Source organism: Gymnogyps californianus, chromosome 4 (genome assembly GCF_018139145.2).
Source record: "Gymnogyps californianus isolate 813 chromosome 4, ASM1813914v2, whole genome shotgun sequence".
Classification (NCBI taxonomy): Eukaryota; Metazoa; Chordata; class Aves; order Accipitriformes; family Cathartidae; genus Gymnogyps; species Gymnogyps californianus.
The window spans coordinates 55,970,410-56,042,498 of record NC_059474.1 but is presented as its reverse complement, the minus strand read 5'-3'; the positions used below and the strand labels follow the sequence as shown (position 1 = coordinate 56,042,498).

Sequence of the window (72,089 nt, the reverse complement as noted above, 5' to 3'; positions counted from 1 at the left end):
AACACATTGGTAGAGCTTAGTGCACAAGAAGCTTGAAAAAGTTATTCCAGCCACCTTGAACGGTTCTTGATCTTGTTTGTTAAAATTATTCCATAAATAGTCAAGGGCTTCCAAAGACACAGGTCGAAACACAATTCAATTCCAGGCACACAGCTGGACTATCAAGCAACCCTTCAGCTGGGACATGAGGATCCTGGTGTGTTTCATGGTCATGAAATACGTTGTGAACATAACCTTGCCTGATTTTTTTTTAAGCAGGCATTGGGGTACAGTTGGAGAAATCAGCTTATTGCAGGACCTTTCCAGGACAGTTTGGAATGCTGTTTCATTTATACCCTTGCAGACATCACAAGCTCATTTAAGCCATGTACACGTTTGAGTTCCCCTGGACTGATTTATTTAAATAAATTTTTTAAACAAAGGAAAAATCAGGACTTGAGAGCTGCTTGGAAGATGAACTTTTACATAGCAACACCCTAAAAGGTATCTCTGATCTAACTGGAACAGGGAAACCTGTTTGGAAGCCAGAGCTTGGTGGGAGAGTTTTACTGAGTTTATCTGAACTAGTGCAGCTAAGAGACGCCTAGGAGAAATCCTGTATAGCAGCTCAGAGAAGAGAACACCTTCAGATGTATTTAAAACTTACATTTTCTTATTTTACAACTTGCTTTTGTCTTATGTAATCTGAGCTGGTAAGGCATCACCTTGTTTCTCAGGCACACAGAATAGAGAGGTCTGTCAGGCCATGAAAGCAAGACAGGCTGGCGACCACACAGTTGTGGCATGCTTGTCTGCTGCAGGGTTCATTGGAGGGGAATGCAGAGTACCACTTACAATGAGAGGTATTCCTCAGAGAGCCCTACGCTTCGCCAGGAGGCACTGGGGGTGTTTGTGGAGGACAGTGCTGGTGTTACCACTGCTCTCCCATGGGAGGCAGGCAATGGGCTGGTGGGTCTATCTTGCGCTGGGCATTACTTGACTGCAGCGCTATGCACGCTACCGTGCAGACTCGTCCAGTAAAGCTCTAGCTGGGGATGGAAGGAAGGAAATCAATGAATCACCAAGAATCAGCACACAGCCCTTCCTGCTTTCGAGAGGTTTTGTTAAGCCCCTGACTAACGAAAGAACTGAAAACACACATAAGGCCCTGGTAATTACTGTGGGACTCTGCTTTAAGCAAATCAAAGGTGGGGTGTTTTCACAATTGTAATAATGTTTGCTCTCATAGCTTCCTTTGCTGCAATATTAAACTGCTCTTTAATCTCCACCAAATGAGCCGCATTAGCGAAGAACAAGCTCATCTTGCGTTTCAGCTACAGCAGTTATCTTCCACTAAGTAGTTCTTATCAGTTTACTAACTTTATTTTACCAGCAAGGATGGTGAAACTAAAGCCAGGATGTGGCCATCCCTGAATTCACAATCTGAGTCTTGCATACATGGCAACGCTCCACGGGGAAGCTCCAAGGGGAAGCCCTTGAAAATTGATCTTGCAAAGTTTCTTAACTTTGTACTTGGGCGCAAGTGTGCACTAAAATTTCTGGAGCAACTGTGTATGGGTGAGCTCTTGAAAATACAGCTTCAACAGTGCACTGCATTTGTTCACTTAATCTATGTTGTCTCACACTGTCATCCTCATCTTTTCTTCATCACCCTGCTAGGTCTGCTGCAGTGGATTTCAGAGGGTCAGCAGTTCTAGGAGATAAACTCAAAGCCATCCTACAAAGTAGGAGCTCCACTGTCCTGTGAAAATGTTTCCTCCTTTTATCTAAGGGATATTTAAGGGTTTAAGCTCACATCAGTTGCCTTTTAATCTTTGTTTTGTAATCTTTCTCAGACCTGTCAGCAAAAATGTTTGCCACCTTGCTCTACTCACTGAGTAGGGTGGCTACAGTGTCAAGAAAGCTTCTTCCTCATGCTATTTTTAGTGCCCCTTTGGATTAACTCCCTACCTCTCTATGACCAGTCAACACTATTATCCCACAGTCCATGTTGCAACCCTGCAGAGGGTGACTTACATGAATTCCTTTAGACATACAAGTCTTACACTAAATTCAATTAAGGAATACAGAAAGATTCTTACTCTTCGTAAAATTATTCACATGTAGTCACTAAAAAAATCCAAACAGAAAAATATATAGTATGTTCACTCTGAGGACTCCAGAGACAAAAGCTGCCCTGGTCTGTAAGGAATGAATTAAGACAAATCAGTGCAAGGTGTTCTGAGAATAACCTAAAAGGACATAAAAAAGCTGTCCTAATTAAAATAAAAATCAGCTTCTAAAAGGGGTTAGTAAAATGGTTACAGCTTTTGTGTATAGGCGAGGCTTGAGAAAATAAGAGCATAATTACACTTTTATTTGAAAAGAGGACTTTCTAGGAATAGAGTTACACATTTGGTTTTGATTTGTGCTTCTGGTTTGGCTTTCGCTTTGGCTTCTGCTTAAGATTTAGCCTAGGTTTTGGTTTCAAGCATAGCCATACCCTGGAGTTATACTTTCTGTGTTCCGGAGGGTCTTGACAAGGAAAACAGAGCCTCTTTAAAAGTAGCCAATTAAAATAGCTTATTTTTATTTTTATCTTCCAATTCCCTGTAGGGCATCCTGTTACCAGTTACATAGCAGAGACAAATCCACTTCTTCAGCAGAAAAAGGCAGGTAGTTTCAGCTGCTGGAGTGTATGAGATCCCTGGGGCCTCAGGGGTCCCTTGTCTTGCAGGAGGTGGGAATGGTGCCATTGCATGGGCTGAAGGCTGTGTGGAACCTGTGGAGCCCTACTGAAGGCTAGGCAGACAGATAGGCCATGAGTGGCTTTTGCATAGATAACAAGAGGGAAGGAAGGAAGCAACTGGGAGAAATGCAGCAAGACCTGAGACAACTTCACAAGAAGCTGGAAGGAGGAAAGGAAGCAAGCCTGCAGCCCCGGAGTTGTTCTGGTGCTCGGGGCTGTGCCACTGGCCCTGCCATCCTTCCTCTCTTCCACCTACAGAATACTACAGCAATGGTGAAATTTGGGGTTGCATCTAAAATGGAACTCGAAAATTAGAGCTGTTCTGATTTTGTGTTTGACCTGGAAGTAAAACTCTAATAGTACCTGAAAATCCTGGCGCTCTTATTTGTCCTTGGTTGAGAATGCATGGCCAAGATTTCAGACTTGAGAGACTAAATTAGGCTCCTAAACCCCACATTTAGGTGCCTAAATAAGCTACTTTCCTGGAACCTGCTGGGTGATTACCAGTAGCAAAGATCAAGCTACTAATCTTGGTGGCTAAAAAGGATTTAGGAGCCTAACATTAGACACCCACTTTTGAAGCATGCTGACATTGAGTTTTAGCCCATTCCTGATTTATATATTTTTATTTTTTTGTGAAGTTTTTTCCAGATGCAGCCCGAGATTCCTCTTGATGTCTTGTGTTAATAGACAGTGTTTGCAGAACGATTGCCCTCACCCATCCATCCCACAGCCCATTGTCGAACATTACAGGAGTTCAGACATATTGGCTGAAGGCTGCCAGCAGTTCTCCCTGCTTTTACTGACCAAGGAAATGCATTTGGCAAAAGGTGATAACTGCATTAATCTGAAGGAGGACTTTAGCAGTAAAATAGCCCCAGCTTTTCCACATCTGAAGTAATTTTCCATAGTAACTTGAGAAGGAATATCAGCCAGCTACAGAAGTGTGAGCACTATCTTAATTTTTCTCTCCTGGCCAATTATTTCTCTTGTTCTTATGATCTCCAAGAGAATAATTTGGCTAGTGAGACCTTAGTTGTGTAGGTTTGCCAGGTAGTCATATGGTCAGAACCCACTCCAGCTGAGTATATACTGCATTGCCTGTTATATAAACGAGGAAAAATGTTACTTGTTATCAGTGCAAGTACAAAGGGGAGAAGTGAAATTTGAGTGTGTGAAGATGCAACAGAGGAGGGAAAAAACAAACAGAAGCAATGCTCATTGCAGGGAAAGGAAAGGCATGTCAAAACTGTTGAGAACTGTGAAACAAAATGTTAAAAGTCTCGCAATACTGAAAGCAAGACAAAAAGAAATGTTTGGCTGAGTCTTTAGCTCCGTGGTGTTATGGGAGGTGCACAAACCAGGAAGAACTGGCCACAGTAGTGTAAGTGCCTTCTCTGTTAATTACCATGACAAGTCTATATGCAATGGGGTGCTCTTTTGTTATTCTAACAGTTGGGCACTCGAGTATCTTCAGGTCACATTAGCAAGGTCACGTGTGGTTATAAGTGACAGCTGATTCCTGTATAAGGAGCAGCTGAGTTGCAGAAGAGCAATATCAGGTGCTTTGGTTGACACGTAGATCACATCTGTCTTACCTTTGAAAGCAAACGTGATGTGTGCTTCTTGTTCCATGGCTTGCTACTTAGTATTGCCTATACTCGCTCATTTTCATGCACAGTGAATGTCACAGGCCAGTGGTTCAGCGAGTTCACAACTAACTCAATCCTAGATCTGATGTGACGGAAAATTCCGGTTGTTGGTAGTATTGTTTCTAACTTGCAGGTTCCATTCTGTCCCATAAATTGGCCTAATGCCCAATGGAAATAAAGGTAATCCCTATTCCATGTAGTTCCCACTCTGAGTGAGGCCAACACACTAATACGTACGGGAATGCAATATGAGGCTGGAGTAGGATGCAGGAGATTTGCAGAAAATAGAAATACAGGACTTCGGTTCACATGCCACAGTTCCTTCTCCAGGGCCTGATTCTATCAACACTTGCATGTATAACCTTGTATGTTAAGATGTCCAGCTGAATTTAATAGAAATAATCATTATGCACTCAAAGTACAGATTTGTCAACCTGTCACTAAAATAAGTGTAGAATAGGTGTGAGCAGAATTTTTCGAAGTGATCAGCCCTAACGCTGCTCACTGAAATTGGTGAAAGGTTAGTTTTGGATTTTTTAATTGACTTCACTGGGAGCACAGTTAGGCCGGTCTGGAAGGGTTTGAAGAATATGCCCTGTAACTTTGGCTAGAGAGCAGATCTGGCCTGGCTTGAGCACAGATCTGGTCTGGCTGAACAGCAGAAAACATTATTTTCAGTTAAATTCCTCAGCAAATATTGCTATTTACTCTCCAAAACATGTACTGAAAGGATATGTATCGCCAGCTTTGAAAATGATCAAATGTTAAAAAAATTCTTTATGAAATAGATCTTTCAACAAAAAGTAGAAAAACTTACTAAATAGTCAGCTTGATAAATAGTATTCCATCAGCTCTACTGTTTGAAAGATTTTGTGAAAAAAAATCCGATTTAAAAGAGGAAATAAAATAAAAATATGGCCTGAAAGAAGCATATTTCCAATGCAACTGCAAATGTTGTCAGTAACCAGCCATCTAGCCTGGATGAAGACACCTCCCAGTCATTGCTATTCTTGAAGGATTTTGTGACTCTTCCTGTTGTTTTGCGGTGGGTGGCTCAGTAACTCACCCCAGGGCCTCCCAGCCAAACAACAGGATCCTAGGGAAATGGAAGTCTTTCTGACAGCAATTGCTACCGAGGGACTGAAGTGCAGGAGCACCCTCCTCCCGCCCCGAAAAGCAAGGAGTGATTGCTATAAACTACTCGATCAAAGCAAGGAGACCACAGAGGAGGGGCTGGCTGTGGGTTGTCAGTGACGTATTGCTCCTCTTGCCCCTTGCTCATTGGTATTCTGCTGGAGCAGTACTAATGTCTAGATATTACTTCCTGAAACATGTGTACTTTCTGACGCTTTTTTTCTTTCAAGCACTGAGCTGATCCAGTCTTAGATGTACAGCAGATCCAAGCATCAGGTTATATAGTGATTTCCAGCAGCTATAAGCTATGTTGAAACAGTATCTTCTTGTAAAGCTCTGTTGTGCAATGAAGATGACAGAAAAGGGTTATTCCAATTAAATTAAATAAAAATCTTGGGTTTCCTCAATGAGTAGTTGAACAATTGCCAACACTTTACCTTTCTCCTAATGCAGATGAAGCTATTCGGCAAAATTGAACTTTCTGTCAGTACAGTAATACCCCTGCAAAGCAGGAGTTTTGTGCTATCATTACATCTACTTCAGTAAATGTGATGATACAACATGTCACTTCCCAGGTTTTGGCTATTTCTACCCATCTTTTGTTAACACATAGATTTGATAGTCTCTGTATGAGGAATTGGCACCTCAGCTAGCCCTTGACAGACTTTTCATTTCACCTTGTTACTCTAATGGACTAACCCCCAGGCTCCCCAGCTGTGGTCTGCACATGCAGGCTGAAAATGGGCCTTCATATCTGTGGGTGATGACAGAAGTTAGATAAACAGTGGATTAATAAATTGGATACATTTTCCAGACTGAAATTCTACCTCATAGACTTTCAGGATAGCAAGGGCCCTACAGAAATGGGAGGCAGATCTCTGCCACAAACCATGGTGCATTATCTCTGACAGATATTTAACCTGTTTTTGCATGTTCCTGGTGATGGCCATACTCCCTGTCTTCAGCCAAACTATTCAAACAGTAGAAAGTTAGATGAAAACAGTATGCCGTAGTTTTATTGAGTGCTTACTTCCTTCATGAATGTGATTAGGGTACTCGGCCTGAAACTATAGTTGTGTGGACTGCATTGTCCCAGCCTTGCCATTGTTCCTCCCTTTTTTTCCCATCCCTCAAGAAACAAAAATAACTAGTCTGTAGAAGCAATTGATGTCCACCTGCTATTCCCAGCACTGAACAAAAATGAAAGCGAAGTATTAACTTCAGTGTCTGAAGTGCTGAACTTCAGAGTGTAGCTCCAGTTGATTTACTGGAGCTCCCTGGGGTTTTGCTTTTCAGCTGAGCCATGGGGATTAACAGTCTCCTAACCTGATCCAACTGTAAAGGAAAATACGTTGTCTTAACTTGTCGAAGCATAATATGTAGGTTGTATGTGGTCCTGTTCTTCATGGAGAGATGTAGGAGAGAAGCAATTTTTTAAAACTGTTCTTTGCCTAGCCATCTTCTCATGGTACCCCAAACTTATTTGCATAGGCCTTGACTCCAAATCAGCATTTTTTAATGTTAAATTGAGATATGGTGGTGTTGCTGCAAACACCCATGGCGCTAATGTCCCTGAGCATAGTTTTAACTATAACTCCAAATATATGACAGCGTATATCATAAAGTTAATTTTAAAAGGTGATTGGCATAATATGTAGTAGTTTATTAACAGCTTTTTGTTACTGCAAGCATTTTCCATGGCTACTGAACAGTCCTAAGTACAGTACGTGTCAGCACAGAATGCTGGTAGTCCATTTTTGTCTGTTTGGGTTTTTTTTTTCCCCCCTTTAAAAACTTTTAGTCTTATCCCAGCTGTCTGGAACAAAAACTTAGATGAGTGTAAGCAGAGATGAATGTGAATCACTGCATTCCTGATGACAAACTGTCCAGCAATATAACAAATTACCAAAAGCATGTATGTGTGAAAATTTTTGTGCATTTTCCACCTATCTGTGGATGATCTGAAATACCTGCTTTTAGCAGGTGCCCAAGATGCTTTTATTTTCAATTGGCTACTTACTGCCTAACTATTACATGCTGTGGAAGCATTTAGTCCCTTCTGTATTGCTGAATAAATTGGAAAGTAGAAATGCAGAGAACAGGAAAATGTTTATGATATCTGTGAAGGGGCAGATACACAGTCTGCTCGGAAGCTGAAATGCTGGGGGTATATTTTGGCACAGGGATTTTACCCAGTTTTCTTGGCGATGTTGTTTCCTTATCAGACCGGACATGCATTGTATTTTGCATGTGTCAAAAAGTGCTTGCCAGCGGGACTCATTCTGATAGCGACAACAGGAAGTCTGAAATACACCAAAGGAATGAAGGCTTGGGAAGCCAGACACTGAGGAGCGGCAGTAATAGCTATTCTGGATAAGGAGGTTAAGCCACAAAGAGTTCAAGCCTATCAATGCTGGAAGTTGGATTGGAGGAGATGGTAGATAGCTTCAAAAAAAAAAAGCATGAGGAAAAATGCCAAGCAGAGAGGAGCTGTCTTAAGTTTGAGAGTGGCTCTGTGCAACAAAATGTCTCCTAGACATTGTCCTGGAGCATAACTTAGTCTCAAATTCATAATATGTGAATTTTGGCTCTTGTTATGAGTTCCAGAAAAAGCTGTTCATTATGAATCGTCTCTTTACCTCACTTCTTGACGGAGTAAGAGATGCAGGAAATGAGTGTGCTGGCCCAGCAGTTCCTGCATACTCTCTATCTGCCCAACATTAAATTCTGCACAGCTGCCAAATCTCCTGTAACTCTCCCTTTTTCCAGCCCCATGTCCTGCAGCTCAGAAGCTCCCAGAGTCCTCTAAGAAGTATCCCAAGTCCCCCAAATCTCACAACGTTGACAAACAGAAACAAAACTGGGCAATGAGGAATCTGGACACATTTTTTTCAGTGACTCCTTTTATCAGTAGAAGAAAACATAGGTTTATAATAGATACTGGGATACTAGCATAGCCATAGTGTTGGCTGCTGAGAAAGCCATAATACTTGTATTTAAGTACAATAGGCTCTTTATAGTCAGATATTTTATATGTTCTAAGATGTTCTTTTCTGGCACTAGTGGTCTGAAAACAAAGCTGACACTGTTAAAAACTATAGCTTAGACAGACCAACACACAGAGTATATCCCCTCATGGGACGGACGAGAAACCTGATACATTTTTCCGCTGCTTGTGCAGAGGAAACCAAATGGAAAAGAGAAGCCACAGAAACTCAGCTCGGCAGAAGCTTAATGTCCAACAACATCTTGCCCAGGAAAACTGACAAGTACGGTTGGAACAGAAAGTACATCTTGCTTTTCAGTACTGAGGTTCACTGCAGTCTCATATTGCTGCTTATTTTTTAACCAGGCCCAAGAAGAATGAGCTCATTGCAGTTTACCACAACAAAGATGAGATATATGTCTGGATAGATAGCGGCTGGATTTATTCAGCCTTTTGGAAAATTAAGGCATGGTTCAAACACATACTTCTGTTTTGTTTCCTCTGAGACAGCCAACTGTATAATCATTCCATGCGTTTCAAATAACATGAGAAACTGAGACTGACTCACTGTTTCCCATTTCATTAGCTCAGGACAGGATGCAAAGCCTATAAACACATTCTGTGTGAGTCTTTACATGACATGAAGTTCCTTGCTCTAAGTTTTCAAACCCACGGTTTTTTATATCCCTAGAATGACTGTTTATGGTCTCTCTCTCTTCCAGCTCTCCTGACTCCCTGTACGTAAGCATGAAATATGACTTGGGGCAGCAGTACCTTTCCCTCCATACCTTTCTTCTCTCTGCCACTGTAGTTATGCTTAAGCTTCTCTCTGACAAACAAGATCAAAATATCTATACATAAGTAACTCACCAATAGAGAAAGGATGGACCTAGAATGGTGTCCTTAGAAGGACCTTGGCTGTTAAGTAGCACATTGCAACTCCAAGCAAGGAGCTCACAAAGTCAAGGGACAACCACAGGGTGACTAGTCAACAAAAACAGCCAAGCACAGCTTTTCAAGTACATAATCCAGATCTGAGTAACTCCTGAAGCCAATGAACCAGGTCATCAGGTATAGGGTAAATTGGTGTCCTTCCATTAAAATATGTTGTCTAGTGGATTAGGAAATAAGGACTGAGCACAAAAATGAGACTGTCTTTATTGATACCCAAGACTCATGAGAGTGAAATAAACTGTGGCTGAGGATGGAAATACAGTTTTGGGAACAGGAACATAAAACACATAAGTGCAGAGCCCCCTTTCTGTCTTGTGTTTTGCTAGCAGCAGCAACGGGAGCATACAGTAAAAGAGAGATGGACAGAGGTAGCTTGGGAGCGTAAATTTGCTGCACCCTTTTGACAGTGACATGTATCTACTGAATACCTCAAACATAAAACATCCTTTGAAATCCAGCACTCTAGCAGAGTGGCAACTACATTTCTACAAATATGGTCCTGACTTGTATCAATTGCAAGTGGATAAACATTGAGCCAGTTCCTTCGAACATATTTTCACTCCCTGTAGTACATCAGGAGAGTTCCAGGTATGAAAGAGTAGGAAAAACATGCTCTGCAGTAAAGGATATCCTTACAGAGTCTGTTGGTATTGCAAATAAACAATACTCAAGCCTGACAGCTAGAGTTGCAGTAACTCTATTAGATCTGGCCTTGAAAATATCTTTCATAAAAAGAGTACTGAATAGAGACTAAATGCATTTTGGTCTTTAATGCCTACATAAAGGCATCTAGGCACTTAAAGATTTAGTGGAAATTTTCACGTTAGCGGCTGGCTCTGAATCAAATCAATGAGATTTAAGCATTTCCATGCCACAAAGAAAAGGTGGCTATCTTGGGTTTTTAAGCACTTAAATACATTTGTGAGCCTAATCTTTCATATTTTTAATATTATTGTATGCAGAGGAATTTGAGCACTAACATTTCTATTCCCTGAGATGTTCCAATGCTTCCATAAGAAATTCAGAACAAAATATCTACATTTTAAAATGTCCCTCAGCATGAATTTTCAGAGTAACTTCTATACATGACCATCAAAATATCTTGGTTTTGTACTGCTATATTCAAGTTCTTTGGAGTTCTACTTTATATTCAATTTTTAACATATGTAATAGACTAAAACAAGTATTTTTTAAAACAATTTTAAAAAGAACAAAGCGTAACTAAACAATGTATTTTTACACTGTTACAAATGCATTTTTCAATGTAAATTTACCCTGCTTACGGGAGTATAACCAAATGTACAGGTAAGTCATAGGTAATTTCTGATAAAATATCACTTCAGATATATTTGCTGAAATGCAGATGTAGCAAAACAACAGGAGTTTGAGATTAGGTTGCTCTTTTTCTATCATTCTGCTATAAGAGTTAAAATAACCATCAGTGGAAGGGACAGCAAGCATAAATGGGAAAGGCCAGCAAATTTAGTCAGTGTGTTTGTTTCTTCACTTTAGTAAATCATAAGACTGTGTATCTTTTGTATCTTTTGTATCTTTTTTAGTTTTGCATTTGTAAAGACTTTGACAAATTTACTCTTCGCACCCACATCGGAAATTGCCAGTAGCCCACAGCAAGGCAGCATGGCTGTCCATATTATTTCCTGTTTTATGCAGTGGTGCTTCAAGAATATTGAACGATATGTAAAATTTTTACATTCTCTCAATCTGAAGGGGATTATTTGAACCTCATAGGAGAACTGTGCATAAAAAGGCAATGTTTTGCTCCAAGCAATGTGAACTAAGAAAGAATATATAAATACAGCCTGAGACCAATAAATCTGTAACTGCAAATCCACTGTGGCAGTAAATGGTTTCCCTTTAATAATGAAATACCACACTGGCAAAAATAAATATATAACTCAGGCTACCCCAACCATTATTGGACTACAAAATAACGGTATTTTAAAACAGAGAGTCCTTTCATTCTTTAGAGTGCTCTGTGGTCATGTTTCAAGTTTTCTTCTGCAACTAGGAGGGCTAAAATCTTACTTGAAAAATTGTGGAAACTGAGACTGTCACACAGTCACTTGTTCTGGGGCTTGAAATGAAACTTCAGATATTCCAGCACTGGCAGTAATACCACAGTTGGCAGCAGTACTGATGACCAAATTTCTCTTTATAAAACAAAGCACACATTGGCACTGAAGCTAAGTTTCTTGGTTTGAGGAAAGAAAGAAAAACATTTATTCAATAAAGGAAAACTTATTTGCCGGTAGGGAGGAAAAGAGATTTCTGTTCAGTGAACACATAGAGGAACAATTTTTTCTACAAAGATCGCTGGAAGTTTTTAAAACCTTAAATGATTTCTTTTTAAAGGAAAAAAAATGTTTCCATTAACAAGAGTTGTGAGAATCTCTCTTCTGCATCTCAGATACTCCAAGCCAGAAGCTACAACTCAGCTTTGGCCAGAGTTTTTCTTTCAGTCAGTTATTTGAGCTGCTCCCCTTCTATTCCTATCATTCCTTACTGTGCGTGCTGCTGCTTTCCATACCAAGTTTGATCTAGCAAAAGTTAGCTGCCTTTGTTTTTGATGTTAGTGAGTATCTCAGAGGGGCACAGTTCTCTTGATGCTTCAGGGAGGCAGTAAGTTGCCTTAGGAGTCTCTGAGGTGCAACTCGAGTTGCATGACATGGTGTAAGGCAAAGACACTTGGCCCTTTCTCTTTCTTTCCCTCCCAACCCCTTGCATGAGGTTGGGGAGCCTTTTCCACACTTGTACCTGTGATATGGGTAGCTACTGCAGGGCTGCAACACTTTGTGCCCTTTCTGCCTTCAGCGAGTTGCAGGTAACCACCACAGTCAGCAGCAGCAGCAGCACTGCACTGAGGACTCCTTGGGATGCTGCTACTCAGATGAACAGCACTGAACCGAATCAATACTCTCTTAGGCACTCAGATGATAGTTTCTCTGGGTCTCAAAACCCAAGGAAGGGATCCTGTCCTCAGGCCTCTTAGATTTTGCAGTGGTTTCATTTCAGTCAATAAAACAATATTCCTTTCTGTATCCTTCTTCAGAATTAACATTTCAGGTCGTGGTTTGGCAATGCAGTAAATAAAAGGTTAGAGTCCCTCTTATTGCATCAGAAATAGCGCTAACCTGGGATGAATTCACTCTCCATGTTCAGATTTATCTTTTTGCTTGAAGGCTTTCTGCTGCAGTAGTTGCTGCTTTTCTAGCCCGTTCTAACTTTAGGTCTTACGTCGGCACAAAACTAGCATAAAAACAGAGCACTGGCGCTAACTCCCTGCCATATGCTCCGATCAATTTGACAAAAGTGTCATTGTGTGGCCCACCTCTACTCTGAGTCAAGTTTGCATTACTGTGTGATCCTTTCTAATGACGGTGAAAACACAGTCTTGCTAAGGAGAACTTACATGTTTGCATCTCTCATGGATGCAAATACCTAAGTTTGTCCAAATGACGTGCCAGAAATTCATTGTCTACCATCAGATTTGTATTGAGCACCAGCTTCTGTCACCTGCAATAGGCAGAGGATGTGTCATAGCCTTAAGATGTAGAAATGTAATTTCTTTAACTAAACAAAATTTATTCCACACACGATGCTGAGCTGCTACCGTTTTCCTCATCCCATGAATAAAACAGTACTTTTGTTGGAAGCACTGTGGCTTAGCTCCTGGGAGTTCCTGCACGCAAAGCTGTTCCAAAACTTCCCCTTAGAGCAAGAAACAGTCATGAGGAAAAAAAAAATATCTTAATTACTGCAATAAGTAGGGTTGACTATTTAATGAGTTAGGCTGTTTGTGAGGTCAATTTTTCCACCAAATTTTCCTGAGAGTTGACAGAGAGGGAGATGAGCAGACATACTGCACCACATTCTCATTGTGGTTGAAGTTTTGTGATTAATTGCCATCAGCTGCCTTGAATCGTTAAGGCACAGAGCACAAGAGTATTACAAGATCATGTTTTGATAGCCTTTAACTCCAGAGCTCTGCTCATGTATCTTTCACAGAAGTCAGAGAAATGGCTGTGAGAAGGAGGGATACCAAAGTTTCCCAGGTCAGTGGGTCCTGAGGAGAAGAGAGCAATTCTGCACTGGCTTATTAGACAGCCCAGGTAAGAGGCTCACTCTAGGGACCGTATTCCCATCCCATGGCACAGCAAGTACCTATACAGAAGAATAAAAAAACCTTTCCGTTACTAATGGAGCAGACACAGTCAAGGCTAGTTACAACTTTTCAAATTAAAAAAAAAAAAAGAAGCCCAGTTTTCATTTAAAGAAAAAAACCACACCCCCCAGCCCTAACTCCGCAGAGCCCAGAGCCTCTCCCTGCTGGGGCACCTTGCTGGAGTCACTTCCTCACCCTGTGCTAGTGGCCCCTCGCATCCTCTCGGTTGCGAGATGGCAGCTCTCTCAGGGAGGCACTCTCTCTGCCTTTAATGTGAAGCAGCTGAGATTTTCACCAAGGCCACTTTACACAACACAAAGGAGAGCCAGGTGAGGGCTTCTGTTGCTTGTTTTGCTCCTCCATTCCTGGCTGCGTTATCCCTCACTACCTGGGCTCCCTTGCTGCTCATAAATGTCCCTTTTAAAAGTATCCCCAGCTACAGTATGAAAGTTGGTGATGTATAGCATATTCTAAAGAAAGATTTGCCTCTGTTCAAAAACCTTCCTGACCTCGTGGCCGAAGAAGAACAAAATAACATATTAACAAAAACACGGTTCACTGCCAAAGAAAAGGAGTTCCTGTAAGGACTGAAACAATAAATCTCCTCCATACTGAACTCCCAGAGGGAGTATGTTGTGTTTCCTCCTGTTCTTTATCAAAGTCCCCAAAATAAGCAGGAATGGGCAGTGACTAGGCACAGTCTCTACACACCTTTTTCCATGGAGTAATTAAGGCCTGCCTCAGAGTGAGAGAGCACTCCCTGCCCAGCTGTGTAAGGGAGAGCTGACAGCACCACCACCACCACCAAGCATGAAGCTCCTGGGGACTGCCTTCTTTTTCCTAGCTGTACTCTGTGTTTGCACTGCGGGAGGTAAGTTCTTTGGCTTTTTTGGATAGACTTGTCACATCTGTGGGGTGCTGTGTGAGCAAAAGCCTAGCTGTCAGTAGCTGGATTTTTTTTTTTTTTTTTTTTGCAGTTCAGTGATTGAAAGACTGTGTGTTGGAGGAGAAGAAGGTACTAACTGGTAGTTGAGTTATATGTGTTCCGTGAAAAACTTTCCTGCCATTGTATTTTTGTGACAGCTCTCTTTCTAGGTGTCATGAAGCTCCTCAATCTGAGAGGAGTTAAAAGCAGAAGTATATTTACAAAGGTTTTCTGTTCTGTTTTTCATCTTTGAAATAAAGCATCTTTTGTAGAGATGGCTTTAAGGGGGGAATTGAAATGTCTGTCAGATTTTGCAAATACTGCTCTTGCAAATCAAATCTATTCTGATGGATTTCCTTGGCACTATGCCAGCAATAAGTTTGGCTAAGGGTATCTCTCAGAAATTATCTTAGTTTTGTCCCCAAAGATATAGGGGCTTACAGCATTTCTCAAGTGTCAAATAATGAGGGATGCAAGCCTAGGGGCGATATTCATTACTGAGTGCAATATCTTTTAAAAATGATTCTCACATGCACAGATTTAATCAAACTTTGTGGTGTTCTTATGGTCACTGAACTGCTGTTTTCATTATTCTTCAGCTTGAAAGATCATGCTTTTAAAGTGGAATTAACTAGCAAAACCTGAAAGGGTGAGAGAAACTGTAACAAGGGCCAGAGTCTATCATCACCTTTGTCAAAAGATACATTTGAAGTCAAATCTGCTTTTTATCTGTACTTTCAGTTGCTGGCCCTCTGATGTGAATACTTATAACCAAAGCTGCCACAAATGCCTATAGATAGCCTGTAAGGGATTTTATGAATCAGAAGTTAAAAAATTGATAATACTAGATTAACTGATCTAAAAATAGTTAATCAACTTTTGCTCAGATTATGTGTTAAAATCTAGAAATGTATTTTGTGGTGTAGCTTATGCTATTGTTTGGGCTCACTGCTGTTAGAAAAAAAAAAAACAACAAAGGAGATTAAAAATAAGATTGTGCCACAGAAAGAACTGCTTTTAAAACTATGTTAAGTAAGTACAAGCCCCGAAAGTCTGTGTTGAGGTACTATTTATTCTCTGTCTGCTACTCCTAGTAAAAATAGCCTTCCTGTCATTGTTAAACCTTTAATTTCACAACTTCTGAAAAGCAAAGTGAGTTGGATCAAAAGGAGCATATTTAACACAACAGTCCATAAAGCTTATCAGAAAGCAACATGCAAAGGTGGGAGGAATTCTGTCAATTTTATACAATCCTTTCTTTAAAAAGGATTTTCCCTCCTCTGCGTGATATGAACGCGGCAGAACTGATGACAGTGAATAAGCAAATTTTATATAGGATACATTTGCTCTGAACAATTTTAGTTCTGTAAAAGTTTTTTTTTTAAAATGCTTTATTGCAAGGTACACACGGTAGTGAAATTCTGTTGGTAAATTCACAGTAGAAAATGAAGAATATGTGTGGGGAAATTTGGAGTATATCTCTATCTACCTTGTGAAAGTAAAAGTACTGGTTCCTTTTGGAAAACTGGAAAAAGTTCCTACTGGAAAAGAAGCTTCCTTCAGGCTACCCCATGCATCGACCTGTTAAGACAGAAGCAATTTTATTGCCTGTTATATGAGGTTGGACCATAGTCTTTGGACTTCCACTGTTTGTGATCGCTAAAGTGTCCTGGACATCTGGGCTGTAACAGCAGGATTTTATAATCTGAAGAGAGGAATGGATGGTAAGGAGGTTGACACCAGTCTCCCTCATGCTCAGTCTCCCTTTTTTGAGCATTGGAGACAGCAGCAAGACATTTCTCCAGTTGCTTAGAAACACTTTCAGTATTTTAAAATTATGCTCAGTAAAATTTAGAGAAGGTCAAATCACACCCCGGCATTCTAATACTCCCTCCCCCAGGTTTTGGGGTAGTTTTTCTTCAAAGCTTACGAAGACAAGTAATGTGTGGGCTTGCAGCCTCTTCACATAATACACACAAGCTGCTTGTCTTTGTATCTTTTGTAAATCATGCAGAAGTGGACAAGGATGTTTCCATTGTGGTTAGTAAAGAACGTACCAAGTCTCCTGTGGGGCTTCCAAATTTCATGCCTTGTCTTCAGCCTGTATGCTGGCGGTGCTTTATTGGTAATTTTCTAATTCATCTTGGGATCTTGCATCGTCAGAAGTCCCTAATGTTTTGGTGGGATCTGCCCTCTGTCAGCAAATTACTAGAGGCTCAGTTATGTACAGATGTGGAGGCTGATAGCCTTCTGACAACTTGTCCCTCCTCTCGAGGCTTTTCTCAACCCTTTGAGAGCTAAATGACCTGCTTAAAGCAGGAGTTCCTTCATGCTCATCTCAAGGTGTTCAGTCCTCCTGGCATATTGCCCTTTATTCTTACCTGCTCCAAAACGTATCTCAAATAGAAATGCTTTCTGGGTTGGCTCATAGCATTTTGAGCTTTAAACAACAGACAGCACTGGAATGGGTCAAAGAATATATCGCCAAATGATAGTAATCAAATATAAATGCTCTTGAGTCTGCATTAAGATGTAATTACTTTTAAAATGTGTAAGGGTGAAGTTTGTTCTTCTAAAATATGAGGGGAGAGGAACTGGCATGTGCTTACAATTTAAGTGCTTAGAGGTTACATCTTCATGTGCCTTGGCCTTATAATACAGCATGGCTATGGCTACACGGCATAGCAGACATCCTCCACAAAGTGCTTGTAGCACACCACAGCTTCCTGCTCACTCAGGCACCCGGGTTTCCTTCTTGCAGAAATGATAGCAGAAAAGAGTGGGGTTGTGCTCCTCTTAGCATCAGTCTGGATGTGTTCAGGTTATGCACTCAAATGTAGATGCTGGAATGTACTGTCTCGCGTTGTAGATGTACAGTGGGTGGGTTTATTAACGTCTGAGTAGTGACCCCTGTTGACAGCTAGCAGTACATTTCTCCAAGAGCACTCTTGTCAAAATTGATGGCACTACAAAAAAACAAGGGTGCTTTTCATTTTGGAAAGGTAGGAGCAAATCTTGGCATTGAGAGCCTGGTCCAAAGGCCACTGAAGCAATTTCGAGCTGTTCCATTACACTGTGGATCAACCCTAAGTTACGTGCTTCCCAACTCCCTTCCCCGTTAAGGGGATGCCGTGGAGCCTGGGACATCATCCCAACCCTACAACACAGCAGATTAATCCCAGCTCCCAGGCTGATAGCTTGAGAAAAGGTCCGCTAAACCAGGGCTACTGTAGTGATTACATACATTTGCAGCTGCCTGAACTCTGCTCTTGTCGATGTTAACTAGAGGAGATGGATAGCCTTTTTCTTTTCATCTTCTGCGCTCTCAGCTCACAAGCCATTAAGTCTTCTAAAAAATTCATTTTTAAAATTAAATACTAGCTAAACCATTTTGAGCAGTTAAAGCTTTTGAGCATGGTCTTCCCTCATTCTGGATTATTATTCATGGCTGTGCTCTGGGAGAGACCAGCAAGGCACAGACTGTCACAGTCGAATCGTTGTCTCATCTCTAAAAATATGAGAAATGTGAATAGGCTTTAGATAACCAGCTGCTTTTTCACACCTTTAGCTTGCTTGAACCCAAACTTTGAATGTCTTGAGAGTTTGCCTGTTGTGAAAAAAAGTGTGTTTTGGGTGTTTCTGCCATTCCTAGCAGTTTGCAAGACTAGCTTTCTCAAAAATCAATTTGTAGTGCTGGAGCTTCCCATAGCCTTTAATTGAGTTTTTGTTCCTGTATAGATTTTTTTGGTTTGTTCGTTCTTTTTTTTTTTTTTCCCCTCTGCTGCCACATTCCTTTCATCCATTAGAACTTTCTCATATTGGGCCATTTTTGCCTAATGGATTTTAAAGGTGTATTTATTACTGGACAGAAGAAAACTGCTTGTTCTAGCCCCAAACCCGAATGCAAGTTTACTGCATTTACTGAGGATAGAAGCAGATGGCTTGATACCTGCTTGTTAAGGAGATTATGATTTGCAGCCAAAATAATGGAAACTGAATTTGAAGGGCAAGTTGCCTGCAGTATTCGGCTCCAAACCTGAGAATACATAATGCCATATAACATGCCCAACGAATGGTTGTCTCTGAAAATTTACCGGAATGTTTTCTCTTTCATTTAACTGTCTTTTATCTGGATTAAAACCTAGAGTTCTTATTAATCTTTACTCCTTTATAAATTAGGAAAAAAGCTGCTGAGGCTTATGTTTTGGTTTGGTTTTGTGTTTTTTTTCTAAATAGGAAAGGCCCTTGAATTTGGTCTCCAATTGTTTATACATCTGAGTCCTGTGGGAAAAACCTGCAAAAATACAAATTAAAAATAATCTTTAAGAAACTCTTAACCTAGGGAAGGGAGTATTTTTAACTGGTACCATTTGGTAGCCAGGCTAACTTCACAGTCTAAAGATGAGTAAGGCCCCACGGTAAAGTCACATGGGAAAGACATCCTTATTACTTGTGTTCCTCATTAAGGGGGTGTGGGGTGTTGTTTGTTTGTATTTTTTTGCTGAGACAACTCAAGGAAGACCCTTTAATGGTTTTATTTTGCAATTCTGCAAACAGAGAGACAATGTTGGATTTGTGTGTGTAGCAGCTGTTATTTCCAAATACAAGTCAAGAATTAAAGACCTGGCTCCCCTAGAAGACAAACATTTACTTTTGGTTTCAGCTAGCACTCTGAAAGTAGGTATCCCAGATTTAAACAGAAGAGTTGAAACCCTGAGTCGCACCATGTCCTGCCATGCAAGCCACCATCATTGTCCCAGCACTTGAGCTATCAGGTAGCAATACCTTGGCATTCATCTTGTGAAAGTGGATCCTTGGATGCCCTAACAGTGGCACACTGTATCAGCCAGACCTACCTGCAATAGGGAAAGTGGTTTGACATCATTTAATAGGATGCTGTGCCTTCTGAACCTACCTCCCCATGTGAGAAAGCTATGCTCTGATGATCACTTGCTGATATGATGGCTCTAAGGGAACAAAATTCAGCAGGTGTGATCTGCTGAGGTATTGTCCCCTTGCAGGAGAGGTAGAAAGGGGGTTGGAAGCCCTCTGATGCCACCCGCACGTTTACTAGAGGCTGGTCTGGAGGGGTCCAAATTAATTCCAAATCATTTTTTTTCTCGGCAGCCAGGTTAGACAGTGGCCCCTTTCAGGCCAGACTAACTAGCTAATGCTCCAAAGGTTACATTTCAGACTAGTAGCAGGGCAAGAATTTTCTGATTGCTTTTATGTGAAAAGTAGATGCTTTCCTGACTTTGGTACAGGTGAAAATCCTAGCCTATTTATCAATAGAGTATTTTTACAACAATTTTTAATCTCTTTTTTCCAATGGTGCTAACATGTTCCTGGGTGTTAGCTGCATGTTGTAGATAGCAACACAGCTCAGGTTGCTGAAACCACAGAGCAAGTGGCACATAGTTTTGCATCATATTTATCTGCTGTAACCTTTCTGCCTTGTCTTATCACTAGAATGAAATTATGTGTTTTGCTGGGATGGGAGCACTACACCAGCCTGGCTGTTTGAAGATTTCTACAAGATATGTAATCGTTCTAAAAAGCATATTCAGTTTGTCTTAATGCCATGATTTTTCAGTGTGGTACTTGGTTTGAAGAGTGTCAGTGTAATCAAAACTTTAGGGTTAAATCAATTAAATCCCTGATTATATTAATGAGATGTTTATGCTTCCTGCATATTTCTTTTCTCATAATCTTTAGCAGGAGATTAATATTGTATTTGGGCTTGACAGGTTTGGCTACTGAGGCAACAACTGATCAGAATGGCAAAAGCTTTGGATTTTAGTTAGTCTGAGGAAAACACTGCCAGGAGATTTACTAACCTTCCTGGCCAAAGATTCGCATTATTTTCCTCTGTAAAATACCTTACTTATTTATTGAGGCATGTTTTCATTGCATGATAATTATTTGAAGTGATCAGAGCCCCATATATTCCTTTGTTTTTTACTAGTTTTCCTACTTCTTTGCATGCTCAACGTTGAGTCTAGGCTTTTATTTAAAATACAGTGGTGATAACCTTCTAAATGTTAATGCATGTGGTGCTATCTATCCCAGCGTGAGGACAGTCTGCAGTCATCTTTCTTTGATGGATGAATTACCCCTCCTCGTCTCAGCATGGGTTATATATCACAGCAATATAGTTGATATAAATATCAGTGTTTGCGAACTCATTCAAAGGCTGTGGAAGCAAAAATATCACCAAACATTGTCAGGTGAAATGGCAAAGAAGTTGAGGATTGCTTTGGCAAGAAATGAGAAATTCCAATGTTTTCACCCCCAAATGTCCCGTGTCATGTCCGGTAGAGAGGGGTGACTTTGGACATGATACATGGCTAATGCTTCCACTGCCATTCAAAGTCCCCCAAAGCCAAAATTTGGGCTTTTTTTTGCCCAGGAATTACAGACTCTCTGAAACTCCTACCAAGTTGTCCAAAGCTCATTTTCCCTTGACTCCTACAGATGGTCGTAAAGGCAGAAGTCTGTGGCATGTTGAAAGAAAGTTTTGGGGCCAACATGCAATTCGATTGTAGTTACTCATTTCTGCACAGGACTGTTAAAATCTCTTTCTGAAAACTATGGAATTCTTTGAATTATGGAGCTTTCTGGACATCCTATGGAATTTAACTCTGCTTTGCCACAAAACACTTAGGTCTTGGAAATTGTAGCCAACACCATAAGCTGGCTGCCCAGAAAGGCTATCACAGTAGAGCAGCTTTAAGCTCTCTTTAGGAAGGTTTTTTCTTATAAGAGTAGCGTATTAATATATTTGCTGTGGTTCAGAAGGCAGCAAATGTATTTACCAAACCGTTGGGCTTCACTTGCAACAACTCACTAGAGTAGTTTCTGACGTGTAACAAGAGGAAGAACTTATCAGAGATCTATGCCAAAAAACCCAATCCCCGAGATGTGCCAATGACAGCAAGGGAAGGACATGGCACAGGTGTTAGAGGCAAAAACCTCCCAGTGCAGGACTGGTTTTTGGTTCTCTGCACATTTTATCCTGTCCAGTTCAAATGGCTTCAGAGGAATCCATTCTTTCCCTTTGCATGCCATTCCCTGTGCTAATGGAGTCATGTGGCTAGTGCATCTTAATGCTGTTGAATTTAGGTGAACTAGTGCACAACTTATCTTACTGGCTTAGTGACACTTTCTTGTAGTGCACTGTCTGCTTCCTCCCTAATTGCTTTCACCTTGCATTTCCAAGAACTGGCAGAAAATACTGTTTTCAGGTGCAAAATGGAAAATGGGAATTGGTCATTTACGGAAGAAATGGCCAGGGGAGAAGAAGAGCAGAAGGGTTTGAGTAGGAATGGAACAACTCATTCACAATAGTTGTAGTTGTCATAGGGAATAAAATTACGCTAATTGCCAATAAAAGTACAAGTGATGTCTATAGCTGTTGTCGTGGTTTAGGCCCAGCCGGCAACAAAGCACGACGCAGCCGCTCGCTCACTCCTCCTCCCGTGGCAGGATGGGGAGGAGAAAATACAAGGAAAGGCCCGTGAGTCAAGACAAGGACAGGGAGGGATCACTCACCAATTATGGTCACAGGCAAAAACCAGACTCAACTTGAGGAAAAAGAAATCCATTTAATTTGTTACCAATCAAATCAGAGTAGGATAATGAGAAATAGAACCATATCTTAAAAACACACCTTCCCCCCACCCTTCCCTTCTTCCCGGGCTCAGCTTTGCTCCCGATTCCTCTACCTCCTCTCCCCCAGCGGCGCAGGAATGGGGGTTGGGGTCAGTTCATCACACGTTGTTTCTGCCGCTCCTTCCTCCTCAGGGGGAGGACTCCTCACACTCTTCCCCTGCTCCAGCGTGGGGTCCCTCCCATGGGGGTCAGCCCCCCATGAGTTTCTCCAACTGAAGTCCTTTCCATGGGCTGCAGTCCTCTGCGAATTGCTCCAGCGTGGGCTCTCCCACAGAGTCAGGGCCTTCTCCGGGCCCAGCCACCTGCTCCGGCGTGGGGTCGTCCACGGGCTGCAGGGGAATCTCTGCTCCACCGTTAACCTCCATGGGCTGCAGGGGGACAGCCTGCCCTCTCACCATGGGCTGCAGGGGAATCTCTGCTCCGGCGCACCTCCTCCCTCTCCTTCACTGTCCTTGGTGTCTGCATGGCTGTTTCTCTCACTCCTCTCTTCACTGTAGCTCTTCTTCTTTTCAGCAGTTTTTCCCCTTCTTAAACACGCTATCACAGAGGCGCTACCACTGTCACTGATGGGCTCGGCCTTGGCCAGAGGCGGGTCTGACTTGGAGCTGGGGAAGCTTCTAGCAGCTTCCCACAGGAGCCACCCCTGTAGCCCCCCCCCGCCACACAAACACAACACAGCTGTTCACCAACGTGAGATGATCAGCTCCCAGCTCACCATGACTTCCCAGTGCACTGACTGGGACCCAGGGTTTTGACAAGCCTGAGCATCCTGAATATGATCCACTTTCTGCTGCACTACAAAGCACGCTGGTTATCAGCGTGGGTGCTGGCGTGGCTGTCACAGCAATTCCCACTGTTCTTTGATAGTGTAGGTCCTCAGTGCTGACCCTCTGCTTCAAGTGCTCTCCTAGTAACAACTTTGGTTTTTTAATAGGAATACTTTGGAACATAAAGCATGTGAGAAAAGCATTTCAGTTTTGCATCTGAGCTTAGCATTTGCATCAGATTGGTAGAAATTCAAAATAACATGAGTATTCAAACAGCTTGGCAAGATACAGATAAGGAGGTCTTCATCAGCTATATGTGCCAATTACAGAAATCAGATAGTTTCAAAGTATATCCTTCATCCTTGCATATAACGTAAGTCCAATGAGACTGTACTCCACTTTGGGCTTGCAAAGCCCATTTTGGGCTTTCCCTTCGGGATATTCTGTAGCATTTAACCTTTGTTCTAGGTAATGTGGAAAAGATGAAGAGGGACTCAATTAAGCATGGAATTACATTAATTATAGAAGCAATTTACAGTGTTTCTACAGAAGTTTTCTGACGGGAACAGGTTTTTGATGCTCCAGAGGCTTTCAGAGCTTTGTCAGGAACAGAGTGGCATGGGCGGGTGTGGCTGAAATGGGTGTCTAGGCTGATCCTGGATGTGCTAAAAATAAGTACACCGTAGCAGACACTGCAGTGACCCTTTCCTGAATTATACAATTAGTCATGTTGCTGGAGATGCATATGGATCACAAACATAGAGCAGAAGAACGATGATTTTACTAACTGCTGCAGCACGTTGCAAAGGAGAGCTACCGATTGACCCGGGCTCAGCTTCCCCTCTGGCCGTTTTATATCTGACCTAGCCAAGCACACTCCTTCCTGGGAAACAAAAATAGGCTTGCAAATAGCATGGTAAGGAAAAAGCATTGTATTACCCGGAGAAGGACGTAGTTTTCTCTCTGCCTTCTGGGTGGGGGTGACTTACACCAACACTCCTGTTCTTTCCTGTTGCAGGGGAAGGGGCTCTCCTTTCTTTTTCTTGTTCTACTCAGTAATGCACAATATGTAAAAAGCTCTTTCTATATAAAACTGCACCCATTAAAGACACTTTCAAATTGATTTAGCATGACTAACATAAGGGGGGTGGTGGTTTGTTTTTCATACTATAAAATAACCCTTAGTAACTCCTACCTTTTATCTTACACATGGACAGACAAATATATCACCATGAAAGTGTGACAATCTGGTGGTTTAAATAGCTTTAAAGGGTTTAATTAAAACCTATTAAATAGGTTTAACAGGTTTAAATAAAGAGAAGTGCAGAGCTTGGAGCCTTTGTCCAAGGCAGGCTGGAGTGCTGATGAGCATGCTGAGCACATTTATTATTTTATGGAGTGCAAACAATGTGCTCATCCCTCTGTAGTACACAGTAATAAAGATATCCACCAAGCTTCATGTAGGAGCAGAAAGTGCACTGAGAAAGCTTGTGATTAAAAGCCCTTGATAGGGAGTTTTCATTTCTTCTGAGTCAATAAAAGAAACCGTGAAACTGGCTGGTAAGTGCCCAGATTTCTATGTCCAGAGATGCAGAGGGCAAAGCATGCTGTGCTTGGATTGTTTCAGATACTCAATAAAACATGGGGGCACTCATCCAACCCTTCTCATTACTGTTTCTGTTGAGGGGGAGCCCTCAACAACCTATAGCCATGTTAGCTGAGGCCGGTCCTTGGCAGCTGCTTTTTCAGTATTTCTCTGTGTGGTGGCTCCCTATGCAGGAGCTGTTTGCTGGGTGCTTTGAGCAGGCTTTGTGGAAACAGCACTATTTGTTTGGGGAATTAGTAATTCCCAGCAGCTCTCTGCTAGTGCTTGGTGTTGGGTCATGCTAGCCACACGCCTGGGTGAGGAGGAGGAGCACTGGGGCAGTGCTGGCACCAAAGCTGCTTTTCCTGCCTTCTTCCCGTTCCCTGCTAGAGAAACTGCGGCAGCTCCCTCCCTTTCCTTCCTCTCCTCAGCTCTTGCTGCCGGCTACCTCCAGCCCACCCCGTCTGCGTTTCCTCTGCAGAGTCCAAGTCCCACATTGCCCCAGTTGCTGCTGTCCGTTCCCAGGCCATGCACGAGCAGCCCTGTCCCTGTCTCCCTTTCCAGCTATGGGGCTTTGCGTTTATGATCTCCCTTCCCTAACGTGATCTTCTCTCTCCTGTTTTCAGGTGCTTTTGCTTTCTACAGGGAGGGTGCTATGCCCTTCTGGCCAGGAGCTTCTCCTTCCTGTCTTGGTGTTTTCCCCCATGGTGCTGCCCATGTATCTTCCCACTCTTTTATAGCAGGTCGTCTCTGTCCTGTGACACCAGCCTGCAAAGCAGGGCCAGGAGCTACAGTGGAGAAGTAGAAAGTTGAACTTAAATGTAAGATCTCAACACGTAGGATTTGTGTAGTATGTTTTTGGTTTGCTGCTGGAGACAGGCATGACTGAAAGGAAGGTAACAGCTTGGCAAACGGGAGGTGGTTTCCCACCTTCCTAGGCAGCGGGAGTCACAGGCTTCCAGCTGGTTGGCATCAGGCAGCAAAGAACATGGCCTCTCTCCCTGCCTTATGGTTTTTAGCATTGCCTGTAGAATCTGACTACATCTCACAGGGGTTCACCTTAAACGTGACCAGTGTAACTTTGTTCAGGGTCCACATAGTCCTTCCAGTCGCTGTTGTAAGATATTCACAATGGAGAAAATCCTGAGGAGGAAAATGGCTTATGCTGCAGAAGGCTGTGTTAAGAGCGTTTGCAGAAGTGCAAAAGCAGTGTGAGACCAGGCTGGAAAAACACTTTGCAATTCTGACTCATGACGATATTGCAGTGTCGGTGATCCAGCATGGGACTGTTATTAGGCACACAGCTTTCCTTTCACCAAGCGCTGTCACAGCATGAATAGTTGTGTGCAGATACTATTACAAACACATCTGAATGTATGTGTGAGGCATGCCATGCCTTGTGTATTGCTTTAGCACACTGAAGAAATATGAAGACATGAAGGTTGTGTATTTTTTTTTCTTTGAGTTTGATTCAAATTCATGAAGTTTGCAAATGGCTTTGTTTAATTTAACATCCTTTACTACACACTGTTGTCAGCTCTAGGCATTCACTGGATTACATCAGAACCTTGATTCCCACTTAAAATCTAGCTGATATGACTATAGAGGAAAGATTTAAAGTATGAGTCCTTAAGGATTAAACGTACTAGAAAGACTATTACTTTTATCAAATTAATTCTTTTAGAACAAAATATCTGCAGGTTTTTAATATTTTATTATGGGTTTTGTTGAATTCTGGAATGTTTAATTTATAGATTTTGTATTTGTGATCTTAGAGGTTTTGAATAGGAAGAAAGGAATTGATGGTTTCAAACAATACTGTTAAAATTGCACTTAAGCCTCTTCTAACAGTACATCCCAAATGGAAGCTTTTGTGATCTGGAACCATCTACGCTTCCTCTACGATTTTTTGCAGTGCTTGCTGGTTTTCTAAATAATTTGCATAGTATGGGTTAGTCATTTTTAGCCAATGAGTGACTAACCTGTGACCACAATTCAACACTGTTGTTTGATTTTTGGGAAGTTTCATGTCACGATTTCAGTCTTAACAAAATACTCCAGATGGAATTGAAAGTACTACAGGGATGACTCTTCTTAAGATTTATCGAAACACTGTGGATAAACCCCTCTGCTCTTAGAAACATTGCCCGTCTTGAACCTGCAGATTTCCTATCAATGCATTTCTCTTGGTATCAGGTAGCTCTTATTTGTGCAGTTAGAATGTGGGGAAAAAACAGCTGTATGTAGTGGAAATAAAATAAACTGCAGAAATGCAGAGGGTGAACTGAAATAACAAGTTACCTAAAATTAATTCTATTCCTTGCTCTGCCCTACATTACAGCTTCCTGCAGTATTTTCAGAGGGTTGATTCTGCACTGAACACATGCTCCAAACAAAGCAAAATATTGAGAAAGCTGAGATCGATTGCAAATGCAAACATTGCAGTTTGTATCCATATTATTATTCTGGAAGATCCAAATGATAAAAACTGCAGATGCAGTTGAGATCTTGACCTGCGAATATCTCTGTTTCTTGCATAACTCCATTAACGCTAGAGTGTGGTGCCATTGTGTGTTGCAGTTTGTAGTCCTCTAGAAAATAAGAACATACTATTATTCCTCTTTTATTGATTGGAAAATGGGACACAGGGAGTGTCTACGTGGCAAAATGCATAGAAATACCCAGGCTGATCTAAATGAGGCAGATTAAGTTCCAGAAGCTCCATCTAAACTGATTAAACTGTGTTGTTCTACATAGACATTCCAGGGAGGATGGAGTAATCTCTACTCTGCAGTTGTAGCCATTCATCTTATTTGTGATGATATATCCAGGAGAGCTGTAAACCAGCAAGCTCACACACTACTTATGGTAGCACAGTACAGCAGCATGGATGCCACAGACATGCAGGAAGTCGGGTAGATCCTTGGAGAACTGGCCAGCACCATATTGTTACAAACCAGCCATAAGCATCAGTGGCAGCTACTTGAAAGCATCTTTGTATGTATCTTGGCAGAATATTACTCTGAAGCTGTGCAGGAAACTGAGCCTGGGTTTCCTGAACACTGCTTGTAGCATTCTGCCTTCTCCCGCTCAGCTGGAAGTGCAACCTGGGCCTCCGCAAAACATTACTGAGGAGGAAAGCCCAAGAGCACCTAAATGCTAAACCTCACCAGGTAGAAGGCCCGTGTAGAAGGCCTATTTCTACATCAGGAATTAAACCTTAGGTTTTATCCCTAAATTAATGTATTCAGGTGCACTTGAGTTCTGTTTGGAGGGCTTGAGTAGGGTTTGAGCAGTGCCTAAGACTTATTTTTCCTCTCCGTAAGTGGGAGCGGTGTTTGTGCAATGACTGGTTGATGGGAGATGAACCACTCATCTAGGCAAACAATTTTTTTTTCTTTGGAGGATGTGTGAACCTTTACACAAAAATGCATTACAAAAGAAAAAAGAAATTTATCTCAAGGTTTAGGGTAGAAGGTCATGAACTGGGAAAGAAAGATGGGTGAGGAGTGAAAACAGAAATAAGAGAAGTGTAAGAACTACACTGGGCCTGGGGAAAGATCAGATAAGAGAATGAAGAGGTGAAGCAGGAATAAATGAAAATGAAAGAGAAAACATAATAGACAACAGAGCTCCAAGGTAAGAGTAAACAGGTTGTGTACATTGTCAGGCAGCAGCTATTTATTGGGAACTCTGAGAATATCAGTACCAGTTTTTCTTACAAGGACAGCTATAACTTTCTCCAGAAAGGACAAAAGTCAGATGAAGTGTACAGTCTTCCCACGGGTGCTGCTGGAGCAGCTGTTACAGGAGGCTCTATCATGGTCATGGGGGCTGGCAGAATTATCATTTTCTTCCTGGAAAAAGATCATTATTTATTTCTGATGGTGTGGAAAGACAGAAAGCAAGAAAGCAACTTTGACTTCTCTGTGACTTGTGTATAATTGCAAAGGCCCAGGGTCACACAACCAACCATAATATAACATAATATACAATAAACAAGGATACTATAACAACACCACCTGTAGATTCTGCTTTATAGCCTTGAAGCAGGGAATTAACACGTACAGCTTTCCTCAGGACACCTTTTGGTAATTGGTCCCAGCTACAGCCTTTTGGATATTGGTCTGGTTTTGAGTGGGAATATCTTACATCCTCATCAGGAAAATGGTTAAAACACTAGCTTCAGGCTGTTACACCATCAGCTTGACACAGGCACCAAAAAACCTGCAAAGTGTCTAGTCCAAATTTCCCTTGTCCATTACCTCTAGTTTCATCCTCAGTGGATGTAATGAGACATTTATTCCTTTGTCTTTGTTGCAGCCCCTCACCTACTTCAGTGCTATTATCATGCCTTCCGTTGATCTTTCTGGGCTAAACAAATGCAATTTTTGCAATCCTTCCTGAGAGGTCATTTTTTTCTAGACTCCTGATGATTTTTATGGTTCTCCATTAACCGTCCCCCCTCCAGGCATCCACCCCCTTCTCAACAGCCTTCCAAAGCTGGACCAAGTACTTCAGCTGTGGCCCAACCAGTGCTTATCTGAATGGAGGGATTTTAATATGAACATATGCTCCTGTCTACCTAGTGCAAGGTCAAATGAAAAAATGTCAAACAGGCCATTTCACTCACTATTTCTGTAATGATAGTGACTTTTCCATAAAAATAATTTCTTTTCAAAACCAGATATTGATGCCAAACCAGACAGCATTTAAATTCAGTAATTCATGTAATGAATATAATCAATATATATTTTGAACAATCTATTAATCTTTAAAAATGTTTTTGTTTTGACTTTTTGTATTAGCTGTTTCATGTGGTGTTTTAAACTTAGTGGTTTGTGCCCTGTAGTATCCTGTAGTGTATAAACAGAACTACTGATGTAGTATCACACAGTCATTTCTGCTTTTTTTCTGTCTTGATTATAGCAATAACAGGCACCTAATTAACACAAGGTCAAAACCTGCTTATCTTAGTCTTTCCAGTGTAAAGGTAAAAATAATGAGAGAGAGAGGGAAGAAATGATGAGAGCTCCAAGCTCGGACCTTGGAGACTGAAGCCTACATCAAAAGCTGCAGTTTGAGGACAACTGTGGTCATTGGTCAGCCCTGGCTGAATTCAGGGACTCGTTCTGAATTTTAAAAAAGAAAGTAAGTTCAGTGTTTCAGTTCGTTCATTTTGAAATCATGTCTGAAGACCAGATACAAATGATTGTACTGTTGCTTTAATTTTAGAACAAATGTACCATTTATATCCAAGCCAGAAAAGACAATAAAGGGAAATGCTGTGAACCTGAAAGAAAAAAAAAAAAAAACAACAGTTACTCTTTTTGCTTTTTGGCCTTGTGGCCATGGGTCAAATGTTTTTTGAGCTCTTCTTGATTCCTTCTTATTTTTCCCTGCCACCCTTGTTGTCTTACTGTCTCTGGGCCTTCCTGCCCTTCCCCTCTCATCTTCTTCCTGTCCTGTTATCTTTCTCCCAGTTCGGATTTCTTCTCACCTTTTATCTATCTACTTTGAGACATGTTTTTTTCTTTTTGGATCTTCCCACCACCACCACCATCCCTTTGTTCAGCCCAGTGTCACGTCTGAGCGTCTTTTAGCTCCGTGCATGTTCTCCAGACACAAGGGTGCTACATCACAGGTCACCTACGCTCTTTTGGATGAGTTTATTGCCAGCAAGCATGGCAAATGGGAGACGTTTGTGTGTGGGAGCAATTGCTAAGTAGATTTTGGCTACTCCCACATCAGAGTACATCGAGGTGCTCTTGTATCAAAGGGATCACTGCATCCAAATTTGCCAAAAACCATGCAATTGTAACTTTACTTGGTTGTCCGTCATCTGAGGCTGCAGCCAACCTGACATGAGCAGAAAAACAAATCTTTCTGTCTCTCTCTTTGTCTAGCAACAGTCTCTAATGGGTGAAAGTTCTTTTCTCAGTCATTTTTTATCTCTTGCTTTTATCCCCCAAGGGATTCTCCTTAGTCACAACTTTACATTGCAAATAAGAGCATAATAAGCCACCAGTTCTATCGCTTGTTTTAATCAACCAGTTCCCCCCAAAATCCTGGCGAGTTTTAAGCATTTTTGCATGTTGCTTTCTGCTTGTTTTTAAAGTATACTTAATTACCCACCATTTTAAGAAAACAATTAATTCATAAAACTCTACTTTATTCTACTCTACTAATCAAATTTACCTTAGTTTATCTCTAGCCTGTGATAAAATCAGCAAATTGTGAATCATAACAAAACTGTGACTTAAGTTCTCACTTTTTTTAGTTTTGAGGACATCTCGGCCTGTCAACATGGTTATTAAACAGAATGCCTTTAAAGGGTGAATAATCTAAGTATTGCAATGGGCTTTCCACAAAGTCACGCTGAGTTAGGGGAAGAGTGAGTTAGGGAATGAGCTAACTGGCCAGCTAGTGTGTTTAGCTGGTGCTACAGACATGGTAGTTACTGAGAGATGTTATAACAAACCATATGAAATGTAGGCACTGTTGAAAAAACATTCTGTTTTAGTGCTGTGTCCTTGTGGCGGGGGGAATTACAGGAGCTTTGTCAGCAGCTTGTAATGAGAATGAAGGGACGGAAAAATGCTCGTTGTTTAGGGAAACAAGATTGCTTTTTGGTCTATTTGGATAAAATTTGTTTTCAAAGTATTTCAAGTGTGGGTTATGAAGCATTATTCTGACTGGGTAACTAAATGGCAGGAAAAACAGTATTTTAAATGCAGTGTGCAAGGAGCTGTGCATAGCCTGACTGTATTTACATGTTCTGGGGAGTAGGGCTGGGGTGGCAGCAGGCCTGTAGGGAACTGATTTAATTTGATATGGGATATGCCCATATCAAACTAGGCCAGCACATGCTGTGACGAGGCATTACAATGGCAGCATCATACCTAGAAAAGATACCCAAGAAAGTGGGGCTCACTGGGAAGGGGCAACATCCCAGCTGACACCCATTAGAAATGTGCAGGTGCCAAGAGGGCTGATAACACCTTACACTGCTTGAAGAGGAGTGGTAAGCGCTCATCTGACTAGACCTTAATATATGCCCACAGAGCTCCTGCAACTGTATTATGTATTTTTTTTTCCAGGTTAGATCTGTGACTCTGACAGGCCTCGGGTGGTCCTCGTGAAGTGTTAATCGGAGCACAGCACGCTGAGCAAAGGGAACAAAGCTGACTGTTCTGCCCTGTAGCCAAAAAAGGAGAGAATGCCAGCAGATATTACCATGAATGGAGTCACACAAGAATAGTGACATGCTGTCCTGACTGAGTTTTGCGATGTCTGTATTACAGCATACTAATGCAGCATGACAGGATGTCACGCTCCAAACCTGAAAGCACTAGGGGATTAGTCTGTGCCATTTTGCTCTCCCATTCAGTCACAAAGCTGATATCTTCCTCCCCAAATGTACCCATCCTTGTCTCACAGCAGTGTTAAATGGTTGAGAAATGCCACTGTTTCTGACTCAATGTAGTTTTTTCACCCCCTTCATCACCCCCCTAACTTCTTTTAGTGGAAAAATATGAACACCCCAGCAATAAGACTGAAAATCTTATTTGAAGCCAAAACTCTAGTTGAGTTATGCTGTTACAACTTTTCAGCACAGCCAGAAGATACAGAAATTATTTTGCTTTTGGTTTGGTGTGGGTTTTTTTGGACGGTTTGTTTGTTTTGTAATATTGGAGACTTTCACCTACTAACTTGACCTAGGATTTTTGAGACTGGCATCATTTACTGCAGTAAACTCCCAACAGGTGAAGCACTGCCTTGAGGGCAATGGGGAAAGTCAGTCATTTGTCAACCTTGTGCTTCCCAAGCCATGCTCTGTGAATTCTCCTCTTCCCCTCACGCATAGGGATCAGGGTGATGCTGAAAACCCCTCCTGAAGTGCTTGTACTAGCCAGGGAGCTAGTACAATTTTGTTCCTCCAAGGCAGGAGAATGGGTGCTTACTCCTGCAGCCAGTTATTTTAGTTAATCCTCCACCCTGAAGACCCAGAGCAGCTGTGGTTGAACTCAAGGAGAGGAGGAGCTAGCAAAAAACCCTTTCATTGCCCCAGTTTTTTTTTCCAAACTAGTTTTAGAGACACTAATACCTGTTGGAAAGCAACCCACAGTGCAAGGAGGGAGGCCATAGCAGATGCTCCCCGTTACAGCAGTGAGGGCAAAGCTAAGAGATTTAGGATACAGCTTGAAAAGATTGCTAGCAGAATTATATGATTTGGTTGCTTCTGCTAATAGGCTTCTGAACTTGCTTTTCCAGGAAGGTCTTGCTGCTCTCTGCCTTATAGGCCTATGTAGTGCTAAACAGATCTGGAAGGTGGCTGAAGTAATATGATTCTTTCTGTGTTTATTTCAGAAGATGGTAATTCAACCAGTACCATCAGTGCAATCGTTTCTGCATCAACATCAAAGTCTGGTAAGAGTTCAAATTCACTGTTATCTGGTATTTTGAAGCTCCCATTGCCATTTTAGCTTTCAGCTTTTCCAACTTCTGGGAAAAATTAGGTGAATTATTTCATGTAAGGTGATTGTAGAGCAATGCATTTCCCTGGGCCTCTTATAAAACTCTGTTGAGAAGAAAGGATTGAGGGATCTTAGTAAGGAGAGAGGGTTAATTTGAGCAGGCTGCATTTTTTTGTTTCAGGTGAAAAATGCTGAAATTCTGTTGAGTTCCTATGCTCTCAAGGAGTGGTTCAAGTGAGATCAGATATTAACAAATTAGCTAAGATTCATAGTTCAAGAGGTTGTCAGATTGAGAGTAATTTGGGAAACAGCATCAGTTAAGGGATATGGCAGCAGGGACTAGCTGATTTGATGGAGTGCAGAGTGATGGAAGAGGACACGGACTTTGGCAGTGAAGAATTACACAATATATGCCAATGTTGGGCCTCATTTAATAGGAGAGAATACATGTGCATAAAGCTGTCATTTGCAAAAATGTTACCGATAACTTCTTGAAACTATTGATGTCAAGATTCACTTTTGCATGTAAGGGGGTGGCACCAGTGCCCTCAGTTTCAAAAGCTGCATTCCCTCTCTCTTGTTTGTGATTGTTTTAACTAGATCAAACTTCAAGTCCTAAAACTATGAAGACTTAACAGAGAAAATACCTGCTTCAGATGGTAAAAGTCTGTGATTCTGGTTTACATCTTCAACTGACACATTCCGTTTTCTTTATTGTGTAGCTTTGTAGTTACGAAAAATCAATATTGACCAAATTTCATTCATGTGAGCTAAATATCAACTCCTTTATTAGTCTGAATATTGAAGACTGCTGCATTTAATAAGTGATGCATGTGAGAGAAGAAAACATGGACACAGGTTTCTATTTTTTGATAACTAGAGATACTAATGAGTCTGTTTTGGAGCTGAAAGCACTGAGATGATTATGATGTATACACTGGAAGTGCTAGTAATGGAGGTGAAGAAGGTGCAGCCAGGTGAAGTATGCATATGTTATGTTTATTACAGCAGAAGAATTAGTCCTTTTCAAATCATGTTGCAGTTCTTTTATGTTTCAAAAACCCTGATGTTCCTGTCTGTTTCAAAGACATTCATGAAGACCCAACACCTCACAGTGAATGAGCTCTTCAAATGTTTCACTGAAATTTCTCTTGCAGCTTTTTGTCACAGAAGGGAAAGCAGTATTGTTATTTATGCCTATGAGAAAAGCATCAGAAGCCCGCTATGAGATTAAAGCACTTTGTGGGTATGGAGCAAGCTCCCAACGAGGTCCATTCTTTGAGGCACTGCTATTCTAGGTGAACAGCCAGCAAACTGAGAGCAGAGGAAGAGAGTAAAAGTTATATTTTGAAAGTTCTGGTGTGAACATTGCATTTAGAAATACTCAAGTCATATGAGAGAAAATGTCATGTCATGTCATGATTTGTTCCTATTCTTTCATGTATCCCATCCATGAAAAGTGCTAGAAGAAGTAGTAGGACACATGTTGGGTTGTCAGGGATTTAAATGAGCCTCTGTAGCTGACAGTAGCACTTTCTGTTTGTATTAGATTACAGAATTGAAAGCTGGGCTCTTAAAATTATTAGTTATGTTTCTTTTAGCCCAGATTCCTTGGCAGCAATTTGGCCAGTCTGTTCCCTTGAGCATGTGCCAGGGCACATAGGACCTGCAGTATGCCATCCATGCACAGCAAGACACACTGATGTAAACCTTGCTATTGCCTTAGTGATGTTTGGGCAACTCTGCTCCCCTCTTTCCGTACCAGCAGCAGCTGGAAGTGATCCCTGCTGCCTGAGGGAGTCCTTTCCCCTCCCCTCAGCCTCCAAATCTCACCCCTCTGAAGGAGAGGACTACCAGGAGTCACCTTACAAAGGGCACCAAGTTCACCCCAGGGAATATTACTTACTAGAGAATACTGTTCATCTCATCCACAATGTCCTAAGCTTTGCTGCACACCTCAGAGGAAGGCCTGCTGGGTGCTCTTTTTTCCCTGGAAATCTGGGTGTAGAGGAAGAGGGTCTGGGAAAGCTAGCCATAGAAGAAGACTCAACTGGGCTCGAGGTGGACAGCAGAGAGAAGAGGAAAAAATTGCAAAAAGACTAGTAGAGTCTCTTCCCCTTCGGCTCTTTACCTGTAATATAGAAGCTGTGTTCCTGTCTGTCACTCACACTTCTTTCTGGGGAATTCTGAGGAATCCCTCTTCCTATTAAACAGGTATGCAGCAAAGTTCTGGTCAGCAATCTAGTCCAGCAGCACAGTGAACACATCCATCCACACCAGGCTCCTTTCCCCTCACCTCTTCCCTTGGAAGTCATGCCAAGCACCTCTGTATGACTCCCAAAGGGCATACGCCTCTTCCTTAGCGGATGGCTGGAAGGTACAGCTGCTAACTTTCAGTGGGCAACTTGCGAATTGTCCGCAGGCAAAACCTTCCCTCTGATACCAACCACATGCACTTTGAATCCTCTTTAAAAATGTGGCGGTAAGAAAGCTCTGTGAGGGCCAGAGTTTAAACAGAAATTCACTGCCTATGTGAGAGAAGGCAGCTAGAGGTATGTGACGGTTTTTTATGCATGATAAAATAAATCAGTGAAGATGTGAATGCCTTTCTTGCAGTAACAGAAGCTGTGAACGCATCAACTTCACAAGCAACAACATCGCAAGCCTCAGTGCTGACAACAACTGCAATCAGAGCTACAAATGAATCCATCACAAGCAGTAAGTGAAAATTTCTTTGAGCTAATTGTTGACGCTGTTCCAGTGGTCGTTCAGGAAATTAAGCAGCAGTGCCTCTTGGCTTGGGAATTTGTTTTACAAATAGTGAACTCCGGTGAAACCTTGCAGGTGTGCGCAGGAGCTTCCTCCTGGTCAGACTCAAGGCAGCTCCAAGCCAGGCCTTTAACTGCATTATCACAGGCTTGTCTTCAGTGGGATGACCCACCTATGGGACAGGGAGTGGCTTTCTCTGCAGTGAAGGGAGCCCTGTCCCTGTTGATCTTCAATTTAAATGAAATATTCTTTTGATAATTTAAAACTAGGCTGCGAGCAAAGCAATAGGTGTGTCTTGTGTGTCTGCATATGTGTGTATACAAAATTGAGGAAATAATTTGAATGTCATTCCTTTATTAGACTCCACGCCTTCTTCACCTAATGCTATGCAACAAGTAACACAAGGTACAACAACACAACCACCAGTTAAAGTGACCACTACAGCAGCAGATAAAAGTGACAGCACAACAAACAGTAAGTGATAATTTCATTGAGCCATTTCTGATTAATTGTATGCTACGTTTCTGTAAAACAGTGTGGAGCAATAAAAGGAGGTCAAAAAGAGTAGTTTGGGTTATGGATTTGGAGGTTTGGGGAAGCAGAGCTATTCATCATACCATATTACATATCTTCAATGAATCTTGCCCTAGAAACTTACACAAAGAATATTATACCTTTAATTTGTAGTGGAGGTGATCTGAAGCCACTACACAAGATTTTAATCTCCCTGTAATTGAGAGAGGTATTTGGAAGGGGTTTAATTTTTTATTTTCTTCAGTGTTTTGAGGGTTTTTTTAATAAGTATTTCATAAAACATAAATGATTCTATGTGATCAGAGTGGTGTCAGAACAGCCCCCTTTGTTTTTTATTTTTATATATGTTACAGTGCTACAGTTAATTTTGTTCTATATTATTATGAGTCATAGTACTGAAAGCAGAGAGGTGGTACTAATTACCCTGCATCAATCTTAGGAAATACTTTTGTTCCCCATAACTCTTCAGAATAACGTGTGTGTTGGCCCAGCACATCAGATTGGATTCTAGAAAAAGAAAATTTAAAAAAAAAAATCCCATGTATCCAGCAAGTAGTTGGATTAATTTAAACAAGTATAATAGCATCCAAAAGGAGCTCAGTAAACTTAAATTCAGTCTCCCTTTCTTGTCTGTGAACTACACTGTAAATGTTTGCTCAAGTCTTGCTGAACTGGAGCTTTGAAATACTCCATTTTTTATATTTAATTGACTCAAAAAAACCCCCAAAACAAACCTCCAGATATTTAACTCAGCAGCTAGTGGTACACCAATGTTCTCAGAATTTATATTTAGAGTATACTGAACTGTGACAAATGATTAGAACTTGACTTCTCTTCCCTTGGTTTCCTTGCTTAAAAGGGGACTCCTATGAAACGGCCTGCATGCTTTCTTTGTTTCTCCTTTAAAGCCACCCCTCATGGACCTGAGCCTGCTAAGCTGCCTGGAGAGCAATCACCCTTGCACTTAGTGGTTACATCTTCTACTGGTGCAGCTTTCCTGCTGTGCTTGGTGTAGGGAGTATTCTGATTGTCAGCCTGAAGTCTTTTGTTTTTTGGCTTGACTTTTAAACGCCAGTATATGTGAGTCACAGAATACAGTCTGGCCGATGCACAAGCTGCTGAAGTGATACCGAAGGCCACAAAGAATCTTTTTAAGCTTGCATTTGTGACCCTGTGGGCCTGTCAAAAGCCCGCGGCATGGCGCATCACATCACAGATGTGATTCCTAGTCCTTTCGGTTTGGCAGAGGTTCCTGGCTTGTGGGTACCGGAGCGGCACAGCCACCTGGAACTAAACCTTCGTGACAGGTAGAGCTCCCGGCAGGGGAAGGAAAGCTAATGAGGAAAGGCATGCCTGCCAGTGCAGCTTAGCTCCGACCACTGCTCTGCACAGATACCCCGAAAAACTGGTGCTGGGGGTATGATGGTGCTGGAGGTACAATGGGCCTGGGCGCGAAGTTTTCACCAACGAGCTTCCTTTCTATTCCTCTTGCATTCTCTTCCCACCAGCTAGAGTTCAGTCCCTATTTGCTTGGGTTGTGATTTGTTTTTAAAACTCCTCATTTAAGCTAAAAAAACCCCAAAACTTGTGATAAAAATGGTTGATAAATGAACCTAAAAACAGGGCTTACCTGTCTCTCACTTCCCTTTGTAAAAAGGAAAAATAAAGAAGACATTGGGAACTGCCCTGCATTAAAAGACTTTGTATTTTCTTTCAGCACTAAGTAGTATTTGGAAAAACTGTGTATGTGAAAACCAATTTTAGTGTTTTTTAAGACAAAATTCTGGTCTACCTTTCAAGAAAGTCATAGCCTTGGCTTCAGCACAAAGGAGTGGGATGGGGCGCAAGGTAGTGGCTTTGGGACAAGGCACGGCACAGCGGCTGTGCAGATGTGTGGCCAGCCCTTGCAGAAAATCCACAGACCTCTTGACCACCATCTGGCTGCTGGCTACAGACATCTCTCCGTTTCCACCCCACTCATTAGCACAGCGAGGTGCCGTTGGCTTCACTGCATCCTCCCAGCCCCTGCCAGCATCCACAGCAGCAGCGCAGGACTCAGGGATTTGTGCTCCCTGAAGCGAGCACAGGCGTAGCAAGACTTCTGTTCTCAAAATGGACAGGAGATGAAAGTTGTCTACACTCTCTTTTTCTTTTTCACTAGCACTCACTGGCCGTATGGGACTCAGGCAGAAATTGGCAGTGCCTTTATGACACTTCAAAATTTACCTTTACTACACCTGATTTTTAATAAAAAGCAGGCACCTCTGTTGTTTTGTAATGGAGGCCATCGCTTTCTCTGCTTCAATCCCTGCTAAAAGCTTCAGCAAATGATCGCATTCACACAGCAGAGATTTGACAGGGCTTCCTGTCTCTGCTGCAATTTCTGTGGCTGCTGTCACCTTTTATTATAGATTCAGGAAAAGCCCCCAGTGCTCCATACACTGTGAAATCATGCAAATGACTTTGTCTTTTTTTTTTCCCCCCCGCAAGTCTTCAGTATTCTTTTCCTCTGCAGGCCATAATTACAGTCTCTCCCTCTTTGCCCTCCTGCCCTGTTTATCATATTGGAAGCCAGCAATTAGACTTGTCTCCTTAACCTTCTTATTTATTAATATAAGGGGTCAAATCCAATAGTTCACATTTAGTCAGAGAGTGACCTCACTTGTGCAGTCCAGGCCCCGAAACAAGAATTTATATGGTGCCACACTACAGCAAGTTGCATCTGCAATCGGGATTTCATATCCTGGGACACCTGGAGTTATCAAAGAGAATACAAAATGAAATGCAACAAAAGATTATGTTCTTCCTCCTTGGATATGGAGCAAGCATCTTATGCAAGGTCAGTGCTCAAGGTATTAAATTACAAGTAAGAGTGGATTTTTGGCTGTTGTGTTTCTGATTTATCTCATGCCACTCTCCTGGATGATAATACATCATGGTGCAATGAAATACTAAATATTAAAAAGTGAGAAAAGGAAAGAGTGGAGGAGATACCTTTTCTCTTTTTATCAAACTACTGGTAATTAAGAAGGAAGCTTTACTTCAGTAAAACTACCAGAAGAGGGTTATGGTAACATGTATTGTTCAATTGTCCTCAGGTCATTACCGCGTGCTATAGGTAAACACTGAGTATAGTTGGCTGCTGAGACATGTTAGGCAGAAAGATGTTTTAAAACATACATTTTTAAATACTTGGGGTTTTTTACTTACCAGAAAATGTAAAGCTGGCAGACAGCAGATGCAATCAGCTATGGGTGTAAACATTAAACCTGAGATCTGCTTAGTTACCTCCCTAGCCAATTTCCATTCCTCTGAACGGGCATGAAGTTGCATTGGTTTTGCTACACTGGGATTTTTCAAAGCTTTCATGAATGCGTTCATTAATGCAAATGGTTTCTCAGGCTATTGATTACAGGGGCGAGGCCTATATGTGTGTTTATGCTAAAGATACGAGCTCAAGAGAGAAGGTTTAGTCTTCCATCTAACAAAGCCCTCGTGCTGGCATTTTAACATGGTTTGGGTGCAGTTCCTTCTGCCCTATAAAGGTGTTTCCTTGATTCATTGATTGGCCAAGTAAGGTTTTAACACACGTACAGATGTCTATATTTTTTGCAGTGCATAGAGTATATGCAGAGTATTTGCCGCTTACTTGAAGCAACTTATGATGTCAAAGCTAGTTAGGTAACAGCCTGCTGTAAAGAAAATTTAAAGTACTGTTGGGAAATGCCAAAATATATGTGGATTATACATAGGTTAAGTAGAAAATCATGCTAAGATCAAGTGAGGATATGTGTCGGATTTCAGCTGGTTGAGGAAAATGAAGGGTTTTCAGAGCACAAAGAGTAAGGAAATACCTGAGGCTCAGACAGCAGCTTTGCAGAGCTTCAGGTTCTCTGTTGTTGATTATCCCTTTGACAAATACGTGTTAACACACTGTCATTTATCTTATCAAAATATCAGCAGGGAGAGCGGCATCACCACCAGGGAGTTCTGCTGCTGCAGCAATCATCCCCATTCGGACACCTATTTTACAATCTTTACTGCTTTACCATTTTTATTCATAATCAGCTGTTGACAACAAACCCATTAACCGATGATGTGAGTGCTTTTGCAGCAGCAGCAGCTGCCCTTCTCTGCTGTGCTGCTTTTCTGCGAGCCCAGGCCTCCCCCTGCCAGGCAGGCAGAAATCTTTGCTGCAGCTGGCTGAGCCGAAGCGTGATGAATTACTGCAGCGATGTGTCAGTGGGGACAGCAGAACTGAGTCACCATGTGCCCGCGCAGAGTCCCCCGCCTGTTCCCGCGCAGAGCACGGGCACCGCAGTAAGGACGTGTGCTATCTCCTCCTGTTGAGATCGAATTAAACCTTGCATAGATATGAGTTATGGGATTTACCAAAAAGGCAGGTTTCTAGCAGGCGTACTGTGCTGTCAGTGCTGCCGTTGTGTACGCGAGCAGTGGCTGGATATGGATGCTTCTGTTCCCATAGGCTTTTGGCACAGAAGCTATTCGATCTGCTAAATGTGTTGATGGTAGAGCCTATGCTGTGTATTAGGCATAAGGCTTGGATGCTGCTTAAAAGCCGCTTCAAAGCCACAAGTCAGCAGAGAATTGGGTTGCTAGGATTTAATCTTACAGTAGTACAGCGGAATTAAGGGAACCTTCCCCGCCAGGTTGCGTTTTTCGTCTTGGAAGTGGTGAAAACTGGCACGCAGACTTTTGCACTGTACCACATCTACTTCACCCCTTGACACCGGGAGCGGGAAGCCTGTTCTGCAGTCTGCCGAAATAAATGCAACAAGCTTCATGCCAAGCCCTAGGTAAAGGCATGAATCATACCTGGTGCTACCCGAGTTGCAGGAATAATCTCACCCAGGCTGAATTAAAAAAAAATTAAATGGAAACGCTATCATCCCTCCCCCCTGATCCCCCGCTGAGGCATATCCAGCGCACAGCCCATGTTCCCGAGAACAATCTGTTCTCGCAGCTCTCAAACACAAGAGGAGCACCCAGGGCTGGGCTGCTGCCAGGACTGATAGGATGCCTGGAACGTGTGATCCCCACGGGAAAACAGCTTTCCATGGGGTTACAAGGCAACTGGCTGCCTCCCTCCTCGTCTCTCCCACACACCTGATTGTTTTGCAGTGTTCACAAAGCGTATTTGTGTTTGAATGTCTCTGCACGTGAAGGCTTACTGTTATTCTGCCTTACTTTTCATTCTCCCATGCAAGCTTTTACTAATTTATAAGGGAGCCACAAGATGGTTGCTGTTACTGTTACAAGCCCATGCATCTTAAAGGGAGAGGGAGGTTCTTTGGGTTTTTTGCTTTTTTTAATTGATCTCAGATTAAAATTGAACATTTAAAATTTGAGTCTGAAGCAACAACAGTAAGAACCAAAAGTGGAAGAAGTTTGCTTTTAAAGATTCATTCAAGGCTTCTATGATGAGAATGCAGGAATTATTAAAGTTCACAGATCCTTGCATTATACCATAGTAAAAAATGAGGTAGAGGGGCTTTTTAGACTCATCTCTACTGCAGATTAGGCTTGCATATTGAAGGGGTACAATGCTGAGGTTTCTGGAGGGAGCTGACAGTGAAATTATGCTTCTCATCACTAGAATCCCAGTGAAAGTTTTAGGCTTTTAAGCTTGTTTTGCATAATTTTCAGTACGGTTTCCTTCCATGCCTCGACCTTCAAAGATACCATCCCTGGCTGTCCAGCTCCTCTCAGTTCCCAAAGTTGTACGAATCCCCTGACTCCAGTGGCTTCAGCTCACTCTTTCTTAGCTCATTGATTTTTGAAGCTTGCCTCTCCAAGGTATTGAGTTTGAAAAACAAGAGGGGAAGGGAAGGGCGAAGTTAAAGGTGTGTGGTGGTAGAATAAGGAGTTGTGGGTGCTGGGTTTTTCTTCCTGAGAAAAGGGCTCTTTGAGGGGCCAAACTTGGTAATCAGAGTTTCTGAATAAAGCATGTGATGAAGCATTCTTCAAGATTCACATGTTATACGTGCATGATGTTGCACTTGTTTGACTAAAACATGTCTTAAAGTTGGTTTAGTTCCAGAGTATGAAATTCATATGAAGAGGCACTGAAAACAGTTTACAGCTCAGTTGCATCTCTGATTTATATCAGAAAGGAAGTATAAGGTTACTCTTGGGCACCCCTGTGTTTTATTCAGTAGGCACTGTCTTGCCTGTTGTTATGCTGAGGTTTGAGTGTAGATGTAGGAATTATCAGCTGTGCTGGAACAGCTTAAATTCTTTCTTGCTGTCATTCGGTGACCTTCAGTTCCACGAGCTCAAGCAGTGCCCTGCACCATTGTCTTGGGCTCACCTTGGGCTGCAAATCTTGTGATACAGATGGCCTTGATCCTCTATTGACTGTGTGAGAGTAGAAATAAGACACTTTTTAATTTTTCATACATTAATTTTCAGGGATATATTATTTCCTAGGCCTTAACAGCACAGAATGAAATAATTAACTCTGCGCTTAATTACAATCCCTAAAACTTTTTACAAAATCACATTATGTGACAGTTGTGGCTGAGGCTTGCTTTTTTTTATTATTATTATTATTTTATTTTTTTAAATGAAGGTTAAAGATAGAGGGCAGTAAGTGACCTTCTCTTTTCTGCTCATGTTGCTCTTGATGCAAGACTGTCTAGTTATTCTGGGCTCCCAAGTCAGAGCTCTAGGCTGTCTCCTGGCACAGATGTGAGGCTGTTTCTGATGCTAGGATGTGCTTTAAAGGTGCCTCAACTATGCCAGTAGTAACAACTCCATAGGGATGGTTTGTCACTTGACAAGAAGTTACCAGAAGCTGTAGTGCTTTCTGACCTTAAGTCTCTTCTATGATGGTGGGAGCATTTGTCTGAGGGATGGTCCAGGATCTAAGACAATGCTTATACAAGTGTATTTTACCTAAACATCTGTCTCATTTCCAGCTACAGAAGCAAGTGGAACACAAGTGGCACACAATGAGAGTCTGGATGCTTCATCTACTAAGGGATGGTCTTTTTCTTCTACAATCTCTCTACAAAAAACCACTTCAGCTCCTGGAACCTCAGGTAAGTCTTGAAAATATACACTCTATTTTCCTATACAAACAGTTAAAAAGATGCAAATAATTTCGAATCTCTTCTTCATTTGTTGTGCATTGTCCTGGAATGAGGGCCACCTCCTTATTCATGCAGGGCACGCTGTCTCCATGTCATCTCTCTATGAAGTTATGAAGAGTAATGGGTGAACTTCAAAACATTCAGTTGGGATACTCAATGTCATTACAGGAGGATATAAATTACAAAAGCTAATAGCAATCTTTATATATGCTGTATGTGGTCATTGTGTATGTAGCATTGACTGCCAGAGGAGGTCATCAAGATAAATTCTCTGGCTGCAAAGCAAAGGAGACAAAGGAGAAAACAGCTATAATTTTTACAATTGTTAATAAATCTGGAGGGCAAGTTAATGCATATTACCAATTAAATGACATTGTTCAAAGTACAACATGGTCACATGCAAGGTCAAAAAGATATTAATCCTTCCTAACTCCAGTCTAGTTTGTTGTTTTTCTGGGTGTGTTTTGGTGTATTTATCCACTAAGCAACACTGTGGTGAACGTAGATGCCAGGTCATATGAGTGATCATTTATTATGCTTCTAGCTGGCTTAACTTTCCTAGATTTTGAAGAACCACTTATTCAGGTTTTCTTAAGGTCTCTTGAGCCTTCACTTCAATACTTACTTTCAGCTACATGTGTGTAAATCCAATAAGGACACTGACCTTGTTTGCATATCCCAATTATTATTAAAGTTTAACATCCCCCAAGGGATACAAGACTCTTTTTACAACCTCTGGATTGTGTTTGTGGGAGATAAGCATGCACGTGTACTGTGATTTTTCGTCATAGAGGATAGGATTGGATATAAAAGTGGAGTAGTATCATATGCTCAGTACACACTGAAATGCTTAGAAGTATGCAAAAAGATATTAAAATAATCAGCATTTTAAGGGAGTTGTGATTTTTTTCATTTTTAATCCAAGGCCACTGATTTAGAGAGGATTCTTTGCAATTGTTTCAATAAGCCTATGCCCCATAATGCATATATTGTGAGCTGTAGTTACTTGATTATCCTGTTAGGTTTTGTGTCTTTTGGCAGACACGTGCTTGGTATGGAAACCTTACCATTGGTACACTGCAATAGATCAGTAAATTACAAAGTTTTTAATTAAAGGTTCTCTCACACAGGTAAATTCTCCAGGTTAAAATGAAATTGTAATACATATCTGGCTATGGAACACATGTATTGAATTACTTATTACATTGTTTGTACAATTACATTTTACATTTAAAATTTGCCCAGAAAGTTTTACAACCTTCTTTGGGTCTGTTTGCGAAAGTCATCATCTTACTCAGCTCACTTTGCTGTAAAACCAATAAATCTTCTTGAGCTCGGGGACTACCCAAGATGCCGGGAATATAATTGCATGGCTGAGAAAGAAAGGGCCCATCTATCCAGGGGGAGTCAGTCTAGGTGCTTGGCATAGCCAGTACTCTGAGTTCCCATAAAACTGCCATTTCAAAATCACTTCCTCCCACACCAGGATTTCCACGCTTACACCTTTCCTGTCTCCTCACAGCGCCAGCTCCTCGCTTCTTTCTTGCAGCTTAAATATGCAAGAAATCCCATTACTCACTCTGAGTTAGGTAGCTTATCCCAAATGGGTGCACCTTTAGACCACCCTTGCTCCCTTATTCTCTGTGTACATTAAAGACTTCAAGAAAAAATGTTTCGGTTCCCTCTAAACAGATTTCTTCTATGTGCAATCGCTCAGGGCCAAGGGAAGCCATATGCTGCACCCTAATAACTTTTAAAGCAATACAAGAGTGAAGCCAGTTATTTGATTCTGAGCTGAGACTAGAAGAAATGCTGACTCTCTCACTGCCATTAGATTATTTCTTCCCAGCTCTTTGAAAGTTCATATTCAGGGGCTTATATAGGGGCTGGATACCTTTTGTTCAGCAGAGCAGAGGCTGGTATGCGCAATGGGGCTGGTGGTGCAGCCCATAGGGGATAGCAGAGCTTGCAAGCTGAAGGCACCCAAGCCACAGCTTCTACGTGGGAGCTCAGGGGATGACAAATTAATGTGAAATTGATCCAAAACACAGCGTTTCTATTTGGTATGCTCAACCAAAATAATTCAGCTGGCTAACCTCAATGCAAAAGAATATATTTAGTTTTGAGACCATTTTCCATTTTTAAAAAAATGCCATTTTGGTGAAAATTTCCTTTCTTGCTGCAGAAAAAGAAAACAGCACATTTTGAAGAGAAATTTCCAATCAGCCATATCAAAAGATCAGGGTGTGGGAGGAGTGCCACAGAGAGCTGGAGAGCGACTGAAATGAGTGGGGGAGCCTAGGAAAGAACTTGGAGAAACATCAGAGAACAGTATTGCTGTATTAAAGAAGATTGAAACCACCAGCCACGGAGGAGGGGCTGCGTAGTGCTCACCCAGGCTAGAGAAGGCAATAGGGACTGTTTTTAGCAAAGAGAGCAACCTGCATGCGTGCCATTGACACATACACTTTAACTTTAACGTTGGCTGTCATGTATAATATACCTCCTACTCATTCTCCACCTCCACAGAGGATTGCTTGCTAATATTTAATTTTCTTCTTTTGTTTAATTAATGAAAAATTGGAGATTTAAAGGATCAGTCAGAGTCTAAATACATCTGAGAAACTGCAAGCATTGTAGCTTTTTATTCTGTGACCTAAACAACAAAAAATCCATAAAGCAATATGAGCTTAAGTTCACCCAGCAGGGTGGTAAGATCAAATGATCTATTATAATAAACTGTCAGATGAATCAACCTGCTGCATCTATTGATATCTTTATTGCACTCCTCCAATTATAAATCCTACTCACTTGATTCACAGGAGGCATCTCCCTAAGAAAAATTCTTATGAGTAAGACAAGGAGGGTTTGACTCCTTCTGTACGCAAACTGTGTAGGAACTCTGGATAGTGATATTAGGTAAAAATTACCCACCGTATCTTCAGCTTCTTCACAAAGAGAGAGACACAAAAATCAAAGTGCCTGGGAGATGGAAAATATAGCAAAGCCTCAGTTAACACAATTACAGATCTATAGCACGGTCAGGGCAAGGAGGGGTTTTTAAAGTTCTTAACTTTGCTTTGATTTATGTTGTGGTATCGCCTCTGAGTAATCAGCCAAATTTATTCGTTTGTTTTGCCAGTGAACACAGTTTCATGTGGCTGCTCTCCAAAACCAGAAGCAGTAAACTGCAGGGTATCCAGGCTGCTTAGGTAGTGGTCGTTGGAGAACAGAGTTGGGACAAGTTAGTTATTGGTCCTTTTCTCCATCTGTCAAGCTTCTAACCTGACTCAGGCAGGTATTTTCAAATCAAACCACCGTCATGTGCCAAATATTTTATCCTTGTCCTCCTTACTGCACAACGAGGACTCAGCACAGCCAGTGTTGCACACCTCACTTTTCACGATGAATCTGGAAATCTTCCCAGATTATTTATGCAGAGCATCTGCCCCCTAACTCGCAGCCCCAAAGGATGTGGTAAGCTCTGAACAGGCAGCTAGAACAACTACGGTTAACTATGTTAGCAAGTGAAATGCTGCCTTTCCTTCTGTCTTTCTCTTTCTGTAGAACAGCAGCATGTGACCCCACCACCATAAAGGGCACTGGATGGTTATTTAGAAAATGCAAACTGAAAGCACCTGCTGAACCGCTCAGATAAGCACAGCTTTGTTTGTGTGGCAGGGCTGAGCAGTCTCTGAACAGAGGGTGAGCTGGCGCCTTGCTTGCATACTGGAGATGAGGGGAGAGAGAGAAGGGCATGAGATTTTTCCTATTTAATTTTTCATGCTCTAGCAGAATCTGGGTGAGATATCTTTAGGAAAGATGCTTGTAGGGTTTTTTTGTGTAGATGTGTGCAGTTTTTAAAAAATAACAGAGGCTCACGAGGCTCCTACAGTCCTTGAAGGAAGGGCAGGGGGCTGCTGTCATGTTTCCTACCTGGGATCATTTCTACTGTCTGGCTTTATTGAAGTGGCGAGGTCTGGGCAGGACAGCAGCGTGGGTTTTGGTTGTGCCTGTGGGTACTGAACGTCAGGTTGCCCAACCCTTCCTGTTTGCAGAGCCTAGTGTCGCCTGCATACAGCTTTGACAAACCTTAAGTCTTTGTGGTGAACTTGGATATCAGTCTTGGGCTTGGCATGCTTTTTCTATTTATTTATTTGCTCTTATTTGAGCCAAGATGGTTCACTTTGTTTGCAAGAGTGAAGTTAAGGGAAAATGTATAATTATGTTATAATCTTGGGGGGCTTTCTTAGGAAAGCTCAACTCTCCTCAGGCTTGGGAGACAAGGTTTGAAGTTTCATAGAGAAGTGACCTATTTGTAAGACTGGACAAGGTCTTCTGCCTTTCTCCAAGAATATGCACACACAAGGCTTTACAGTCTGCTTGTTCAACCATTGCTGTGTGATCACATGGTATTTTTTCCATGGGATCCCACTCCTTATAGGCTGAAGGAAAGGCAGTATTCAGTTAACTAGCAATCATATCATATTTGGATGTTTCCTTAATGCCAGGTATGCGTCCTGCTGCGTTCTGTACTGTGTGTCGTTCTAAACCTCCCTTGACAGGCGAGTTATTAACTTCCCGAAAGCTTTTCTTTGGCTCTTGTTGTTAATGTTGCCCAAACACGCTATAAACATTGCCTAATGAATCATCACAGAGATCCTCTCTGAGAAAGGTGACATTGCTTTTTGCAGATGGATTGATGAGATGATAAAAAGCTTAGGAAAAAAGTCACCTCTGGATCCTAGGAAGCCAGGGCGAGATAACTGTATACCTTCAGAGTACTTAGCATTACTAATATTTAGTATGTTCAGGAAGAGCTCTTACTGCTGACTTTTAAGTACTTGGCTTTTCAACCTGAACATGCTTTTCATGCATGTTTGTGATTAAAATGCAGTTAAAGCTCCGTCACATATATCATTAGCAAAAGTGGTTATTTGCACCCCAGTGGCTCAAGTGATCCATGTTTTTAATTGGGCGTAGAGAGGAGGAAAAACAAGAGCAGCCGTTCTGGTTTTCAAAGAGTACATTCACAGCAGTAGAATCATGTGCTTCACTCGTGTTACAGCTCCGGTGGTAGGAGCTGTCTTTGTGCAAAGCATCAGTCCACAGCACAGAAAGTGCAGCAAGGGCGTAAGAGTGGATTTGTGCTCCCCAGGGACCCTGGTTGGAGGAGGAGCACTGCAACCCCAGGGCACTCAGGGGAGAGGCTCAATGCCTGCCCGGAGTTACAGCTGCTTTCACGTCTCTCCTTCTGTGGTCTCCCAGCCTGGCACAGCTGGGAGACAGAGGACGTGCTGGTGGATCACGTCCTCCCGGGGAGCTCTTGGGACAGGGTCAGATGCACCACGTTCCCCACAGATGCTGTGGCAGCAGTGAACGCTGAAGAGACCCAACGAGGGGGCTTTTATGGTGGCCTCCAGCCTAGAGGAAGGTGACCAAACACTGTGATTTATACCTCAAAATAATGAGTGGCTGCTGAGGATATCGTGCCTGAGGGATTTTTTTTCCATAGTAGCTCCAGCAATCCAGTGTGAGAGGCCTCACCAGGCAGGCAGAGTGCCAGTCACTCGTCCCTGGCAAGAGACAGTCTGTCTTGTACAAACAGATAAATGTTTTGCTGTCAGATCACACAGATGGATATTCTCAAAGACACAGACGAGTTAGGTGCCCGGCTCCCTTTGACTTTAGAGTGATCGCAGAAGAGATTTAATGCAACGTAATAAAAATCACTGTGGGAGAGATGGTTGTCTGTGGCTAGCCTCCAAATGTGAAGTATTCACAGCCGCCTTAATTTCCAAGCCTGCTACAGTCTAGACGCACAAAAGCAGCAGCATACTAACAAAAAGCTAACAGAAAATTAGTGTTCTGCACCAAAAACTTGTGAAGTGGCCGGGGGAAGCTGACAGTAGTGGGCCAGTAAGCATTGTGCACAGCACTCTGCAAGGTCCATTTCTTCCTCATTACCAATGCCTCTTACTCCTGCTGCTCGGCAGTCTGCTAGCCAAAAGCACCAAGATAATTAATGAAGATTCATTTTTAAAGGGTTTTGTGACACTTGAAGACATATCTCAATTAGGCATTTGAGTTTCTGTTATTAAAACACTTATTTGTCAGTTAAATGCCAGCTATTCACTCCCAGGCACTTTCTTGGTTTTCACAGGAGGAATTTTTTAGGAATGCATCAATTAATTCAGGATTTTCTTCTCTTGAGCAGAATAACAACCTAGCGTAGGCTGGGCTTTGGATCCTGCTCCCATCTATAAGGGATGTCTGCAGACTTTCACAGCTCAGACTTTCTGGGCTTGGGAACAGTGTCAGCGTGTCAGTTCTGGGGCAGCATTTCTTGTGGGGTTACCGAGCACGTTGCTAGAGTCTCCCAGTTTGTACGATGCAAAGACTCTGGACATCTAAAACAGATACCAACAAACCTGTTCTTTCTGTTTTATTGCAGGCCTTCACGTGAGCTCCCCAACAGAATCGACAAGTAAGAGCGATAGAAGAGTTTGATCTGTACACACTGACGAAAAGGGCTGGAGCGGGGTGGGAGGGGGGCAGCCTGAGGAAAGGAAACGTTCAGGGAACAAGGAGGCTCTGGGAGAAGAACAAACCTGAAGTGTAGTACAGAGAAGCAGAGGAGTGATGCTCAACTTGTAGCAATGAGTAACTTTGCTGTGATTTCAGCTGAATGCCATGTTGGACTAGCAGATACTGAAAAGAAAACAGAGTGGGAGCACAAAAAAAATCAGGCCTGGCGTATTGCGTGATGCAATGGGAAACTGATATAAATAGAGTGTTTACCAAGGAGCTTGTTCTTGTCAGTGGCTTTCAATCCTCGTCCTGTGGTTAGAAGCAGCAGGTCCCAGAGTAAGGCAAGAGTTTCCTGTGCTAATGAACCTGTATTGTCCTATTTTCCTTTCTCTGGGCTTATCAGGAAACAGCCTCTTCTGTACTGGTCCCTGCAGTTCTTGCTGCTGCTGCCAGTAAAAGCTTGTCCCTCCTGTTACCATGAGGGATATATTACTCCAATTAATTGTTATTCTGATCCCAGATCGTTCCATAGCTGGAAAATATCTTCCAGATTCACTTTCCAGATCCAGAGAAAGTAGACAGGATGGGCTGGCTTGTGAGAAACTTTAATAAGTGGAAGTGGGTAACTGAGTTAAAGGTTTCAATTCCTTAATCCATTTTATTTATTCAGTAGTGCTTCTTTTTAGCTATTGTATTTCTTATTGATGGTCTCAGGTAGTTAAAATGCTAACATATGGATTTTTCTTTCATGCATTACTTGCATCTTGGTCATTTAACAGAGAACTAGGAAAATAACCAGTGGATTTGAATTCTCAGTTTTTCTCCTGAGGAGATGCTGCACAAATGCAGGGATACACGTTCATGTTTTTCAGTGTAATTTGTTTCTGTTGACATTTTCAGTCAGTATCCAGGATAACTCATTGCTGTGATAATTGCCTGCTTGCCCTGTATATCATGTAGTATATCAGGTAAGGTAGCGAAAAGGGCAGTAGTATTTCCCTGGGAAATCTAAAGCAATCACATGGAATTACGAATTCATAAGAATTATTTCAGTCACTTGATGATGGCTCACGGTTTCCATCCTTACATTATCACCCTTCAGCAGACAGGCACCACAGGAGAGAGAACTGCTGCTTTAAAGAAACATAGTGATTTTTTAGAGATAAGGGTCTCAGACAATGATTGTTTCCTACACTATAGCATCAGAATGTCTCAGTTGTGGCTGTATTGTTTAGGCACCACACAAGCACATAGTAAGTGATCATTTTTCCCCAGGAGGTTTCAGTCTCTGGCCAGACAAATGAAGGGGGGGGGGGGGGGGGGGGGGGGGGGAGGAAACAGAGAAGCTAAACAATCTGCCCAAAATTTACACAGCTACACAACAGCAGAACAAAAATGAAAACACAGCTCTCTCAAATCTTTCCCTTTGCACTACCAGTCAATCCACATAAATTTTTAAGTAGGACCATGTGCCTCCTAGTCACCTGGAAAATCCAGTGTACAGGCATATTCAGCAAACCTGTGGAGAAACTGACCCCTGGCTGTTCTCTGCTTTGCTCCTCTTGCATTGGGAGACAATGTACTCTTACGTATCTGAACAGACTGGTATGTTGTGAGAATGGGAATATGGGCAAAAGGAGAATAGTGGAGAAAAAACAATCACCAAAAATATTTCTCAATAGTGGGCCTGAGTTTAAATCAGTATAGCAAGGAAGAGGGAGTCCTACATGGCTGGGAGAAACAAACCTTGTTTGTTACTCTAATTCAGCGGACTAGAATTACAAGTACTGCCTATACAAAAGCTTCTGTAAAAATAGGGACATGTCATTCAGAGACTTAGCAGAACAAAATTGTATTCTAGCCCTCAAAACGGCCCTGGGAAATTGGTTTTAATGACTCAGTTAATTTCATAGCTTCTACCCATCAATTTGAGCCCTCTTCTGTTCTTTGGAAGAGGAGCTGTGCATCCCTACAGGTGCAGGCTATGAGTGGGTACCTGAGCAATGGATCAGAGCCTGCAACAAAACTTCAGTGGCTGCTACCATGTTTTCGCTACTTATATACGGAACTACACTCTCTACTAGGACCCCTGCTTAAGAGACCACCTTCCCCAGGCTCCTTTGCTTGAGAGCCATTTCTGATATTTAAACGAGCAATGGAAATGCTTGGCCTTGCGTTACATTTGTCCAGCTGCTCGGCTTCTTCAGTGGCAGTAAGCACACGCCTACTCAAGCCTCCGTCCAATACGGAATACAATCGTGTGTGCTGTATAATGTAACCAAGGAAGCACCGATGTTTGCTTTTTCTTTTTTCTCTCTGGAAGTTCAGTGATTGTTTTTCCACAGACTGTATGCAACAAGGTAATAAATATTTTGGGTTGTTGACACCTGACTCAAATTCAGATTAGCACCTGAAGATAGAAATGCATTCCTTTAAACGCTGCTCTAAAAAACGCCCCAGAGGCTCCCACTGGTCATTCCTGTCCCCAAATGTGGCAGAGAGAGCATGCACATCTCTGTAACACTCAACTCTCAAGATAATTGCTAGCTACTAATATTGCACCTCTTTGGACTTCTTCATCTACTATTAGCACTTTTTTTCAATTAGCAGTGAAATATTTTGGTCTTTCTTCTTTTGGAGGCAGGTTCAATTTTCACTCTCTTGCTTGTTTATTTGCTTGTCAAGAGTTCTCTTCTAATGTTGAACGGTACCTTAACATCCTAAAAGTGAAAAAGTTTGTAGCTCATAACCTGTAAGTGGACAAGCAGATGATCCTAGGGAAGACTGCACCCGTGCAAAGTGTGTGTTTCTTCTGGGCCACACCAGATAAACTTTCCCACCCCTCTTGCCAAGTTATCCAGGTATTATTGAGAAGAACTATAGCTGTGGAGCACTAAATGGCTCCCAAACTGGGGACACAAAAGTTGTTTTGGGAGGGTAATTTTTTGGAGGGAGTTGTTTGGGGAGTTCTGGCAATTACATATTAACCTGAAAGGCAATATTTCTTTTGCATATCTAGCTTTTGGCAGTCCTGGAACCAGTTCTGGAAACAAGAAGGTGCCAGGGAGTGATATCCACTATTCTAGTGAGTGTTCCTACTTTATCATCCAGCTTTTGAGTTTTCAGTCGATCAGTTTGGCTTTCAATGAGTGATTGGAGTAGCAGAGAAGTGAAACTAGCAGTTTTATGTCTAGCCTTACCAGACATAGACCCTATTACAAACCTGATTTAACTGCCTGTTACAAAACTCCTCTCAAAGAGAAACAGAGCTTAACAAGTTGACACCACTCTCACTGGAGAAGAGCACAATTATTCCCAAGGACTGATTCAAAGTGATAAAAATGAAAAAAAAATGTGAAAAGAGACATCCCCTGTGAGAGAAGACACAAGGAAACATATGAAAATGTTGTTCATATACCGTTATGAGTACATATTATATGAATATATTGTTATGAATGTATTATATGAATGTATTGTTCATATTATCATGGGAGAGAAGGATTAGGAGGGAGTCTTCTGCAGACTCTCCAAGCACTTGATATTTGCATGATGCATGTTACTTAATCTTTTATTTTAATATTATGCATCTCTAGGGCAAGAGTGTTGCTGTAGATTTGCTATTTCCTACCCAAAGTACTGGCTTAGCAAAATATGTTTGATGTTTTTCCACTGTAAACTTGTCTCCGGGTTCTCCCTCTAGTTCCATAGATGCATACACACATCTATATGAATATTAAATATTAATTGCATCAAGAGCATCAAAGATGCTATGTCTAAATATTGGGCAGGCATGATGACTGATGCTGTGAAAGGCTGCGGGAATACAGCCGCAGCCTCCCCTGACACAGGGCTTATGCCAGCAGGCAAGAGAGCGCCTGCTAAATTTGAATGTGGCTGATGGCTGCCAGAAAAAAGATAAATGGGGAGAAGCTGGGCTCATATATTTCCCCGGGAAAGCTTCTCTTCGTTACATAATTCTTTCCTTTTTGCTTCTTGGCTGGGAAACACCTGTCAGGAAATGGCAGATGGTGGCAAATAATAAAAGGAAAGAAATGTCCTCATTTAAAAAGGAGATCTTGCATTTTCTATCCCTGGTTGTAAGTGCTGTGGGAAATGTTACTAAATTATGTAACTCCTTGGTGTCTTTCTGGGTGTACAACATTAAAAGAGAAATGACTGCTTCAGTTGCTGAATTTCAGGTGAGTCTTGTTTTCAAAAAAGAGGAAAAAATAAACTGCATGTTATCAAAAATCTATTCCTGAAACACAACTGTTTCGCAAAACCTTTGGGGGCCATCAATACTGAGGGTGAATCGTGAATATTTTGATCGAGATTATGGTGGTCCCAGTGGGGCAGGTGCTAAAACCTTGCTCTCCTACAGAAAAATGGGTGAAACCAGCTCCACAGTGCAGTGCGAGTGTCAGGGACGGACTAAGGGTGGGGGAAAGAAGGTCCCTAAATCCTCCGTCCACAAAGGCTGCAAGCCTGAGGCTCAGTGGGTGCCGGGGGAGTAACAGGAGCAGCAGGTTACCTCGCTCCAGAGTAATCGGTAATGTTTGGTGAAACAGAGCTGGAGGTGCCTCTTGCCTTTGTGCATGCGAGTGCCTGTACACGGAGGCAATACTAGCCAGGGGCAGGAGGCAAAATTACGTTCTCCCTCTTTTGCAGGCGTTATCTTGCCAATTGTCATCACCTTGATAGTCATTACCCTCTCTGTCTTCTCGCTGGTGGCTTTGTACAGAATGTGCCAGAAGAAAACTCCAGGTATTCAGTTTGCTTTCTCTGAGGGGAGAAAAAGATCAATGTGCTTTTTGTTATTAAAAGATCTCTGGGGTCTTTTTAAATTACCTTAACCATAGATGTTGCAGTATTCTGATAGGAAAGCTTCTTGTATTTCAAAGTATTTTGCCTCAAGTAGGAAACTAACACTTCATTTTCAAAATCAGTAGGAAGAACAGAGGGAGCAAAAATGTCTCTGATTTTTGGAGAATATATAATGCTGTAAAGCTTTTTGTTCACGCTTTTGCAGCTACAAAGAGCTAACAAACAGCCGTGCTAACACAATCAGTCAATCAGGTAGAAAAAGACAGTGAAAACTAAGTTTGGAGATGTTGTTTAACAAAATCACTATATTTATTTTATCTCTGTTCTAGATACAGGCAAAGAAATATCAATGCTTTCTTTTCGGAAATACCTGATATATACATACATACACACACACATACATATACATTATATATAAGTAAAATTTTCCAGTTACAGTATAATGTACATGGGAACGAAACCTCTGAGCAAACAGTATTTTCAGAAACAGTCATTTTGACAGAGCAGCTAAAGCCAGTATCTGTTTTCCTGCTGTCCATGAAATACTTAAGATAACAGGGTATAATTCCATTAAATTCCACTTGCCAAATGTTTCAAAGTGTTGCCCGAGTCGGCCACAAGCAAGTGTAATTCTCCATTAAGTGAAAACCCAGATCTGAATCCAGACTGTGGTTTTTCTTTCCCTGTGAGCTGGCATGAGTTAGGAGACCTGTGCAGAGCTTCAACTGTGAAATCACCAGGCCTCGGAAATATAAAATCCAACAGGGTGTTGAAGCTGTAGACCAAGGCAAACAGTGTGTCGCAACCAATTTAGCCAATGACATGGAAAACCAGACCCAGATAAACAGAAGAAGGTGTGATCTTTGCTTAGGAAATTACTGAATATTTGGAGTCAAGAGATAAAGATATGAGGTGAAGAATGTTTCCTCGCCAGCCTCCCCCACGCACAAATGCCAGCAGGCACGGTACTAGCAAATTCACTTGGAAGCTAGAGTAGCTAGATATCTGTGGTGCTTCCTGTAGGATTTGCCCAGGCCTATCCAGTGTGCTTCCCCCATGGACGGAGAGCCCTGTGCCCAGTGCTGTGGGGCTAGAGTTGGCTCCGTGTCTCTGATGTAACCCCCTGGCCCCATCCATCTGCCCACACTTGCACATAAGAATAAAATACGTTTGGTATCTGATTTATTTTGGGGAGAAACCTGTTCCTCTTCGACGGGGATGACAGGTTCTGTTCTCAGATGTCGTGCCAGGTTAAACCCCCCAGAGCGTACAGCCTGGCAGCTTGTTCCCTCATTCCTCTCCCCCTGTATCTTTTAGCTCAGTTGTTATGTACTCGACAACCATTCCATGCTCGCCTCCTCTGTGTCAGCTACCCAGGGATTTGGGAGCTGCAGGGAAAAACGTGCTTCTGTTGTGCTCTTGCACAAGTCACATATCATTCTCCCTAGTTTCCAGAAGTATCAATTCGAGCAATATCAGTTCACTTTCATAGATGACATGGTTATCTTTTGGGAAGACAAACTAGAAAAGTAACAATTGCCATTCAAGCTGGTTGATTGTGTTAATGTACTTAATGCAATACTGCAAAATCACAACTAAGCCTTCTGCTAGCAACTGCAATAGCTATGTCTAAATGTTTACTTAAGTGAGTTCCAGCAGTCAAAATGTTATTAACTTTGTTCCTTCTTCCAGAGAGACAAGAGAACGGCACTGAACAGTAGGTTGAATCCTGTCTTTTCATTGCTTTGAGATCTATCATGGGGCACTTGTGAATGCAGCAGATTCTGCATGAGATTTTCTTTGATCTTTCTCTGTTTAAACATAATAAGCGGTTGCTGCCCCAAAGAGAAATATCCTGTTGAAAGTGATGCACTTGCAGTTATTGTACACCTGTATGCATGATAAGCAGCTGTTCCAGCACGGATAGAAATGTGATGGCTCTCAACTCTTTTGCAGGGGATCCTTTTGAAATGGATAAACGGCTTATGCTGTGCCACAGGGCCCATTGGCCCAGTCTTTTTCCTCTTTTTTTCAATTTTTGCCCCATTGATTGGTTTTTCCCCCCTATCCTTTCCCAGCCCCCTTCTTTTGTTCATGTTTTCTCTCTTTTTAATGTTTTTTATTCTGGATTATTTTTCTTATGTCCCCCATTATTTCACGTTCCTCTGTCCAATCTTCTTTCCACTAGTCCATTTGCAGAGGCTCAGCTGAAACAGTATTGGCATAAGCAGTTTGAGAAGAGTGAAACTGAGAAAGATCCATTAGAAGATAAATACTAGAGGCCATTGAGTCTGGCTGTGGCCTCTATGTTTTGTATGACCAAAAGCAACATTTGGGCTGCTGATTTACTTGCTAGCCCTGACTCCCTGGACATCTGAAGTGGTCCTTCTTGCAATTCAACATGGCTAAAAGCCTTGTATTGACAGAGAAAAAAAGATGACTCCCTCTTTTGCCCTAGATGTACTTCTTCCGTGGAGCACTAGATTGAACCTGGAGTCATGCAACTTGATTTATTACATATTTTAAGAGAAAGGTGTTTTCAGAGATATTGATGTATGGTGTTTTCCACCACCAAGACTTGCACATGATCCCATGCAAAGCCCATTTCAAGCCTGCAGTGTACACTGGCATAGGTGCTGCCTCCTCCGGATCATAATCTTAGAGTTTTGTTTGGCTGACCAACATGAATGCTGACTGTCTGCTTAAATGTTTTCTGACTTCAACAGGGCCCAGTCAGATAAAGAAGGAGTCAAACTTCTTTCTGTGAAGACAACTTCTCCTGAGACTGGTGAGTGTTTCCTCTGTGTGTATGTCTGTCTCCCCCTCTGAGCCCAGAGAAGAGCAGTTCTGGGATGTCATTTCCAATAGCAAAACCGTCTTCAGTTCCTGTCAGGTCAAAGTCACTGCAAACAATTCTTCTACAGTGTGAATCCCCAGATTGGGAGCCTGTAGAGCTGCAGTGCAGCTGCACTGTGTGTGGTATTGGTATTTGGGAGTGAGAAGTATGACTGGTTTAGGGAAAATAATTTTTTAAAATCATTGATGGTAAGTGATCCACAGCTAGGCATGTTCAGGAGTAACCATAATCATGATGTTTATCAGCTAGATCTGGCTATATAAGGAAGTTTGAGGACTGATAATATACCTGGGGGCCAAAAGGTTTGGGCGTCAGTGCTGTATGTAAACAGGGCTCTGCTGGAGTTGGTGTTGGCAGTGTTCAGTCAGCCCTGTACCCAGTCACCCTTTGCATTCAAAATCCTACTCATCGCAAATTCCTCTGTCCTGTGCTTCACTGATCCAGTTTCTTACAAAATATGTGGTAATAAAACCTAAAGGAACAGAGGTTATAGATAACATGCACAAAAGAAAGTAAAATCTCATCAATATAAGCGAAGAGATAGATGCAGTTATAGGTTCTGCAAGAAACAGAGTAGCACAAAATAAGACTGAGGCAGAACAAAATTCTGACTAATCTGATTCCCAGCTATTCAACCAAAAAAAACCCAAAAATGAAACCTCTCATCATAGAGCTACTCATGGTGAAACTTCCCCCCTTCAGCCATAGCAGTTTGCTTCCTCAGCCATGTAGCTCCCACCTTTGCTTTTGCCTCATCTGCAGAAGTCCTCCAGGAAAAACAGCCTCTTACTTTATGCATTTTTAGGTATAAACCCCTTTTTTTTAAGGTTTTTGGCCATCTGTTTCCCCTACTGATATTTCAGAGGTTGCCTGATAGCTGCTCTCTCCTTTCCTCTAAATTCTCGGGAAGTCCTCTGAAACAGCACTTGATCTGAACTATCCTCTACTTGCTGGAGAGGCACAGTTTGCACTCTCCAGCCTTCTCTGCAACTCCCAGAAGCTTTTGCGCAATCCAAAAGACCCACAGGGCAGATCTGGCGGCCCTTGCAACAAGCCGTGCAAGGTCCCTGCAGCCTCACCGACACAGAGCAGCATGCTAGGAGGCTAGAAGGGGAGGAGAAGGGCCTGCTCCATTGCAGGATGCATCATTCTGCCCCACTGCTGCTGAGCAAATGCAAACTATGCTTCGGCACTTAAGCGACTGTGCTTTGGCACTTAAGTGGCTGCACTCTTCAGAGCTTTGTGATTTGCAAATTTTTTTTTTATTTTTTTTTTTAGTATATGTCTTTGGGAATGGACTTCTAGCTTTATTTTAAGGGGTATGGAATTCTGTGTATGGTTTCATTTAAAATCATAGTATTTTTTTTGAAAGCTGAATGAAGTCAGAAACTGGAATTCATAGACATTTTTTGATTGATTCTGCCCTCATACCAGTTTCAGCAATAAAGTAACTTCATTGGCAGTAGCAGAATTATTTGTGTTTTACAGCAAGGTAAATGAGAAAAGACTCAGGCTCACTGTTTTTCTCACAAGATGAGGTCTGGTGCCTGTTAATCAGCTACTGGTTCACCATGTATCCAAATAGCTTCCATCCAGAGGATGCTTGATATTCTTTTTTACTGAAGTATGATGTATGCATGCTATAATTGGAAAGTATGAGTCATAACCACTTAGAAGACAAGATTCTTGCCCTCTTCTCATTAATACAATTCACATTTAAACTAGCTACCATTTTCTCTTGAATTCTTACATCTTTATATGTTTCAAAACTAAACATGTTTTCACAGAAATGGAAGTCCTGTTTTTCCCCAGGTTTTTAGAGACACTTTACTTCTTAAATTAAAAGCACTCTGAAAGAAGGGCCTGTTTTCTTACAGAAATATTTGTCACTCATACAGGTATTTTCGAATATGTTAGGATACCTGCCCACTTGAATAAGATTTACTTGCTTCATTAAAAGCTTGGGCATAAAGGCAAGTGTTTCTTACAGTACAGATAGAAACTTGAGAAATGTCTGACTCGTGGTCCCTCTTACAACTACTGAAAAAAATTACACTGCGTAAAACATCTTTACATGTGTTCTTCTTTTTCCTTTTTAGACACACAAAATCCAGCTCAATTAAAAGATGAATTCATTGTCCAGCCATTTAGAAAGTGTGTGTTGCAGCCGCCTCTGATTGTACATACCAACAAAACTACAAAAGGTTTTGACTAAAACTAGAAAGCTGTTAAGAGCATCCTTAACTTTACAGATAGACCTACATCATCCTCTCACTATCAATAGGCTGCTCAGCTGCCTAAGGTCAAGCATATATACAATGAAGTTCTGCTTTGACATATAATAAAGCTTTATTATAAGTATACATTATATTTTTTTAATTTTTACTTTTTATTCCAAACAGAAGATTTTGACATTATATAATTGTGTTAAAAATGTGTAAGAAACACATATACAAAACATATAAGGATATGACCTACAAACTGCTCGAGCAGGCAACCTAGAAAAACCCTGTGTCAGTGTTGTGCATGATACGTCTTGATCAAAGGTTATGGTGAGTTTAATCTTGCCTTATTTTATCTACGTAAAAACTAAGCTGGCTGCACATAGTCAGTTGAAAGAGATGTATGTGTCCAGAGGGCTATTTATCCCATCTGCCTTGGACATGTATCTTGAACTGGAATGAGCTGACCTATGGAGGTCCATTGACTACTGAAGGATCCTATTTTAGTACTTCTAAAATTAGGTTCTGACTATAAATTGAAAGAAAAAAGAGAGTCCTGTTTCAGAAGCATAGCTGAATTAAATTTAATCAAGAATATTATTTCAAATACCTACAATTACTGTGAAAGAATACAGGAAAAGAACAGTGTTCAATTAAGCCTGGACTAAAGTAATGTTTTTTTAATGGAGCAGTATCATCAGGAACACTAGGTAAAACTGAGCTTTAATATTCTCATTTTTTAAAACTCCTCTTAGAAAGATGGAGTTGCTGATGGCTATGAGCTCTAAGGCACAACTGGTTGAGAATTGATGTAAAGTAAAAAACCAGACAGACAAAATGAAACACCTTGAATTTTTCATGCACATTTTTTGTGAAATGCAACACCTGATGCAAGATAAGTGCCTGTACTTCCATCTTATGCGAAAACTCAGCTTGGATAAAAATGCTCAGGATACTGAATTATCTTGAAAGTTTTACACTAATGTGCAAATGCAGGACTTACTGCAGCCATTCCATGTTGACTATACAAGCAAATTTAGGGTGGCTCTTCCTAGGGAGAATAAATGGTCTTCTGTAATACAGAGTCTAGAAAATCTACCTGCAAAAATATTTCTTATTTGGGATTCAATATAGCCCACAGAACTGCATGTTTGGCTTGACAGTGGTAGAGATGTTTCCTGAGAATATAAGATGGAGAGTTTTACTTGATGACTAAGAGATCAATACCATCATCCATGATGGTAATGATAAAGTATTGCCTATCTTGAAAACATATCTAACTTTTGCTGTAAGGATTCTTGCGTATTTCACTGAAAACCAGCAAAGGTATTGATCACCTTTTCGGACTCATGAAAAATGTTGAGGGATAGAAATTCCTCAGTAACAGAAAGGTTGAGGAACAGAAATTGGGGTAAGGACACTCCATACAGATGAATGATGCATGATGGAAATATTGATACCTGAGTAATGACTTGACAACTTTCTTTTATGGCCCTTGCCTGGAGTACCCATTTTAAAGCAGGTAAAATGTATGAAGGGCCTTTATAGTAGCAGCACACCAGTTCAATATTCAATATAATGTCTCATAGGAATGTGGCAGATGACACAATATTTCAGAGTTGTTAGGTATAATCCTGGCACCTAAGCATAAGCTGATTCATGAGGGCATGTTTTCTAACCAGTGTGTGCTCTTTTGAGATGATAGGGTAGGATATGGCTTACTCGGCTTGCAGGGTTATTGTCTGTTCTGCATTGAATTTGCTGGAAGGATATTAAATGTGTCAAAGCTGATGTGGCTCAGATTTTGGTGAGGCATCTGGAATGGAAGGTGGCTGGAGAAGGGTCCATGGTACATGTCCGCATTAGGGCTTCCCAAGACACCCACTGTGGACACAAATGAAAATTTGCTACTAAACAAAGCTGGGAAAATGTACCAGGCAAACATGGATATTTGAGAAGAGACCTGACCTGTCACATGTGAAACTCCCTTAACTTATTTTAATCACATTGGAGAAAGGGATCAGGCAATATCTAGAGGTGCTCTCACATGGCAGTGCAGTACAAAATAGTATGAACCAAGGATGTAGAACAACCAGCATTCCCCATATGCTCTACATATCTTCCAAAAGCTGCTGTTGGTTAACAGTAATATCAACCTTAGAGCTGTTATCTGCTGCTTTAACTGGATGTACCTCCTGCCTGTAGATTTTCATAACATTTCTTGGGTGCATCTCTTGCACAAGATCAGCTACTTACCTTGAAGATATGTGGGATTTCATAGTATAGATTAATTGGACCCCATAACTTCAGTCACTTTTGAGATGACCCTAGTTTGTGCCTGCAGCATTCCTCTGGACTTCCTGAATTCCCAAAGCCTTCTCTGTAAAGGCTTTGAGGATTCCTAGCCTTCGACGTCAGAGGCTGGTGACTACTATACCTAGTCACCGAGCACCAAAATCATCCCAGAACAAAGGAAAAAAACTTGTTCTCATTCAGCACAAAAACTTGCCTCGGTCATTGGAATACACATGAAGTTCAACACCTGACGAGACAGCCCACTGTGGTACTAGGATTTGGACCTGGAAAATCCTATGGTCTTCTGAAATGATGTGGTTGAATGACAATATCTTCATCACCGCTTGTCCATGAATCTCCAAATGCTGAGACTGTTTAATTGTTCTGCCTCACACATCAAACCATAGATGTGGCTGTGGCACAATGGGACAAATCGGGAGCTGGGGCAGAGGATTATTCCCCCTTGGTTTCTATTATGCTGAGCACATCTAGGCATGGACTGTGGCATTTAAGGAGGTAAGAAATCTTTGGTTTTTACCCCATTAGGGGCCCAACCCAGGGAAATTTACCCCTGCCAGGGGGCATGGTTCCATAGCGGGCCATGGGGTTTTTCAATATGCGTTGGTAATTTAATCTCTCTCTCATTTTGTCTAGGATCCAGATGGATGCCTCTAGGAGCAGGTGAAGAAGCCCAGGTCTCTAGGTGAGGCACTCTGTCCCTGAAAATTGCCTTTCCTCCTCCTCTCACTTGCAAGATAAGCAATGCAGGTCAGCGAAGAGTAGTCTGCTGGCATGCTGCATGCTTAGAAGCAGTAAGAGCGGGTGTTCCTACTAATGTGAGGATATGATATTGATTATTTCTTTTTCCTATTATGAGCTGTACTTTCAGTGTCTTATTTTTTTTTCCCTGCAGGTAGAAAACCTAGAAGCTGCTTCACAGAAAAGGGTCCCCTCGCAACAGAGAGATAGATCAAGTACCTGCTTCCCTTTCCTTCTCTTTCTCATTTTCTGATACTCTATTTTTTTTTAACCTTGTATTGTATAATGGCCTGAAGTTGTGTTTTCTTTCTTCACAGAAACTGAAGAATAAACTTTCTCAGCTTTTTGCAGCTCATGGCTGGATTCTGTTTGTATTTACTTGCACCACAAAGATCTGACTGCACACACTTCCAGCTGAGACTTTTGGGTGAAACTGTAGTCAAAAACATTAAATAGCATACACTTCCTTCTATATTTCTAATTCAGTTTGTGAGCTGTGCACATTTGCAAGGGTTTTTAAAGTAGTCTCTTACAGTCAGAGACCGCTGAGGGTCAGGTGATGTTTTCGTCTGTGGAGCATTTACTAACTTTCCAGCCTGCAGCTTTCCGAGATGTTCTTCTGTTGGGGGAGCCACGTCCCACCCTTTGCTGGCCATTCAGCAGCAATTGCCTTCCTGTCCTTCACCAGAACGTTTCCATACGCACTCCCTCTGCCATGGTGAACTGTACAGATTCCTTCTGTCCTGATGACGGTGGCGAGGAGCGGTTTGCAGGGGCAAGGGTGAAGTGCGTGGCAGGGGAGCGCTGCAGCACGGTTGCAGGTGCTGGACCCACTGGCCCACACCAAACCCAGCCAGTGCATCCAGGTGCTGGGTCACGCTCAGTGCTGTTCTCCAGCATCTGTAAGGGACCCCTCTTTCTTTTAGTTCAGCATGGTAAAAATAGACATTTAGATTCCTGTGTCTGCAGAGGTACTTTTATACTTCTGTAAAAAATAGGTTTCTGCAATCGTATTTTATGAAAAACGTGCTTTAATTCTTTGCTCCAAACCAGATTGCCACTTATAAGCAATTTCCCCGGCAGCAGATATTACAGTGAAATAACAGTGCAACTCATTTTTTCCTACAGACAATGTAATCTGAGATGCAGTACAACCTATTTTTTATGTCAAAGACTTTTTTTTAATATTCTTTTTCTTCCAGCTTTCCCAATAACGCCAAAGAGGGCTTTGCCCAGGTCAAAGACTTCCTGTATTCATAGTGATATGACCTGTTAACTCTCTTTTATATCATCATGTTCTGCAATGTATGTGTATTCTGAATAATACATTCAGATTCTGAATCAAATGGAGAGGAGGGAGGAAATTACAGTGAGATTAATACAATAGCCTTCCACAAAGGTGAGACAAAGAAATGTTTGTTTCAGAGTTTCGAAACTGATTTTATACAGTCTCTAATTTCAGCTGATTATGTGCCCATTACTTATTCACATATACTGGCATCAGGATGCAACATTAATAGTCAGAAACGAGTATATTTGTGAGAGTGAAAAATCAAATCAAATACTGCACAAGTGAAATTTTAATTAGGAAGAAAACCTTGCGTTTTCACTGAAGTACTATTACTTTCCTGGTTAAACATTTAACTTTGCAGAGCCCTCAGTATCTGTGTACCTGGTTTACTTTCCATGCACTTAAAACAAATACGTTGAAGGAACATGAGTTATGAATACAAAATTTTTCCTATTACATCTTCCTTATCCTCATCCCTTTTAAACATGACCGCGTTTTAGAGAAGGATATATGCAGTGTGTATTGGATCGGGCCCAGTGCCTAGACTGCTAATTTACTTGGGTGAATTCGGTGATCAGGGCTCCAGCTGCAGTGTTTGAGGGGTGCCATATGGGAGGCTGTGCGTATGAAAGACCAGTGCTGTATTACAGTAGTTGCTAGAGCGTCTTCTCTTTTAATATTGAAGCTAAGAAGCTATGATCTGAGCTAGCTGTACCTGCTCAGATCCTGGATCTATGTAGCCCCAAATCCTGTCACTGAGGGTGGCTAGCAGGAGATGAGGATAGCAAATAGGGAAGGAGTCCAGTAACGTGTCCTCCGCCGTAGCCTTCCAGCAGTCTGTGGCTTGGAGACATCCCGAAGCAGAGGCTGTATCTTTGGTGCTTCATAGTTCTCAGTGGCTTTTACTTCCATGAATTTGTCTTATCCCCTGTGGCATCTGCAGCCTCCTGCAGCAGTAAGTTAGACAGTTTAACTACAGATCTGTCTGTATTATAGGACAGTAATGTTTAGAGACTTCGTGGTGCCTATGTCTTTGTATTTACAATCCAATTTTCAGACAAAAATCAACAAACAGGTGCAACGTTGGAGGATGAGAGGGAGAATAAAAGGTTTAATGGAAGGTTTTGCTTGTCAGCTAAAACTTCCATGGTCAGTATCAACCTGATTTCATTTTCCAAATATTCTGCCTAAGGCCTCTTTCTCAAACTATGCATCATTTCTTTCAGTTTTTGTAGAAGTGCGTGATATATATGAGGTTGGCTTCTCACTGCCCTCTGCCAATCTATCTGAGCCCACAACTCCTCCTCCATCAGGAGAGGTGTCACAAGGCAGGACCACAGGTAAAGGGGGTCACGTTGCGCTTGCAGCTGTGCAGCTGTCAGTGCTTTGTTAACTGCACCAAATACTTTCTTACAGTTCCCTTCGTCTCCCCCTTTCTGCAGTTCACTCATTTACTTCTCAAAGTAGACAAATGTGCAATGAATTTTCAACCCATTATCAGAAAATTATTGCCATAGTACCTATCAAATTGGATCAACTGATACCTTTATGCAAGATGCTGTATATCTATATTGTGAGAAGCTGATGGTTCAAGTCTCTCTTGACACCTTCCATCTCCTCCTGTACAATACTAGAGTTTGTGTGTCATCCTCCCCTAAATGCATAATCCAGAATCAACAAAAGCCAATTTTTCACTGATGTAGTTGTCCAGCAGTTTTGCTCTTGTTGGTAAATTTTGCGTAACTATACCCTTTCTCTCTTGACGACAGCCTTCAAAGCATGCAGGTAATCTATCTAGACTGGTTTAGCACCGTCACTGCACTGCATACTTTCTCCATCAGCAAACAGTTCGGTGTGAAATAATTTCTTCAGTCAATTAAAATATCATCTGTTCTAACAAAATACTAAACACAAGTATTTGTTTTTCATTTCCCTTATGGGAAGCAAGGTCTAATCCATTGTTTTTAGTGGGTGATGGTTTGGAGGCAAGGTTTTTTTGCAGTCTTGGAATTTATTTCTGTCAGTTAAGGCTATTTTGAGATCAATAAAAATGTCTTCCCACTTGCAACTAACCTGAATGTTCTTCTTAATTTGCTCTTTGTGTTGCAGCTGGATATTTAGCACAACATCAAACTGCTGAGCCATTAGACTCCAAAATTGTTCTAGACACCTCTTTGTGCAGTCTCAAGGCGTAATGCAGCTCCATATCAAAAACCGTGTGTTACCCTTGTACTCTTGAATAGAGAGCATCTGTGTGACCGTTTCTTCTCCAATATATAATCATTCTCTCTTCATCACTGAATTGTTAGCTGGCACTAATGATTATAGACCCTATAATGCAAATATCTTCAGACACATTTGCAACCATGGAGTAGTGATAACTTGGTTTTGTTTCAGAATTCTTGCAGGCTCCTGCCCTCCTGGGAGCGCACTGGCAAAGCAACGCAGAGCATCCCTGCCTGCATCGAACCCTCATCAGACAATCACTGATATTGTAGGGGGACGTTGACCCCAGCAATAGTTTGTGGCAGTTCACTGTTTCCAGGGATTATGTGTATAGCACCAGGAAATCTAGATAGGGCACGAGAGTGTCTGTGTGCTGCGGTCTCAGGGTCTGCAATAAGGCAAATTCACCGCTCATGTCCCGACCACCGCTGTCAGCAGGTACCACTCGAGCAGTCTGTCTCCTGCAGCCAGCACTGCCTCACCCATTTCATACTCTGATCCAAAGCCTATTGACATCAATGGGAAGTTATCCAGGGAGTTACGCTGGCTCTGGAGCCTCTCCTTAGACATGTTGTGTTCCTGTGGTGCAAAGTATCAGTCTTCCATGTAAGTCTCCCTAATTTCTAGCATAGGCAGAGCAACCAGCTGAGAGTGGAACTGATGACAAAGTATTGATATTTATTACAACTATTGAATATTATCTTCTCCATGGTAATATATTTCTCAGTGAATTTCTCCTACACCTTTTTTAAACAATCTTGCCGATTTCTCCTTTTCATGCCCTATTAAACCTTCTATCTCTGTATATTGAACAAGGAAAGTAAAAACATGCAGAAGGAAGAAATAATAAAGGAAGAAATAAATAAAAATAAATTTAAAAAGAAATACATTCTTGAAAATGTCATTCCTTTGTTAGTACATAACTATACAATATTTGAACGGGTTCACTTTATTTTAGCTTTTCACAACAAGATTTTTATCTAACAAAAGCTTTTCACCTACTAAAAATGTATAAATCTTGTTGAAAGGTTTAATTTTTTTCTACTGGAAATTTGTGCTTTCCTTTTCTTTAAAAAATTATATTATGAATTATTGAAGTAGTTGCTGAAGGCCTTTTTAACTGAAATTTAACATCATCAGAACTTCTGAAATTCTCTAACTTAGCAACATCTTATAATAATTTTGAAATAATTTTGTCCAAAATTGAACACTTGGGAAGCAAACAGCATTCCAGCACATTATTGTTGAACAATTTTCAGTGTTTCTCATTGAAACCCAGTAGATACCAAGTTTTCTACTCATCTCCGAAAGGCTGCACTAAAGAGCCCTTTTTGCTGCCAAGAAAAGCTGTCTGAAAACCATTGACGAGTCTTTTCTGTTTTCTTCAGGAGTGCAACTATTTAATTTGACTGCTAATTATTTAAATGCCTAATCAGTGAATTTGTTATAATCCTAATTTGTATTACAATTTTCAACCCCAGGCTATAGATCCCTTGCAAGCTTTTTAATACATATTCACTTTTAGTAGAATGTAATACATCTCTTCACTTTCTTGCCTTTCGTGTACGCGTCAGGCATTAAATTGTCTCCCGCAGGTGAGCAGAGAGGCAGAAGGCAGTTTCCTGGATGCATTTGGGTTTCCCCACCCTCATGCCTGTTTACATGGGGCTCTGGCCAGTCTGGGGATGCCGTTCCCTGTTCATCTCCATGTATGAATCTCTGACACAAAGAAATCCCATTGCCGTTCCTGGGACACGCGTTTGGAAATAGGACAACTGTAAACACGTCCTCATCTGGAGGCTTATTTTTCTGCCTATAACTGCTGGCAGCGGCTCTGCTTCTCCAGGGAAGGAGGAGTGAGAACGGTCTGTAATCCTTGACTGAAGTTGTTAAATGTTCATTTTCCTGCTTTGGAGGAACTAAGCTGCTGTCAGCGATATCGGCAAAAATTAATTTTATAGTTTTATCTTTTTCTTGTTATAATTTAATGTTCTAATCATAGTTACAAATTAATTAAAGTCTTACGCCTTTTCTAACCCCTTGAGAACTGCCTTGGAAATACTTTGTGGTAGTAACCCACCATTTGAGAGCGAATCATGGGGGAAATAAGCTATAAAACACAGAGAGAGTAGTAAAAATCTATTGTGTGGACAGTTTTTGCTGGTTAAGTAAATCTGACAAGGAGACTGGCTAGTTTCTACAGTGGTCAGTGGTGTGTTCCTGCTAGACTCATTTGTCCTTTTGTCTTTGCATGTTTAACCGATGCAAATATATTTTCTGTTTCTTAGGAGAGCACTCATCTCAGGGGAAGAATAAAACTCGGCAACTCTTCACACCTCAGCAATAAATACGTAAGTTTATTACTTTTGTCTTACGTCCTGTAACATTAGTGTTTGTTAGCCTTGGTAATACTTATTAGTCTCAGTATTGTGCCATGTAACTAAACAAAACGGTTAAAAATGCAAAACAAAAAGAGCAATGACTTCAGTTGGTGGCAGCCTCAAGGAGCAATGGCTTAAACAAAACTCAGCTTGAGGACACCATCATGAACAGTCCCAGGCAAGCTGAGGGACTGAAGAAGCTGCCACCTCCCAGAGGTAGACCTTTATAGGCATAGCATTTGGCTTTAACTGTTCAGCATTTCCTGGTTGTAATTCCCTAGGTGAATTTTCTTTTTGTTTGTGTGAGAAGTAAGAGATTTTTAAAGGCAGTTACCTATAAAAAAAGGAACTTGGTACCCAGAAGTATTCAGCTCCTTTGGTTTCATGAAAAATCTGTGTCCGTTTCCACATCATGCAAAAGCAAACACTTTCATTGAGGTGGTTTATTATGGCTTGAAATCCTTGGTGGCTAACATGCAAAACTGGCAGGTGTTGGACAGTATTTTTAAGTGTGCGAGGGCAGAGACTGTCAGAGCACCTCTGAAACCCACTGTTTGTGATGTGGGCGCTGCATTTTCCTTCATGTACGAAGCTTTCTCAGGCACCACAATCTCCACTTCCCATGGAGCTGCTTCTCTCATTTGTGGGGAAATGGGGTCCTTTGCTGAGGGTGGGAGAGGGAAGCGGCTGCGGGAAAGGAGTGGGCTGTGGGAAGGGCCCTGTGTGACCAGGGTAGTGCAGGGAGGTGGAGGAGAGGGATGGCCTGAGGAACTAGGTGTCACAGCACGTGTAGGATGGATCGGACAGAGGCAGCTATGTTGGGCCCGGACAAAGCCCAGCCTTCCACCATCATTGTAGGATGAAGGCCCTCTAGAACGGGTCCCATCGCCCTCCACTGAGAGAGAGCTGGTTGACCAGAAATGTGGAGAGACCCTTTTGCAAAACATCTTTGATGGTTTTGGCCTATTCTCATTTCCCCCAGGATGTACAAAATGAGCTTTCCTGATGTCAACAGTAAGGACAAAATAACCTTCTTTGTCCCTTGAATTAGAGCAGCAGAATGCAATTTTGCCTACATTACTGAAAACCCAGAGGTGGTTCTGTTTGTGCAGATGCAGGACAATGTCCTGGACAACAGATTTACTCCTTATTGTCTATTCCATACTGAATTTACTCTATGTCGTCCATTTCAGCTTACTCTTATGTTCCTGAACAACTTTACCTGGAATAATAATCCTGAGATACCGTTGTCGTTTCAGATGTGAAGCAGCCTGTTTTATCACACTATGCAGGAACATCCCACCAAAGTTGCAGTTCCACAGGAAATGTGGAGCAGCTGAAGCTTTTTACCAGGCAGGACACTTGCATTAATGACCAGCTCTTGACTTCTAAATCTCAAGTGTCTCCTGTCCCTTGTGGAACGACATGTAATTTTTTGATGGCTTAATAACTGGTATATTGTATGTATTTATTATTTTCACATATAGTAAAAGCAGGAAAACTTTCAAGAAGGTTGAAGAGAATGTAAAAATCAGGTGACGTTTGCATAGTAGTTATTAAAAATGTTTTCTGCACATACAGGAAAGAATATGTTAGCATACTTTGTTGATCTTATGGTAGATAGGGTTCTTTTAATTGTATGTAGCAAAACACAAACAGGGCCTGACCCTTGAAACAGTACTGGGCAAATTGCCACTATGAAAATTAATTCAGCGATTTCCATGAGACTCCTCACTGTAGCACACACTTCGCTCGTCATAAATGTTTACAGGATGGGATGCCTGGGTGAAACGCTGAAGTGTGTGCTTTTTTCTGTGAAGGGGGGAATATACCTTGCACTGAGGCTCTTTGAAGTTCTGTAAATTACTGAATATGATCTTTGTAATGTAGCAGGCAACATAGTTTATTATCACCTGTTCCTTGGCTAATTGCATTACATGTGCTATAAATACATCTCCTATATAGCCTGGGGTGCACAGTGGGGATCAGCAAGATAAGCAATTTTACCGATGAACCACCTTCTCTCTGTTCTGAGTAATGCATGGGATTCCTGTGGGTTATTGAATAACTCTGGAAGTTTAAAGAGTGTTTCAAGTGCTAATTACAGACTCTCTTAATTTGTACAGAGCTGGCAATTCAAAAATATCAAGTAGTGCTTCTACCTGCATGTATCCTGCTTTTCTAGAACTATAAATGTTTGAAAATTATATTACTGTGAGCATCTGCTCAGTCTCAATCCACTGATGCTGGTAGCATGCCAAGAACCTCCATTGTTTTATTGGTGAATGGAAAGAAGACAACTGGTGGTGTAAGTGCAGGACCAAGAGCCAGGACGATGATCTAAGTTTTGATACCTATTGATACAATGCTTTTGAGGAACTTCTTTCTCCAATTTCCCTCCCTGAAATAATAAAACTTACCTAGCAGTATGGTAAGAGATTGAGCAGATTTGTTAGTTCATGTTTATACACGAAGCTGAAAAGTGTTCATTTCCCTGTGCTTGGCCGGTGCTCTTATTTCCACTTTGATGGGTCTAATAATCCTCTGTCTTAGTGGCACCAAGAGAAACTTTTGATGAAGCTCTGTAAAAGATGGGGAACCAACAAGTGTCCTCCATGCTGCTGCTGAACTTATGTGGTTCATGCAGGTATTCCTGGATCACTTGGGTTGCTCAGGAGCAGAGGAGTCTTGGATGCCTACTTTGGAAAGGTCAGGCCATCTAAAATACACTAGTTGGCATCTGCAACTATTCAGATTCCCGATTGCTGAAGTTTCCTATGAAAAAAGCAATCATTGTGGATTTTCATGTTGTTTTAAAAAAAAAAAAATATTTTGTTGCATGTTGCATTATACTGAAAGGACAGTAGAAAAAAGCAGAGAAAGATTGTGAAATATATATATATGTTTGTGCAAAATTTGTTCAGAAACTACCACGGTGTGTCAAGAAAAAAAAATTTAACTGCCTATTAAAAGTTATTCTCTTCATTAAGCAGCTCTTCTTTTTCTCTTTGCAGAAATGCAATTCATTACCCATACCTAATACAACTGTTGTTCATCACTCTGCATTCCTGTAGCACAGCACAGAGTGAGCTGAGCTCTTTACGGTGAGCCTAGAGAGCAGACGTTAGATGTTCTGGCCATGGTGGTGGCAGGGGGAGCATGAGACCTTGCAGAAGGCATGCTGGGGGTGGCAAGTGGAGTACAGAAAACTCCTCCTCATTAC

The 72,089-nt window shown here is 41.6% G+C and overlaps 1 protein-coding gene across 2 annotated transcripts; it reads left to right on the top strand.

Moving 5' to 3' along the window:
- Positions 1 to 14,388: 14,388 nt before the first annotated feature.
- On the top strand, positions 14,389 to 71,851 carry EMCN (endomucin). Of its 2 annotated transcripts, XM_050896393.1 has the most exons (12): positions 14,389 to 14,508; positions 32,956 to 33,015; positions 35,679 to 35,780; positions 36,192 to 36,305; positions 43,307 to 43,429; positions 49,935 to 49,967; positions 53,031 to 53,096; positions 54,680 to 54,775; positions 56,528 to 56,552; positions 57,562 to 57,623; positions 68,774 to 68,836; positions 70,126 to 71,851. In XM_050896393.1, exons 1-11 carry the CDS (start codon positions 14,448 to 14,450, stop codon positions 68,830 to 68,832), a joined length of 801 nt encoding a protein of 266 aa, XP_050752350.1. In that variant the 5' UTR covers positions 14,389 to 14,447; the 3' UTR covers positions 68,833 to 68,836; positions 70,126 to 71,851. The 2 variants fall into 2 exon arrangements, with proteins under 2 accessions (XP_050752350.1, XP_050752349.1); XM_050896392.1 differs by lacking the exons at positions 68,774 to 68,836; positions 70,126 to 71,851 and adding an exon at positions 59,792 to 60,034.
- Positions 71,852 to 72,089: the final 238 nt, after the last annotated feature.

Excerpts from the sequence above, each read along its gene's own strand:
- EMCN (XM_050896392.1), top strand. The coding sequence starts at position 14,448 with ATGAAGCTCCTGGGGACTGCCTTCTTTTTCCTAGCTGTACTCTGTGTT. Across the intron at positions 35,781-36,191 it reads AAATGAATCCATCACAAGCA|ACTCCACGCCTTCTTCACCT; the intron begins GTAAGTGAAAAT and ends TTCCTTTATTAG. Across the intron at positions 54,776-56,527 it reads GTGCCAGAAGAAAACTCCAG|AGAGACAAGAGAACGGCACT; the intron begins GTATTCAGTTTG and ends TCCTTCTTCCAG.